This window comes from Salvelinus sp. IW2-2015, linkage group LG4q.1:29, assembly GCF_002910315.2.
Source record: "Salvelinus sp. IW2-2015 linkage group LG4q.1:29, ASM291031v2, whole genome shotgun sequence".
Taxonomy (NCBI): Eukaryota; Metazoa; Chordata; class Actinopteri; order Salmoniformes; family Salmonidae; genus Salvelinus; species Salvelinus sp. IW2-2015.
In genome coordinates this window covers 71,030,834-71,091,781 of record NC_036842.1, presented here as the reverse complement: position 1 = coordinate 71,091,781, position 60,948 = coordinate 71,030,834, and the positions used below count along the sequence as shown (strand labels likewise).

At 43.3% G+C, this 60,948-nt stretch overlaps 2 protein-coding genes and 1 long non-coding RNA gene across 5 annotated transcripts in view; 1 reads left to right on the top strand and 2 right to left on the bottom strand.

The window, feature by feature from the left end:
• Positions 1-2,877: 2,877 nt before the first annotated feature.
• ces2b (carboxylesterase 2b) lies at positions 2,878-41,021 on the top strand. Its single transcript, XM_023985596.2, has 25 exons — positions 2,878-3,043; positions 4,217-4,406; positions 4,529-4,667; positions 5,307-5,440; positions 6,489-6,642; positions 11,461-11,565; positions 11,728-11,829; positions 13,473-13,616; positions 15,918-15,995; positions 16,084-16,231; positions 17,708-17,854; positions 17,980-18,049; positions 25,521-25,700; positions 27,009-27,209; positions 27,435-27,573; positions 30,419-30,552; positions 34,405-34,558; positions 34,743-34,847; positions 34,963-35,064; positions 35,688-35,828; positions 36,562-36,639; positions 36,746-36,893; positions 39,008-39,157; positions 40,320-40,392; positions 40,519-41,021. The coding sequence occupies exons 1-25, from the start codon at positions 2,965-2,967 to the stop codon at positions 40,700-40,702; spliced, it is 3,279 nt and encodes a 1,092-aa protein (XP_023841364.1). The 5' UTR covers positions 2,878-2,964; the 3' UTR covers positions 40,703-41,021.
• A 4,401-nt stretch (positions 41,022-45,422) lies between these two features.
• LOC139025132 (uncharacterized) lies at positions 45,423-49,819 on the bottom strand. The gene is made up of 4 exons (XR_011476582.1): positions 48,994-49,819; positions 48,809-48,892; positions 45,846-45,950; positions 45,423-45,704 (listed from the first exon to the last, which is right to left on the bottom strand). It is a non-coding gene; the product is annotated as an uncharacterized lncRNA (long non-coding RNA).
• A 5,708-nt stretch (positions 49,820-55,527) lies between these two features.
• Positions 55,528-60,948, bottom strand: part of LOC111962482 (F-box only protein 31) — an 18,372-nt gene continuing 12,951 nt past the window's right edge. The window contains exons 8-10 of one of the 3 annotated variants that reach the window (XM_070443085.1): positions 59,899-60,052; positions 58,323-58,726; positions 55,528-57,990 (exon numbers count right to left, since the gene is read on the bottom strand). In XM_070443085.1, coding sequence (XP_070299186.1) covers positions 57,768-57,990; positions 58,323-58,726; positions 59,899-60,052 — 781 coding nt within the window. In that variant the 3' untranslated portion in view covers positions 55,528-57,767. The remainder of the gene's footprint in view (positions 57,991-58,322; positions 58,727-59,898; positions 60,053-60,948) is intronic. The other 2 variants (XM_023985594.2, XM_023985595.2) reach the window with 2 other exon arrangements.

The following is a 60,948-nucleotide window of genomic DNA, read 5'->3' as shown; positions in this document are numbered from 1 at the left end:
TTAAAATGGTATTAAATACAAAAATTTAGAATTTCTTGGTTGTAATAGTTCACCTAATTTCAGTTTATGTGACAAAATAAGCAAGTATTGTGAAGATAATAATTGTCCCATCTAAACTGCTGTGAAATATATTTTCCATAACCAAAACTATTGTATTTTCAGCTGTTTGTAGCTGGTGTTCAAAACCCGAAAGTAAAAGATGCAAAAACTAAACTTAAGAACGGGAAGCACAGAAATAGTGCACATAGATCAGATCTATCACTTCTTAGACTTGCTTTCAATGAYAATGACAGATCTATAACACTTATTTCTATGTGAATCTGGTCACGTCGTTCAAAAAGTTAAATATTGCAGCTTTAAAGAGGTTTTTCTCATTTAATTCAATTAAAATTCTTTTTTTTTTTATTACAAAGTCAAAAAACTTTTGCCGTGGATTGGAGGGAAGAGGTGTCAGGTTTTGGCCAGGACTGTTTGGTTTTGTTCACTAGATGTTCCCCTTGCACCTTTTTTGTACCTTTTGTTTTTCTTGCCCTAATTATTGTTTGCACCTGTAAGTCATTCCCTTGTTAGTATTTAAACCCTGTGTGTTCCTRAGTTCCTTGCTCAGTGTTTGTATGTTAGCYCCCAGCCCCAGCCTTTGTGAWCATTTTTCTCTTGTTGGATTTTCCAGAGGTTCTCTGGTTTTGTTCTCGTGTATTTTTGGATTGGTCTTTTGAGGTTTGTTTTTTCCCTTGCTGTTTTTACCACTTTGTGGATTTTCTTTTGTATTTTGGAAGATATCTATTTTTTATTAAACCACCATCTCTAGTACTGCTGTGTCTGCCTCATCTTCTGGGTTCTGCCAATTATTAGTGACTGTTTCTCGCACCGGGTCCTGACAAGAGGTCCCTGAACCAATAACAGTTGGGTGTATTCATGCAAGTCAAATGGAATGGAAGTGTCACGACTTCCGCCGAAGTTGGCTCCCCTGCCTGTTCGGGCGGTGCTCGGCGGTCGTCGTCACCGGTCTACTAGCCGCCACCGATCCCTTTTTCGTTGTCTGTTTGTTTTGTCTTATTAGTTGCACCTGTGTCTATTTTGTGTGCTTGATGGGCTTCCTTATTTATAGTACGTTTACCCGCCCTAGTTTTGTGCGGGATTATTTTTATGTTACGTGTGTATGATATTTGGTGTTCGTGCTCCGGACCTGGTACCCTGTGTGTTTGGGTTGGTCCACATTTTTTCCGCACCCTGTCTTGTGGGCATTGTTTTTCGGTGCGTTATTAAAGTGCACCTCTTCCTGTGGAACTTATGCTCTCTGCGCCTGATTCTTCCTCACGCACCTAGTCTCTCGTGACAGAAAGCTATTTAAGTTTTAAGGAAGTATTTTTTTAATGTAAAGTCAATTAAAATTCATAGAAAATAGACTAAGTCAAAAGATACAAAAGGAATTGCAGTGGATTGTAGGCGAGGTCCAAGAACAGTTGGTTGTATTCATGCAAGTCATATGGGGTGGAAGCTATGAATTTCCCTCAAAGAATTTCAGTTGAATGAATTGACATGGAAATTACACATAATGCAGTCATTTCAAGCAATGCATAGCCCATGTGAAGTTTCATGTAGTCTACTCGCATTAATTTCAAAACATCACCATTTTTGTTGTGGTGTGACATAGGCCTACCTGTTACAATGCAGGCCAAAGGTGCAGGGCAGGCTAATGGTGGATCATTAACTGAGAGACAAACAATGACAAGTAGTCTGTGTACCCTATAGCATAATAGGGCATAGTACAAAGGTTTAGTTAAGTAAGTGAGTGACAGGTATTCAGCCAGATGGTGTCAGAGCCATATATACTGTAGCCTAGACTGTGGTGTATACAGTATAGCCTAGTGACGACACTGGTAAGGTGAAACAAGTGCAGCAAAAATATCATACAACTTTAGGGTGTATCAAATAAAATAAAATTGTATTTGTCACATACACATGGTTAGCAGATGTTAATGCGAGTGTAGCGAAATGCTTGTGCTTCTAGTTCCGACAATGCAGTAATAACCAACAAGTATATATGAATGAGTGATGGTACAGAACGGCATAGGCAAGATGCAGTAGATGGTATCGAGTACAGTATATACATATGAGATGAGTAATGTAGGGTATGTAAACATTATATGAAGTGGCATTGTTTAAAGAGGCTAGTGATACATTTTTTTCATCAATTATTAGATTGTTAAAGTGGCTGGAGTTAGTCAGTATGTTGGCAGCAGCCACTCAATGTTAGTGGTGGCTGTTGAACAGTCTGATGGCCATGAGATAGAAGCTGTTTTTCAGTCTCTCGGTACCTGCTTTGATGCACCTGTACTGACCTCACCTTCTGGATGATAGCGGGGTGAACAGGCAGTGGCTCGGGTGGTTGTTGTCCTTGATGATCTTAATGGCCTTCCTGTGACATCGGGTGGTGTAGGTGTCCTGGAGGGCAGGTAGTTTGCCCCCGGTGATGCGTTGTGCAGACCTCACTACCCTCTAGAGAGCCTTGCAGATGGTGGGCAGAGCAGTTGCCGTACCAGGAGGTGATACAGCCCGACAGGATGCTCTCGATTGTGCATCTGTAAACAGTGTTTGGGAAAATGGGAAACAGTGTTTAAACCCTTTACAATGAAGATCTGTGAAGTTATTTGGATTTTTATGAATTATCTTTGAAAGACAGGGTCCTGAAAAAGGGACATTTCTTTTTTTGCTGAGTGTACATACGCATTTGACATGGCCTCAAAGTCATGTCTTTGGTCATTTAAGGACAACAACTCACACCAACAATGAATTTCCCCACCTTCCCTATTAGGTACAAAGGTAAATGGCACACCTGTAAGGTTAACTCTATAAAGCCTAAGCAAATCCTTTCAGTACTACTCTTTCCCGAATTCTGTTGAAGTCTGGGGTTGCATAACAATAGGCGTGTCGCTGAGCACTCAATCATTGAATGTTGCGGCCATGAAGGAACCTACAGGCTTACTGAGACTTTCCCTGTCAATTGGCCTACTATTTCTGTATACTTTGGCCGAATCCAATGGTAAGTAAGCTGATAACAATCGTCGAAACATTGCATAGGCCAACAACAGTGGTCAGGAAATATAGAAGATACAGGATGTTGCCTAACTACCGTAGGGTGTGTAGCAGGTTGGTAGTTAAGTTTACACATTATAGGCTAGGGCTGGCACAATTACCGTATAACCGTGTAACCGATGGTTATGGATGAAGACGCCATGAAAATAAAATAACCATCATAACCGGAAAAATATATTTTGGGGGGGTCGAATGAACAGCTGACTGAATGACCACAATGCAGCAGCAGCACACATATAAATAGCATGAATAGAACAGGCTTGGAACCACTAACCATGGCAATTTGACTGGTAATCTCATTTTTCACTCGCAATGACTGTAATAATTTCCATGGTACTGTAGAATGTTAATTCAAATTGTGTTAACTGATGTGACTCCTGTATTATACAACGGGTGGGTTTAATCCTGAATGCTGATTGGTTAAAAGTGCATTCCCGCCGGTGTCTATTCCACAGGTTACCAGACAGTTTAATAACACATTTATAATGGGATTGAAATAAGCACAAGGTTTTTGGAGACTTGATTTAGGTCATTCCTGAAATACCACTTCTGATGTAATAAATGTGATCATTAATATGGGTAAATATCATATACATGCAACTGGAAAGGCATTTTCGAATCATTATTAATTAACAAAACATCTGAGAAGTAATTGCTGTCAGTCAATGTCTCACTACCTTTTTTTATTTTAATGTGACCATTCTCTGCTCCAATGGAAATTCCGTATCCCTTGAAATATAACCCCCTTATAGTTATTTATGTGTTTTCTTTGTCTAATAATGCTTAGTTTGTTCTGGATTTTTTTCCTCATGCAATAATGTACTTTGTGTTCATGCAATTAAAAAAAAAAAATTATGCTAGTGCTATGGGAGAGGTACTTTCGACATACTGTGGCCTATTGCCATAGCACAGATATACAGTATGGACAGAGGGTTACATTCAAAGCTGTTGACATGAGTTGTCCACAAGAATGGTATATGATCTGGATAAACATACTGAATTATACACTTTTAAAGGGTGTTGTGAAACCAATTTTTACTCAATGAAAAGGAGTAACCATACATCTCCCCTGTTTTTCGAAAGTAACACACCTATAACTAACTGCTTAACATCTCAACAGCACCTGTGGTCCAGACCAAACTGGGGGGACTGAGAGGGCAATATGTGAGCGTAAAAGGGAAGGAGACGGTGGTTCAGGCCTACCTGGGTGTGCCGTTTGCCAAACCACCTGTTGGCCCCCTGAGACTGGCCCCGCCCCAGCCTGTGGAGGGATGGGAGGGAGTGAGGGACACCATCCAGCAGCCTCTCATGTAAGACCCAGCAAGGTCACAAACAAACCATTCATCTCAAGTTTCTGGTTATTTGAATAAGGGTTAGACAAACAATGAGATTGAATAAAATCAGACTTCTCAATGAGTTTTATGTTTTTCAGGTGTCTTCAAGACAGACAAATTACAAAAGACCTTTACTCCAATTTGTCCATGACAGTGGAAATCCCAGAGGTGTCAGAAGATTGTCTTTATCTCAACATTTACACTCCAGTTAAACCTGCTGAGAAAACAAGGCTTCATGTAAGTAATATCAGACACATATAGCCAACAGTTGATTGACTTCCCAGTGATGCCGTTGAAACAATATAGAGTTGCGGGCTCCAGAAAGTTAGGTCACACCGCGGTAGTGGCAGAATTTAATAATAAAGACGATATTTCCTGTATTACGGTAGGCCTACTGGGTTAAAAAAAAACAACATTTTAGTGCTTTAATGTTATTCTCATCAGCGATGCACTTTTCAATCCAAATTTGTCAGGTGTGTGTAGGCTACTTAAATGTATTATGTTTGTGAATTGTATTATGACAAATAATCATACTTTTTCAGTCAGTTATCGTAGTGAATGACTCATGCTTAGTGGAATACTTGTCAATGTGCAGTGAAGCTGTGTAGGGAAGATGTTTTCATCATTAGTCAAAGTTAACGATAACTGCTAAAAACGTCCAGATTATCAAAGGCTACAAGGCCACACATAAGCATAGTTCAGCTCAGAAAATATTTATTGTCCCCGAAGGGCAATTTGAGTTCAACATAAAATAAGTAAAAAAATACAAAAAACCTGAAACCATATAATACAACATATGTACGATGATAAGTGCAAAGTGAATCTAAATGCAGCTGGTATTTACTTTTTTCAGCATGTATTGCTTGTGTTTCTCAGGTCATGGTTTGGATCCATGGTGGCGGATTCGCCATTGGCTCTGGATCAGCATATGATGGTTCTGCTTTGGCTGCATACCAGGATGTGGTTGTGGTGCTGATCCAATACCGTTTGGGACTGCTGGGGTTCTTCAGGTAAGACTGAACCACTACTGAACCGCACACAATTGGAGATTTTAAAGGGGTAATCCTTGTATATAGCCTCGTTATTGTTTTTGTTGCGTTACGATTTGCTTATTTATTTTTTTGTCTTAATTTTTAACTCTGCACCACTGTTGGGGGAATGTGCTCGTAAGTAAGCATTTCGCTGTGAAGTGTACACCTGTTGAATTTGGCGCATGTGACCAATAAAATTTGGTTTGATTTGGATGTGCAGTATTTCACAACCGGTTCCTCACCCTGAAAGTAGTCTATGAGCCAGGAGAAACTGTAATCCATGGTTCGCTTTTCTTTAAACAGCCACAACAAATGTCAGCTAATATTAGCCTCCGCTAACTAGAAATCAATGGAAGTGATATGGACAACTTTGCAATTTTCTAAATGTCATGGTCAAATCAACTTGATTATTTGGTTTGACATTCCGTAAAGATGATTTGGCCTTTCTTAACATTGCACGGTTGCCCCTATACAAGTGTTGGATTTGTCTCCACTTGAGTTGCTGAACTGATATTTTTGCCATGGCGCAACTGGCTAAGAACATGCTGTAGTGTGATTTTGCGAGGCAGAGGATCCAAGTTCAAGTGCCAGTAAGGACTTGTGAGGAAAGAAGCTATACTGTTAAAGGCCCAGTGCAGTCCAAAATGAGTTTTTCTTTTGTTTTGTATCATATTTAACAACAGCTGATGAAACTAACACTCCCAAAGTGTGATCAGTGTTATTTCCTGATAGTTACTGGTTGAAAATAGGGATCCCAAGTGGTGCAGCGGTCTAAGGCATTGCATCTCAGTGCTAGAGGCGTCATTACAGACCCTGGTTCGATCCCGGGCTGTATCACAACTGGCCGTGATCGGGAGTCCCATAGGGCGGCGCACAATTGGTCCAGCATCGTCCGCGTTAGGAGAGGGTTTGGCAGGGGTAGGCTGTCATTGAAAATAAGAATTTGTTCTAAACTGACTTGTTCAGTTAAATAAAACATGTCACTGTTTTGGGCTTGTTTTACTGGTTTTCCATCTTTTCCATACAGCACAGGAGACAAGTATGCCCCAGGGAACATGGGACTACTTGACCAGGTGGAAGCCTTGCGGTGGGTCCAGGAGCACATCCACAACTTTGGTGGCGACTCCAAGTCGGTCACCATATTTGGAGAGTCTGCTGGTGGAGCAAGCGTATCGTTACTGGTGAGGATCCACACACACACACACAGACAGATCCAAAATATATTACATATTTAGCAATTTATGTAAACTGTAAAATATAATGCTTCAAACATTTTGTCTATAATTTATATATTGTAACACTTATTTTACCAAATCATTTTGTATGAAAACATATTTCCATCAATACAGTATATTGCATAATATTTTGAGTGAAATATCAGCCTGGTCTCATAGACTAGACGTAATATAGTAAAGGTAAATCCGGGACACTCAAATTAGTATGATATGTTCCATTTGGAATGGATACATAGGACAGAAGGTTACTTCAGGCAAAAATGTATGTTGCAACAAATTGGAATTCGTAACATATCATTTTGCAAATCGTAACATATTTTACAAATTGCAATTCCAATCATACAGTATCATACAAATTGTAATTCGTAACAGGGGTTCCCAAACTTTTTTGGCCCATGACCTCATTTTGATATCTGAAAATTCTCATGTCCCCACCCATGTGAAAAAAAATCAACAACCGATGTTTACTTTTTTATTTGGGGATATGGCTACGGAGCTTCTCAATGTCAGTGAGTGTGGTCGACAATACGCAACTCATTTCCGCTGTCACATCCAACCTGGATCAATATTTGGTTTGATGCAGGCAAAAGCACTGAATCCAGCTTCACACAGATATGAGCTGGTGAACGGTAGCCTACAATGAATTTTATGGTGCTTTCAAGACAACTGGGAACTCGGAAAAATACGAGGTCAAATCATGATGTCAATGATCTTTAGGTTGGAAAGTCAGAGCTCTAGACAGAGTCCCGAGTTCCCTAGTTGGAATTCCGAGTTGGATGTCCATTCAAAATATTTTTTCCCACCCGGAGCTCGTTTCTTTCCGAGTTCCCAGTTGTCTTGAACGCACTGATGTCTGAGATTTCTGAGTTCTCAGTTGTTTTGAACGCGTCATTAATGCTCAGAGGGAGACGCCAGGCTATTCCCTTTGAGTCAGGAACCAAAACTCCTCCGTAGTGACCCGTGATTGCGTTGTCTGCAGCAATCGGTCACATGACAGCTCGATCAGCTGTTTGATTTAAATTACCGGAATGTCAAATGAGCCAGGATCACAGTCAAACGGATTGGGAAGTAGGTCCATCCCAAAGTGCTCTTCCAAGCATTGGAGGTGAGCAGTTATCACTCGTGTGGGACACTTACTGATTATGTTTTCTGTTATTTAATTTTCATTACACAGAACGTCAACCAAGTCTGTTTTTTTAAATCCGAAGTGAATGACAAAAGTTCCTCTCTGAATGAGAAAAATCTTTCCAACTCTCCCCCTCGATAACCACCAAGCCTCGGTGTGAAATAGAACATTGTCATGCTCTGATCCCATATCTCCACAAATTTTGGCGAACAGACCTGCGTGCAGTGAATGTGGTTTGATGTAGTTTACAATCGAAGTTACCTGCTGCACTCTTTTTCTGCCAGTTGCTCTCAATGTATCATACAATGCGTCCATATGGCAGAGGGAAACACATTCATAACTAGAGTGCAGAGGCCTGACCGCCATCCAATGATAGATGTAGCCCCATCTGTGCAAAAGTCCACCATTCAATACCATATGTGACTCACCACCTGGATTCGGTCTTATGTAGCAAAATTGGAAATTGTGTTTTTTACATTGGATAAAAGTACAGACTCAGAGCTACAAAATGGAATATCATACTGCATTGTTGAGGAACAATGGGAAAGTAATTCTGCTTTGAAAGATGATAAACTTGGAAACTCACTTATGAGAAAATGACCTTTGAATGTTTTGGTATCTAGTGAAGAGCTCTTCTTTGTCTACACCCATTCAGCATCGTTCACACCCTCTTAAGCTTTAGCCCCACCCATCTTGTTTCGACCTCGGAGCGTTCAGAGTGCACACTTGATGCTCTGGCCGATGATTTGTTTACCTATGGACAACATGAAAACAGACTGCAACAATTTCATTACGCTTCTTTGCAGATGTTTACTGACATCGGCCATATTCAACGCGTGATGTAAACTTTAGCTTAAGACATCTAGGTAAACAATGAATCTAGCTAGGTAAACAATTAACCTAGCTAGGTAAACAACTTGTAACAACACACGTCATGCAACGTTAGTTAATGAGCCAGCCAGCTAGTTAATTAAACAACATTGAACATAGTGCCAAATCATGTTGTTACTACAGTACACCGCATGAATATGCTGGGAGCTAACCATCCAGATTCAATGTTAGCTAGGTAAAGTTAGACTCTAACTAGCGAAGCAAACAGCTGTGGGATATGAATAACAACGTCAYCTAGGTAGCCAGCCAGCTAACGTTAGCTAGCTAGCTAACAGTACACTTTAGCTTAAGACATGTAGCTAGCTAGCTAGGTAAACAATGAACCTAGCTAGGTAAATAACGTGTAAAATCACACGTCACGTAACGTTAGCTAARGAGCCAACCAGCTAACGTCAGGAAGTTAAACAACAATGAACTTAGTGCCAAATCATGTCATACTACACTGCATGAATATGGTGGGAGCTAAACAACCAGGTTCAATGTTTGCTAGCTAACATTAGGCTGTAACTAGCAAAGCAAACAGCTCTGGGATACGAATAACAACGTCAGCTAGGGAGCCAGCCAGCTAACGTTAGCTAGCTAACATTACACTTTAGCCTAATACATGTAGCTAGCTAGGGAAACAACGTGTAAAATCACACGTCACGTAACATTAGCTAACGAGCCAGCCAGCTATAGTTAGCTAGTTAAACAACAATGAATATAGTGCCAAATCATGTCCTTACTATACTGCATGAATATGCTGGGAGCTAACCAACCAGGTTCAATGTTAGCTAGCTAACATTTGGCTCTATCTAGCAAAGCAAACAGATCTGGGATACGAGTAATAACATCAGCAAGGGAGCTAGCCAGCTAACGTTACCAATCTAGCTAACAGTACACTTTAGCTTGAAATGAAACCACTTTCTGTTAAAATTAGAAACATGTAATATCTGAAAATGTAGCTAGCTAACGGTAGACTATCTTACCTGTATACATCATCATGCATGATGGACGCGTCTCCCTGTCATGGATGCCATGCCACAAAACCTTAGTTTGAAGATGTAATCCGGAGACAGGTGTTTTATCCATCTCATACTCTAATTCCACAGCTCAAATAGACAGAAGCCTTCTATATGGCTGACCAATCCGAACTCTTCTCTCGGCATGTCCAGCCCACTCATTATCTCAGCCAGTCATGGCTAGTGGGAAGGTTTCTGTCGTATTTACAGATGGCATGCAAGTTTGTTATCAAGGCACATGAAAGGCATTTCTGCCAAAAAACGCATTTTGATAAAAAAATAAAAATAACGTTCAAACAGCTCTCCTGTCGTGACTTGCGACATATGCCTAGTTTCATGAATTGGGTCACATATGCAATCTGTTTTTCGTTAATATAACCACGCAGCACACTGAATATCCCTTCTGCCGTTTCATGCTCGTGGAATCGTGAGAAAAAACAATATGTTCTTGTGAATAGCATCCACATCCATGTATAGCGAACAAAAGTCAATGCATGGGCATTCCGGCCCTCACAGCTAACATCCATTTGGAGAGCGAAAGCTGGGGAGTTTGAGTCGTTCAGTCAGTTTCCTCTTGATTGCTAGTAATAGTATTAATTATTTGTTTAACGGTGCTATCTGACAAAGGTATTGATGTGAGTTTCTGTACCTCTGCCTCCCCACACATTGTTTTCACCATATCAATTGCGGTAATATCAAAGTCCCTGCAATAGTGTGTGGTTTCATAGRGAAGCGAGCCTAGCCATTCATGGTGGGAATGATTCAAGTGCAACGGTCAAGCGCGGCCTTTCCCATGATATAAGGGTGCTCTCTGGTTGAATTGTATCTTTTAGATTTTAATCATTTTCATTTAAATTTTTAGGGCTAACCACATTACAATGATTTTGAGTTACAAAGACAATATTATATATATTTTTTGCATATATTTTTTTTATTCAGGATTTTGGTAATTTTCCCATGACCCCATTTTCATATCAGGCGACCCCACATGGGTTCTCGGGCCCCTAGTTTGCGAACCGCTGTCGTAACATATCATGCGAAATGGATGTGGGACATTCCCAAATTAATACATACCATACAAAACGTAACATATCATACTAATTGGAGTGTCCCGTAAATTGTTATGAATTTTATGAATAATGACTAAATGATGTATACATTTAACGTAGAACTATAACTAACTGAATTCTACCCTGTTTTTCTGGAATGATAAATAATGTTAGTTCATAAGAAAGAGGTTATGTAGCATGTACCTGGGAAGAGAGGAATGTATGTGTGGGCCTAAAGAAAACAAAGTGGATCATTAAACTATGTTTGAACCGACCCGYCTGTAACTCTGGGGAGATAAGATAGGACAYGGAGAGCCCCTCCAGGTTTCCCTTATCTGGGGGGGACTGGAACTGTCAGTTGAGTGGTAATAAACTGTGGTGAGACTTCAGGAGAAAATCCTAATGCTAGTGTGGATGTATGGGCGTAGGTTTTTAAGAGAATATTATAAAAGGAACGTCTTTGTATATGCGCAGGAGCGCTCTCGTAAATAAACTTTTTGACTATTGTAGTTGGGTCTCCGTCTGATTCATTTCAACCAGTTTCCTACAAATTCTGGGTTTCAGGCTGAGTAGTTAATTGAATTGGGTTTATGAACATTGAGAACATAATTCTTGTGACAGAAATATAGGTTTTATGTTTTGAGACATCACTATCTTGATTAGCTTCTTGATTCCTGTTGTCTTTTTTTATTGCTAGCTTCTCTCTCCGTTGTCTATTGGTCTGTTCAATGGCGCGATAGCCGAGAGTGGTACCGCAGCAATGAACGTGCTCTTCAATCCCAATCCCCTGCTTGTGGCACAGGTATTTTCAAACTTTCTCTCCACCAAACTCAGTACTCTGAGAGACATAAATAGCATTGCACATATTTAAACAAATGTACTGCCCAATCAATAGTTGTCATCCATCAATGTCCTGATAGTCATTACAACCATGACGATTTATTCTATTGGTCTTGTCTCATAGACAGTGGCAAACCTGATTGGCTGTAAAAGCACCAACACAGAGAAGATAGCAGACTGTGTGAAGAAGTTGACCGCTGATCACATTATGAACATTCAGAAACAGGTGGGATATCCCGGACAGTAACATATCTTGCCAGGGTTCTAGCTATGTCTTTGGGAAGGACACCAATCTTAACATTTGGTTATACTTAACATCATACAACATCTATGAATTGTAATGAGGACATCAGAATTGCGAGTACAATTTACAGTGTGAAAATATACTGAGTGTACAAAACATTCAGAACACCATCCTAATATTGAGTTGCACCCCCCCTTTTGCCCTCAGAACAGCCTCAATTCATCAGGGCATGAACTCTACAAGGTGTAAAAAGCGTTCCACAGGGATGCTGGCCCATGTTGACTTTAATGCTTCCCACAGTTGTGTCAAGTTGGCTGGATGTCCTTTGGACGGAGGACCATTCTTGATATACACAGGAAACTGTTGAGCATGAAAAACCCAGCAGCGTTGCTGTTCTTGACACAAACCGGGTCGCCTGGTACCCATTACCATACCCCGTTCAAAGGCACTTCAATCTTTTGTCTTGCCCATTCAGCCTCTAAATGTCACACATACACAATCCATGTCTCAATTGTCTCAAGGCTTAAAAATCGTTCTTTAACCTGTCTCCTCCCCTTCATCTACACTGATTGAAGTGGATTTAATAAGTGACACCAATAAGGGACCATAGCTTTCGCCTGGAAAGTCTATGTCATGGAAAGAGCAGGTGTTCTTAATGTTTTGTATGATTTTATATGATACTAAAACACAATAAACTAAATATATAAGCTGTTGAGCAGTTGACTTGAAATAAGCTGTTGGGCAGGGCTTGAGTGGAACTGTTGGACAATGCTTGAGCAGAGGGGGAATTGATGTTACAGCCAGGGGAAAAACGGTCAGTCTGACAGACAGGTCAGGAGCTTTTTATCAGGGCACCTTTCCGCCCAGGACATTCACAGTTCCTTTGCAATAGCCACTCCTCTGAAGGTACCTAGTCCTCCGTGGATGAAAGCATACCACCCACCTGGGTGATGCCTTAGCAGCTGAAGTGCCAATGCACAGCTGAAGTGCCAAGGCTCACAGTGGGAAAAGTCCCCACTGTGAGCCTCATCAGCCTCCCATCTCCACACACAGTCCCTATCATTACAGGAACCGGCAGGTGAAACAAAAACTGTTAGGTGAAACAAAAAATCCAACACATTACAACACATTAGCTAGCTAGCTACACATTAGCCACTGTTGCAGGACTGTGATGGCAGCTATCTATCCAAGCCCAACAAACAGACCTGCCATCACAGTCCTGCAACAGTGAGTCAGCATGCATGTTGTATGTGGTCAAAACTCAGATATGAAAAATAAAAAGTTAAATAAAAAATGCAATGAAAACCTAACTTAATTAAAATATACATACAAAACAACCAGCATATTAACATATTCTGCTGTTCTGCATTAGGAGGTAGATCAACGAAAACACTGAGCCTAGAAATGTGCATATTGTGACAGGAAATAGGTATGATGTGGATAGAGATTGCATCATAGACTATAATTGTTTCATGAGCATTAAAAGGTAATATCAAAGATTATGATAACCAACTCCCTTTCATCTGGTAATATTTTGCAGACACATTTTCTAGAGGGCCTCCGCTTGTTTGTAATGTCTTGTTGACATGTTTTTCTCACTTTTTATCAATCTTGTCTTTTTAAAGAATCAAATGCTATTCTTTGGTGTGACTGTTGACGGGCAGTTCTTGTCCAAATCGGCGATGGAGATTTCTCAAAACCATGAGATGCACAAGGTGCCGTTTATGACTGGAGCCAATGACAATGAAGGTGGCTGGCTTTTAGCAAAGGTGAGTTTATTTTGAAAGACGATTTGAATTTGTTTCAACAATCAATGCTAGATGTTAGTGTAACCGATGTGAAATGGCTAGCTAGGTAGCGGTGGTTCGCGCTAGCAGCCTTTCAGTCGGTGACGTCACTTGCTCTGAGACTTGAAGTAGTGGTTCCCCTTGCTCTGCAAGGGCCGCGGCCTTTGTGGAGCGATGGGTAACGATGCTTCGTGGGTGACCGTTGTTGATGTGTGCAGAGGGTCCCTGGTTCGCGCCTGAGTCGGGGCGAGGGGACACCGTAAAGTTATACTGTTACATTGATGCTGTTGACCCGGATCACTGGTTGCTGCGGAAAAGGAGGAGGTCGAAAGGGGGGTGAGTGTAACGGATGTGAATTGGCTAGCTAGTTAGCGGTGGTGCGCGCTAATAGCGTTTCAATCGGTTACGTCACTCGCTTTGAGACCTTGAAGTAGTGGTTCCCCTTGCCCTTGCAAGGGCCGCGGCTTTTGTGTAGCAATGGGTAACGACGCTTCGTGGGTGACTGTTGTTGATGTGTGCAGAGGGTCCCTGGTTCGCGAGGGGACGGACGTAAAGTTATACTGTTACATTAGGCTGATGAAGACGGTCTCTCAATAATTTTTTTCTCAAAGTTTTATGGAAAATGTGATTTAGTGACACAGGAGAAAGATTAGTAGTTACAAATAGCCTAAGATTAATAGCATTGATATTGTCAAAGTGAAAGCATTCAATGAACCCTAATGTTGAGGAGTGGATATAATCCTGTGACATCCTCAGCTTTATTGCTATGCTACATATACTGAACAAAAATATAAACCCAATATGTAAAGTGTTGGTCACATGTTTCATGCGCTGAAATAACATTTCCCAGACATTTTCCATATGTACAAAAAGCTTATTTCTCTCAAATTGTGTGCACAAATTTGTTTACATCCCTGTTAGTGAACATTTCTCCATTGCCAAGATAATCCATCCACCTGACGATATACCTGACGTGGTATATCAAGAAGCATGATCATTACACAGGTGCACCGTGTGCTGGGCTCAATAAAAAGCCACTCTAAAATGTGCAGTTTTGTCACACAACACAATGCCACAGATGTCTCATGTTTTGAGGGAGCATGCAATTGGCATGCTGACTGCAGGAATGTCCACCAGAGCTGTTACCAGAGAATTGAATGTTCATTTCCATGTCCAATCAGCCACATGTAACCACGCAGACCATATGTAACCACGCCAGCCTAGGACCTCCATAACCGGCTTCTTCACCTGCGGGATTGTCTGATACCAGCCCCCCGGCAGCTGAGGAAACTGTGGGTTAGTTCAACCGAATCATTTCGGCACGAGCTGTCAGAAATCATCTCAGGGAAGCTCATCTGCGTGCTACTCATCCTCACCAGGTTCTTGACCTGACTGCAGTTTGGCATCATAACCGACTTCAGTGGGAAAATGCTCACCTTCAATGGCCACTGGCACGCTGAAGAAGTGTGCTCTTCACGGATGAATCCGTATGGCGTTGTGTGGGTGAGCGGTTTGCTGATGTCAACATTGTGAACAGAGTGCCCCATGGTGGTGGTGGGGTTATGGTATGGGCAGGCATAAGCTACGGACAATGAACACAATTGGTATCTGTGACCAACAGATGCATATCTGTATTCCCAGTKATGTGAAATACATAGATTAGGGCCTAATTTATTTATTTCAATTAACAGATTTCCTTATATGAACTGTAACTCAGTCAAATCTTTGAAATTGTTGAATGTTGCATTTATATTTTTGTTCAGTGCAGTTTGACTTTGGGTTAGACACATCTCTTGCTCAACGCTTGCACAACCCAAATTTTACTTTATCTTCCATTTACACCATTGCATGATTTACGCATCAAGTGTATGTACCATATTAAGATCATACTGGATAAATTCACAACTTGAAATCGTGCCATTGAATCAGATCATTTTCAGTGGTGCGACTGGTATGTACATTGTCAAGCAGGTGGTCACATGTGTTCGCGAGGCAGAGTACCGTAGTTCAAGCCCAGTCAGAGGCAAGTTGAGGGAGGAAGCAAAGCTGTTAAACTAGAACAGTGACGCCAGTTACACGCATCTCAAGTTAGGATTACACTCATGGTGGAGATATTAGATTAAAGAATAAAATAACTAAATCTGAAGGAAATTCCCCTTTAACATATTATTGCCAAAMATGAGTTGATTTATTAAATTGTAAGGCTTTGTACTACTCTTTTTCTCTTTAAATAGTGAAAAGAATGTGGATTTTAGACAAGTAGTAATGTGTCTTCTCCCATAGTTTTTTGCTCCTCCAGGTTGGGAGGATGGAGTGGACCGGGTGAAGGTCATGCCCATTATGGCCATGTTCTACCCTGATGTAAGACAAAAGCACACCAGATGATATTGTCTAACTACTGATWACAATACATGCTGTGTCTACACTGAATGGTTGTTGTCTCCTTCAGCCCAAGGATCAGTGGATAACTGAGCTGATAGCAGATGAATACCTGGGAACCTCTGGAAATCGGGTGAAAAACCGTGATGGGTTCAATGAGCTGGTTGGGGACATTATGTTTACCATTCCTGCCCTCCAAATGGCAAACTTCCACAGAGGTAAGAGCACTAGGCCCCATAGAGTTCAGGATTAGAACTGGTACAGTGCATTCGGAAACTATTCAGACCCCTTGACTTTTTCAGCATTTGTTACGTTACAGCCTTATTCTAAATGGATTAAATATCAATCTACACACAATATTATGACAATTTTTTTTGTTGTTGCAAATTTCTTAAAAATAAAAAACAGGGGGCCTCCTGAGTGGCGCCGCGGTCTAAGGCACTCCATTGCAGTGCTTGAGGCGTCACTACAGACCCAGGTTCAATCCTGGACTGTGTCACAAAACAAAACATTTTTGCATTATTGAAGGTACCCGAAAACACAGTGGCCTCCACAGTGGCCTCCAGTTTGGCCGGGCGGCCAGCTCATTTAAGAACGTTCTTAAATGAGCTGGCCGCCCGGCCAAACTGAGCAATCGTGGGAGATGGGCCTTGGTCAGGGCGGTGACCAAGAACCCGATGGTCACTCTGACAGAGCTCCAGAGTTCCTCTGTGGAGATGGGAGAACCTTCCAGAAGGACAACCATCTCTGCAGCACTCCACCAATCAGGCCTTTATGGTAAAGTGGCCAGACGGAAGCCACTTCTCAGTAAAAGGCACATGACAGCCCGCTTGGAGTTTGCCAAAAGGCACCTAGAGGACTCTCAGACCATGAGAAACAAGATTCTCTGGTCTGATGAAACCAAGGTTGAACTCTTTGGCCTGAATGCCAAGTTTCACGTCTGGAGGAAACCTGGCACCATCCCTACGGTGAAACATGGTGGTGGCAGCATCATGCTGTGGGGAAGACACTGGGAGACTAGTCAGGATCAAGAGAAATATGAACAGAGCAAAGTACAGAGAGATCCTTGATGAAAACCTGCTCCAGAGCGCTCAGGACCTCAGACTGGGGCAAAGGTTCACCTTCCAACAGAACAATGACCCTAAGCACACAGCCAAGACAACGCAGGAGTGTCTTCGAGACAAATCTCTGAATGTCCTTGAGTGGCCCAGCCAGAGCCGGGACTTGAACCCGATCGAACATCTCATCCCCTGAAAATAGTTGTGCAGCGACGCTCCCCTTCCTACCTGACAGAGCTTGAGAGAGTCTGCAGACAAGAATGGGGGAAACTCCCCAAATACAGGTGTGCCAGCTTGTAGCATCATACCCAAGAAGACTCGAGGCAGTAATCGCTGCCAAAGTTGCTTCAATGTTTTTTTCATTTATTTAAATTTGTATACATTTACAAAAAATTCTAAAAACCAGTTTTTGTTTCGTCAGTGTGGGGTATTGTGTGTAAATTGATGAGGGGGAAAAAATCATTTTAATCCATTTTAGAATACGGCTGTAATGTAGCAACAAAAAAGTGAGCGGGTCTGAATACTTTCCGAATGCACTGTATATCAGAAATCACATTCTGAGGTCTCCGTAGAGAATTCAAGTCTATTTCCAGAGGCCAATTCACCTAAATGTTACTGTCTTATCCCACACAACAGATGCAGGTGTGCCTGTGTACCTGTATGAGTTCCAGCAAACTCCCAGCATGTATAAGAAGATGAGGCCGAGTTTTGTTGGGTCTGACCATGGAGATGAGCTTATGTTTGTTTTTGGATTCTGCTTCACATCATATTTTATAGTGGATGGTAAAGGAATTAACCTCAACCTTGAATCTATTGTACTACATGTCATCAATCCAGTTCCCCAAGTTCTCCATAAATACTCTATTTCATACAATCACTCACCACCAACTACTCACTCTTTTTCTCAGGTTGTGCAGAGGAAGATGAACAACTAAGCAGAATCATGATGAGTTACTGGGGTAACTTTGCTCGTACAGGGTAAGGAACTGTTCTTCATCAGTTTTTAGAACATAAAATGGCGGGCAAATATATTTGCACTCGTTCACTTTTCTTAAATAATTCCCAATTTCTTCTAAAATAAGTAGAAATTAAAGGAAAAAATTGGATCTCCACACATTGTTACTGGATTTTCAACATTGCAGAACCAATTTAGTTTTGAGAAACCTAAGTTTAAAATTTAAATTTAGAAAAGGCAAGGACAAAATTATTTGCATCCAATAGCTAATACTTGGTTGCGCAGCCTTTGGCCATGTTTAATTCTGACAAACACTTTTTGTAACCACAGTGGCGTCAGTTCAGCTAAACCTGGGTATGGCAAAGGGGGGTGTGAGGGAAGTTGAAGCTCATTGACTGCATTTCGACACAATTCTGTGGAACGGCATATACAATATCAAGCACTGCTCAACCTCATCATAAATTGACTAGTTTACTTGTGGAACGTCACATAAAATGCAACGTGAAATAAATAAACACTGTCACAAGAACGCTGACTTCAAATGCTGACATCTGCCACCGTTTACCAAGAGAGTTTTCATCTATATTTTTCGTAGCTGTCTATTTACCACCCCAAACCGATGCTGGCACGAAGACCGCACTCAACGAGCTGTATAAGGCCATAAGCAAACAAGAAAATGCTCATCCAGAGGCGGTGTTCCTAGTGGCCAGGGACTTTAATGTAGGCAAACTTACATCCATTTTTACCTAATTTCTACCACCATGTTACATGTGCCACCAGAGGAAAAAAAACTCTAGACCACCTTTACTCCACACACAGAGATGGGTACATAGCTCTCCCTCTACCTCCATTTGGCATATCTGACCATAACTCTATCCCCCTGATTCCTGCTTACACTCATCGGATGTGTCAGGGCTTCCAAACTATTACAAAGGGAAGTGCAGCCGTGAGCTGCCCAGTGACACGAGCCTACCAGACGAGCTAAATTACCTCTATGTGCGCTTAGAGGAAAGCAACACTGAAGCATGCATGAGAGCACCAGCTGTTCCAGACGACTGTGTGATCACGCAATCCGTAGTCGATGTGAGCAAGACCTTTAAACAGGTCAACATTCACAAAGCCGCAGGGCCAGAAGGATTACCAGGACGTGTACTCCGAGCATGCGCTGACCAACTGGCAAGTGTCTTCACTGACATTTTCAACCTGTCCCTGACCGAGTCTGTAATACCAACATGTTTCAAGCAGACCACCATAGTCCCTGTGCCCAAGAACACTAAGGTAACCTGCCTAAATGACTACCGACCCGTAGCACTCACGTCTGTAGTCATGAAGTGCTTTGAAAGGCTGGTCATGGCTCACAACACCATTATCCCAGAAACCCTAGACCCACTCCAATTTGCATACAGCCCCAACAGATCCACAGATGACGCAATCTCTATTGCACTCCACACTGCCCTTTCCCAACTGGACAAAAGGAACACTTACGTGAGAATGCTATTCATTGACTACAGCTCAGCGTTCAACACCATAGTGCCCTCAAAGCTCATCACTAAGCTAAGAACCCTGGTACTAAACACCTCCCTCTGCAACTGGATCCTGGACTTCCTGACGGGCCGCCCCCAGGTGGTAAGGGTAGGTAACAACACATCCGCCACACTGATCCTCAACACGGGGGCCACTCAGGGGTGCGTGCTCAGTCCCCTCCTGTTCTACCTGTTCACCCATGACTGCATGGCCAAGCATGACTCCAACACCATCATCAAGTTTGCAGATCACACAACAGTGGTAGGCCTGATAACCGACAACGATGAGAGCCGATGGGTAGGTGGTCAGAGACTTGACCGTGTGGTGCAAGGAGAACAACCTTTCCCTCAACATGATCAAGACAAAGGAGATGATTGTGGAAATACAGAAAAAGGAGGGCCGAGCACACCCCCATTCTCATTGACTGGGCTGTAGTGGAGCAGGTTGAGAGCTTCAAGTTCCTTGGTGTCCACATCACCAACTAACTGTCATGGTTCAAACACACCAAGACAGTCGGGAAGAGGGCACTACAACACCTATTCCCCCTCAGGAGACTGAAAAGATTTGGCATGGGTCCTCAGATCCTGAAAAAGTTCTACAGCTGCAACATCAAGAGTATCCTCACTGGTATGGCAACTGCTCGGCCTCCGACCGCAAGACACTACAGAGGGTAGTGCGTATGGCCCAGTATATCACTGGGGCCAATCTTCCTGCCATCCAGGATCTCTATACCAGGCGGTGTCAGAGGAAAGCCCTAAAAATCGCCAAAGACTCCAGCCACCCTAGTCATAGACTGTTCTCTCTGCTACCGCACAGCAAGCGGTACCAGAGCACCAAGTCTAGGTCCAAAAGGCTTCTTAACAGCTTCTACCCTCAAACCATAAGACTCCTGAACAGCTAACCAAATAGCTACCCGGACTATTTGCATTGATCCCCCCCCACACATTTTTACGCTGCTTTTACTCTCTGTTTATTATCTATGCATAGTCACTTTAACTCTACCTACATGTACCTCAATTACCTCGACTAACCTGTGCCCCGGCCATTATCCCATTATCCCAGTTTATTGTTTACTTCAGTTTATTTAGTAAATACTTTCTTAACACTTATTTTTTCTAAAAACTGCATTGTTGGTTAAGGGCTTGTAAGTAAGCATTTTACTGTAAGGTTTACACCTGTTGTATTCAGCGCATGTAACAAATACAATTTGATTTGATTTGATTGCTCATTTATATATTTCTTAATTCCATTATTTCTTTTTTAGATTTGTGTGTCTTGTTGTGTATTGTTTGACATGACTGCACTGTTGAAGCTAGGAACACAAGCATTTTGCTACACCTGCAATAACATCCAATAAATATGTGTAAGTAACCGATAACATTTTATTTTATTTTATTTGACCTTTCTAATGGAAGTTTGGCCCACTCTTCAATATCAAACTGCACCAGGTGTTTCAAGTAGGTTTGATAATGCCAACAGGTGGCACAAGAGAGGTTCGATAATACTTTTGGGTGGATTTTCTGCCTCTGGTACTGGGGGCCTTGAACGTGTGCAAGGCATCATGAAATCAGCAGGTTATCAATCTATTTTGGAGTCCAATGTTCAACCCAGTGTCCAGAAAACTGGGACCCTGTCAAAGGTTGTGCGTCTTCCAGCAGGACAAGGACCCCAAACATTTTAAAAAGCACCCACTAATGGTTCAAAAGGAAACGCTAGACTGTTCTGGAGTGGACAGCGCTGAGTCCAGATCTGAATCCCATCGAAAACCAATGGCGAGATCTGAAAACAGCAGTTGTTGGAGGGTACCCCTGAAACATTGCAGAATTGGAGCAGTTTGCAGCTGAAGAATGAGGCAAACATCCATTAGAAAGGTGCAGCGAGCTCATTGATGGCTACAAGAAGTGTTTGTCAGCAGTTATCTTGGCCAAAGACTGAGCTTCTCTTTCTTTTCTAAATGAAAATTGTGAACTTAAGTTTCAAAAACCAAAATTGATTCTGCAATGTTAAAAATCCAATAGCAATATGTGGAGACCAAATTATTGTCATGGTTTCTCCAGGCACCAGAGGCCGGCAGAGACTGCCCTAGAGACTTTTTTGTTACTCCGGTGTTGCTTATGATTTTGTTATGATTTCCCTTTTTAAAGAGGTGTGTTTTCTGTCCTTGTTTGCAGAGGCTTGATTTCGGTTGCCCCGTGTGTTTGTCTCCTGAGTAAGTTTTCTAGTCCTAGTGTTTGTTATTTTTTCAGAATTACTGTGATCCTTCTGTTACCTTATTTTCAGTAACGTATTTACGTACTGTATATCCTAAACCAATGGTTCCTCATCTGGTCCATTCTCTGCACCTGGGTCCAACCCCACCACGTCACAGCAAGATTCTGCCCCAACATGGACCCAGTGGAGATCAACCAGATTAAAGAGGTCATAACCCACCAAGGAGCACTGTTGAGAAGACAGCAAGAACAACTCTCCCAGATCTCCGAGAAACCCTCCGGGCACTCACCGATTCCTTCCGTCCACGGCACACCCCCAACCCAGGAGGAGCCAATGCCCAAGTCTCATCGCCTAGTGCTACAGGCGTCGCGGTAGTTCCTCCAGGGAACCTGCACCGGGATCCCAAGATCCCAGCCCCTGAGCAGTATGATGGCCACCCAGGAAGATGTAAGGGTTTCCTCACTCAGTGCTCTCTGGTGTTCGAGCTACAGTCCTCCTTGTTCTACACCGATTGGGCCATGATTGCCTACATCATCTCTCTGCTCTCGGGCAGGGCCCTCCCATGAGCAATGGCCGTGTGGGAACAGCAACCACCATCCTGCAGCTCCATATTAGCCTTAACTGCTGAGCTGCGTCGAGTCTTCGACCACCCAGTCGGCGGAAGAGAAGCAGCAAGCCGACTGTTCAGATTCCGCCAGGTGGCCAGACCAGTGGCTGCACCCCCAAACTCAGCATTGAGGAAAGGGAAAGTTGTACAACTGAATGCCTTCAACTGAAATGTGTGTTCCGCATTTAACCCAACCCCGCTGAATCAGAGAGGTGCGGGGGGCTGCCATAATCGACATCCACGTCTTCAGCGCCCGGGCAACAGTGGGTTAACTGCTTTGCTCAGGGGCAGAACGACAGATTTGTACCTTGTCAGCTCAGGGATTCGATCCAGCAACATTTCGGTTACTGGCCCAACTCTCTAACCACTAGGCTACCTGCCGAGCCAATGCAACTGGGACGCAAATGTCTGAGCCCACAAGAGCGTGACAGGTGCGTGTGCGAAGGCTGCTGCCTCTACTGTGGAGGTCGCGGTCATCTCCGTGCTACATGCCCAGAGCTGAAGGGAAACGCCAGGGCTCGCCAGGACAAGGGGAGACCCTGACTAGCTGTTCAGTTACTTCCCGGTTACCCAGTCACCGTCTGTTACTACCCGCAATCCTCCACTGGGACAACCGTCAGCAACAGATTCAAGCCTTCGTGGACTCCGGGGTCACAGATAACTTCATTGATCAAGACTTCGAATTACAAATCTCCTGCGTGAAATGTCCCATCCCTCTGCAGAGCCCTCAATGGACGCCCCATTGGCTCCGGCCAGGTGGAATATCAGAGTTCATTCTACTGCAAGTTGTGGTGAATCACTCAGAGACTCTTAGTTTTCTTTTGATAACGGCTCCCGAGAACCCCCTTATCCTAGGGTACCCCTGGCTAACGCTACATAACCCACTATTTTCCTGGTCCACGGGTCACCTACTAAATGTCTCAGACCCCCACCAACAGCCTCACTGTGTTCTCCTGCATCCATTGAAGACCAAGACTTCTCCTCTCTCCCTCCCGAATACTTCGACCTCCGGGAGGCCTTCAGTAAGAGGCAAGCGGCCACAATGACAATCAAGAATTGTTACCTCCTACCCCTGATTTCCGCTGCCTTGGAGTTGGCCCAAACGGCCCAATTCTTCACCAAACTGGACCTCCACAATGCTTACAATCTGGTGAGAATCACCCCTAGTRGCCACTATGAGTATTTAGTCATGCCCTTTGGATTATCAAACTCACCGGCAGTCTTTCAAGCATTGGTCAATTGGCTCTTAGGGATATGTTGAATCGATTCGTTTTTGTTTACCTCGATGAGATCCTGATCTTCTCCAAGACCTTTCTGGAACACATACTGCACGTTCGCCAAGTCCTGAGACGCCTCCTGCAGAGTCAACTATATGTCAAGATAGAGAAGCGTGAGTTCCACGTATCCCAAGTTTCCTTCCTGGGTCACATTATCTCTACTGCAGGCATCCAAATGGATCCCGTTAAGATTGAGGCGGTCGCTGACTGGCCCCGTCCCACCTCACTCAAGCAGGTCCAGTGGTTCCTCAGGTTTGCCTATTTTTACAGGTGTTTTATTCGCAACTTTGGTGCGGTGGCAGCGCCTCTCACGGTCCTAACCCGTAAGTCCCAGACCTGTTTTCGCTGGACCCCGAGGCTGACAGGGCATTCATGGAGCTCAAGGAACATTTCACCTCTGGACCCATCCTCGTTCATCCTGATCCGACTTGTCCCTTTGTGGTGGAGGTGGATACCGGAGTGGGGGCGGTCCTTTTACAGCAGAACTAGGAGGACAAGAAACTGCACCCATGCGTCTTTCTCTCCAAATGGTTCTCGCCAGCGGAACGCAACTACGATGTAGGCAACCGGGAGCTCTTGGCAGTTAAGTGGGCCCTTGAGGGGTGGAGACACCGGTTGGAGGGGGCACCTCATTATTTTGTGATCTGGACGGACCATAAGAACTTGATCACCATTCAAGAAGCCAAGGGGTTGAACGCTCGCCAGACTAGATGGGCTCTGTTTTTTAACAGGTTTGATTTCACACTAACCTATCGCCCGGGATCCAAGAATCAAAAAGCAGACGAGGAGAGGGACCCCGAGCCCATCATCCCCAGCTTATGCATTGTGGCCCCTGTGATATGGAGTATTGAGACCACGGTCCGACAAGCCCAGATCAGAGATTCTGACCCCGGCGGGGGACCCACTAACAGACTTTACATTCCGCGATCAGCCCGGTCCCGAGTATTACAATGGGGACACTCCTCTAAATTAACTGYGCATCCAGGGGTTAATCGGACACTAGAGTTCCTGAGGCGGAAATAATGGTGGCCCAACATCAATGAGAATGTGAGATCCTTTGTTGCGGCCTGTTCCATCTGTGCCCAAAGCAAGTCTTCACGTCAGTGACCAGCCGGGTTGCTCCAACCTCTGCCCATCCCCAGCCGGCCCTGGTCTCATCTGTCGGGAGACTTTATCACTGGGCTACCTCCATCTCAAGGGCTTACCACTATCCTGGTGGTCGTCGATCGGTTCTCCAAGGCAGCCCATTTCATCACCTTACCCAAGTTGCCATCAGCAAAAGAGACCGCTGATCTTATGATTACCCATGTCTTTCAACTACACGGACTTCCCCAGGACATTGTCTCAGATCGGGGGCCCCAGTTCGTCTTACGGTATTGGAAGACCTTCTGCTCTCTGCTGGGGGCATCGGTGAGTGTCTCCTCTCCATCGGTGAGTCTCTCCTTTGTTGTTTTTTCAGTATTACTGTGATCCTTCTGTTACCTTATTTTCAGTAAAGTATTTACGTTTATCCTAAACCATTGATTCCTCGTCTGGTCCATTCTCTGCACCTGGGTCCATCTCCACCACGTCACTATTTTTTTTTTTAATTTTAACTTATTTGACAAGAACTATGGAACTATTTAAGAAAAGTGTAACGGTGCTAATATATTTTGCTGCCACTGTATCTGTAGAACGAAATTAATATTTCGGAACAGAGTATTATTTACAATTGTGTGTGTGTGTGTGTGTGTGTGTGTGTGTGTGTGTGTGTGTGTGTGTGTGTGTGTGTGTGTGTGTGTGTGTGTGTGTGTGTGTGTGTGTGTGTGTGTGTGTGTGTGTGTGTGTGTGTGTGTGTGTGTGTGTGTGTGTGTGTGTGTGTGTGTGTGTGTGTAGGTCTCCTAATGGGGCCGGCCTGGTTAAGTGGCCACAGTACGGACTAGAAGGACATTACCTGGGGATAGGGCTGGAGCAGGTACCTGGTCAACACCTGAAGAGGGACCGCTTCATCTTCCTGACACAGACTGTTCCTGAGAAACTGCGTTTGGGTCGAGAGAAGATGGAGCACAGTGATCTGTAGGGTGCCATTCTTTTATTTGTGTTCATTTACGGTGCATTCGGAACGTATTCAGACCCCTTCCCTTTTTCCACCTGTTGTTATGTTACAACCTTATTCTAAAATGCATTAAATAAAAAAATGTCCTCATCAATCTACACACAATACCTCATAATGACAAAGCGAAAACAGGTTAAAAAAATGTTTGGTACAGAAATACCTTATTTACATAAGTATTCAGACCCTTTGCTATGAGACTCAAAATTGAGCCCAAGTGCATCRTGTTTCCATTGATCATCCTTAAGATGTTTCTACAACTTGATTGGAGACCACCTGTGGTAAATTCAGGTGATTGGACATGATTCGAACATCTCTGAAAAGACCTGAAAATAGCTGTGCAGCGACGCTCCCCATCCAACTCTGCAGAGACGAATAAGAGAAAATACAGGTGTGCCAAGCTTGTAGCGTCAAAGCCAAGACTCGAGGCTGTAATCGCTGCCAAAGGTGCTTCAACAAAGTACTGAATAAAGGGTCTGAATACTTATGTAAATGTGATATTTTTATCTTTTCTTTTTTATAAATGMGCAAAAATGTCAACCTGTTCTTTGCTTTGTCATTATGGGTTATTGTGTGTAGATTGTGTGTAGGTTTTAATCCATTTTAGAATACGACTGTAATGTAACAAAATGTGGAAAAAGTCAAGAGGTCTGAATACTCTCCGAATGCACTGTATATCAGGGAGACGTGGGACAACTGAGTACCATTTCTTTCTTTGTGATTTAGAGTTTTGAGCAATCTGACCTTGTGTCGGATGCCGTTTCATCCAATTCTTCCTCTTCATCCGATTTGTAATCGCACCGATATAATTTATGTGTGGAGAAAAACTTCAAGGTGTCAAGAGATGGGGCCTTTGTTTTGGACACGGGTGTACTCCTTTTATTACCTTTTAATACCCCTCATCCAAACAGATACCATTTCCTTAAGGGAATGAATAATTTGATTGACGAAATTCCTTGAGTTAAAACAGTGACTACTTGACTTACTTGACTTAATCCTCTTGGTCCCCTTAGGATCTTAGGGCATCCACCAGGGCTCTTAAGCCTACTCTTTTCAGCCGAAGGGCTTTTGTTCTTGTAAAGTGGAGCATTTCTAGTTGTTTTATGGCCTTCCCTGCTTTCTCTGTCCTTGTAGTTGCAATCCAATGCCTGTTTTGTTATATTTGTTGTGTGTTTTCTGAATGTATCCTTACCTCCGACATTGTCATTTTCCACTGAAGAACATCATTCAGAGTTCTTGTAAAGCAATGTCAACTGTGGATTTCTCAACAGGCCAAAAACTGGGCCGGTGGTCCAGACCAAACTGGGGGGTCTGAGAGGGCAGTATGTGAGCGTAAAGGGGAAGGAGACTGTGGTACAGGCCTACCTGGGTGTGCCGTTTGCCAAACCACCTGTTGGCCCACTGAGACTGACCCCGCCCCAGCCTGTGGAGGGATGGGAGAGAGTAAGGGACGCCACCCAGCAGCCTCTCATGTAAGATCAGCAAGGTCATGAACACACAATTCATCTCAAGGAAGTTCTTGGTTGGTTGAAGAAAGGTTAGATCAACAATCAACAATAATTTGATAAATCAACAAATCCAGCACAGTCAATGTACACAGTGAGGCAAGCAGAATGTGCAAACCACTACCTGGCTCACACAATGCGCACAGAGACCTGGTGAAACTTGGACATTAAAAGGTGTTTCATGTTTTACAGGTGTCTTCAAGACAGACAGCTTACAGTAGACCTTGAGTCCAATTGGTCAATCAAAGTGGAAATCCCAGCAGTGTCAGAAGATTGTCTTTACCTCAACATATACACCCCGGCTAAACCTGCTGAGAATACCAAGCTTCCTGTAAGTTTAATAGCAGACACACACAGATTATAACTTTGTGTTATCAAGTCTTGGTCCTGGGTACCCAAAGAGGTGCACATTTTTGTTCTAGCCATGCACTAACACACAGGATTCAACTAGGCCATAGATGGGCAACTTTGATGGGGCTGGGGGCCACAAAAAAATCTGAACWTATCATGAGGGGCCGCAGTGGCTGGGGGGGTCTGCTTACCCTTGTCGTGTCTTTGGCTATGCCGGATTAAGTGATATGACATGCTATTCTATAAAATAATTTCTCTGTAAACTAATCAGGTGAATGTAATTAACTAGAAAGACGGGGCACCACGAAAGAATGTTTATAGAGATGTTATCTTCCGAATAAACTCTTAAAGACCTAGTAATCTTTTACATCAATAGCAGTCAATATTTAATCGTCACCTTGTTTAGTCTCATCTGAAAGTTGTAAATTCTTGGTTATCTTCACYAACCCTGGTGTCACGTTCCTGACCTTATTTCCTTTGTTTAGTCTTTGTTTAGTTGGTCAGGACGTGAGCTGGGTGGGCATTCTATGTTTTGTGTTTCTATGTTGGGTTTGTTGTTTGGCCTAATATGGTTCTCAATCAGAGGCAGGTGTTTGTCATTGTCTCTGATTGGGAACCATATTAAGTTAGCCTGTTTGCACTGTTGGTTTGTGGGTGATTGTTTCCTGTCTTTGTGTTCTGCACCAGATAGGACTGTTTTCGGTTTTCACATTTATTGTTTTGTTGCTTGTAGTGTTCACGTTATATTCTTTATTAAATCATGTTGAACACTAGCCGCGCTGCGTTTTGGTCCTCTCTTTCATCCCAGGAAGAAAGCCGTTACACCTGGCTAACAAGTTGAATCAGCAATACAAAATTTGGTTAAATATTTTTTTTACTAAATACCTAAATAATCACACAGAATTACATATACACAGAATGTATCATACATTGATTACAAATTATGTCATAAAGGAAAACGTCCTTAGCGGACYGAYCAGATATGACAGCTGGTTACACAAAGAAAGGGGGTGGGGTTTTGAATGAAAGAGCGGGAAGACTGAGGAACAAAGGGAGAAGCTATGTCTCTATCGGGCCGTAGGCAGCTACTCTATCGTAAATACAGTATCTTATGCATTCTAAATTACCGCCAATTTGAAAAAGGAAAATGCAATAAATATTTACTCTGAGCTGCGCTTCGATCGGTTGGTCGTAGATGGGAGGCCGGGTTGTCCTTTGAAGAATGTCTGATGGTAGAATGGATACTTGGTAGTACCGTCGTATTGTGGTAGAACAGATACTCTGTCCGTCCTCTCCTAGCCCTCGTCTACAGCTGCTGCGCTAATGCGACGGCTAGGAGGTATCACTTCTTTAGTGAATAAGAGTTCAAAGTTCATACCAAGTTGCCATGCTATATGCCCATGCTATATTCTGGCTAGTATAGTTAAAATGCATGCTTCCGGCGTGTAGGTCGTCACCTTCACATTGAAATTTGATGCTAATTTCGTTAGGTTGGCTTAGTTCTGTAGGTGGTCTTTGTCCTTTCAACGTGGGGACCTCAAGTCCATACGTCCTTGGAACAGGTTATTATCTGAGCCCTTTTAAAGTAGGACCGTGGCCCTAACGTTCTCGGAACAGAAAGTTTCATTTTCGTCAAGGGGCTTATATAGGATTGGGAGAGGGGGCCGTGTTTCATAGATTTACACCCAGTGTCTGTTCACATGGGCGGGGCCTCTGTGTGAGCAGAGTGGTGTTCTTCTGACAAACCGTTCTCTCATTAAGAAGCTAAAATTACATTTAATCTTTTCACAAATAGTTTCTTATTTAAACATTTAAATTGCACAAATTGCATTCCATGTGAATCTGATAACTAGAATGTGTCSACTTTCCAAGATACAGTTTATGTCATCCTGTCATTAGTAATAATGTCTCAGACAACAACTAATCTGAGATCATATTCATTAAGTACCAACGCATATTTTCAACTGGTTGGATTACCGAAATATGGTTCCGTTTCCCATCTTTTGATGTCACCAGACTCTCCATGTTAACAAAGGGATTTTCAAGTCACATCGGTAGAGTAGAGAGAGGAAAAAGGGGAAAGGTATTTATGGGGATCATAAATCTCCCCCATCAAGCCAACATCATGACACCCTCATCCATACCCAWACATGCAGTCAGAACTGCCGCTAGCGTGGGGCCCTAAGCAAAAGTTTGTTGAGGGGCATCTCCATTGCTTAGCAAAATACTCTTGACAGCGAAAATAAGATTTAGCAATTCGTTTCATGCAATTCTACTCYTTTTGCCATGGGGTGGAGAGAAATGTTTGTAGTTTTGAATATACTATATGAGTGAGGGTGACTAACAAAATCAATGAGGGCAACCCAGTTGGTAATTCAACCATGATTGCTACACGTTTAGATAGCTGGCTGCTAGACTAATTTTCCAATCGATTWTTTTTTTTTTGATTGTCATTCAATCAATCAAATGTATTTATTGAGCCCTTTTTACATCAGCAGATGTCATGAAGTGCTTATACAGAAACCCAGCCTAAAACCCCCAAAAGTGAGCAATGCAAATGTAAAGTCAGTGACGGACCTAACAAGAGAAAAACTGCTGATGCACAACAGAAGTTTGAAATTGCACATTGTGTATTCTACTATTCTAACTCTTAACAGTAAGTTAAGGCCCAGACTGAGTTCCTAATAAAACTAAACATTTTGTTGTTTTGAGGGAAATTGATGCGCGGGCCTACTAAAGGTAGACCACTAATCAATTAATCATCATCAATCGCTCTGGTACAGCTTGTGTTCAGATGATCAGCATGTATTGCTTGTGTTTCTTAGGTCATGGTTTGGATCCATGGTGGACGATTCATCATGGGCTCTGCATCAACATATGATGGTTCTGCTTTGGCTGCATACCAGGATGTGGTTGTGGTGCTGATCCAATACCGTTTGGGACTGCTGGGGTTCTTCAGGTAAGACTGAACCACTACTGAACCGCACACAATTGGAACCAACTTTTCTGCAGCCGTCATTGACAAATATTTGGCACAACACCTTTAATTTTTTTTTCTTTCTTACAATACAAAAATAAACGAAGACAATAGACAACTTAACAGTTACGTACATTCATTTATACAGACATTAATGACATCACACTTGCTCAGACCAACATGTTCCCACCGTATCCACACCCATGCTGCCCATCTCGTAATAATATTTTCTCTCCTTCCTCATCCTTTGCATGTCTCCAGTGCTTGTAAAATTTTATGGCTTCAAATTTTACTATTTTGTTTGTCTCTCTAGCCCAGTAGTTTTCAATATTTAGATAATAATGCATTTGATTCATCCACTGTCCTAACAATGGAGAGTCATTAGATTTGTTTCTAAATGATTGACGAGAAAAGTACAGTTGTAAGGTTCTGTATTTATTTTCTTAGTCAACCTTGTGTTCTGTTTCTTTGTGTTCTTGAACGTAGCCCTGTCTTTCATTTTTGTTCATTGATTTCACCTGTGTTAGTTACTCACCTGGTCTCATCAGCTCCTTATTTAGTTCAGTTCATTCTGTTTGTGCCTTTGTGAGGTATTGTTCGTTTTGACTCTACTAAGCCTTTTCCTAGCTCGTTTGTGAGAACCAATAATAGCCTTCAGTCCTAGTTTTTATTCACTTGCCTGTTTGCCTACCTGTGTATGACCATTGCCTGCCTGTAACCACGATTCCTTCCTTCTGTGAAGGTGTATTAAACACCTACCGCGCTCTGCGAGTGAATCTACACCTTTTTCTCATTGAGTGTTCACTACAACGGTGCAACCCAATGGGGTATCTTTCCGCAGCCTCATATGCCATGTCTTGAAATATGCAGATAGACGGATTAAAATAACGTATATTGTAAAACTTCTAACAGCCAACTTTCTACCTCTGCCGATAATGTTTTGACTTTATAGCACTCTCAGAAGGCATAAATCTGTCACGATCGTTGAAATGAGCAGACCGAGATGCAGTGTCTATTCCATCCTTTATTTTGGAATAGAAAACAAAAAGAACAAAACGAACAAACGAAACGTGAAGCTCAGAGCAGTGCTCACTATACCTAGACAAGATCCCACAAAGCACAAAGGGGAAATGGCTGCCTAAATATGATCCCCAATCAGAGACAACTATAAACAGCTGCCTCTGATTGGGAACCATAACAGGCCAACATAGACACACAAACACCTAAATGACCCACCCTAGTCACACCCCGAACAAACCAACATAGAGAATAAAAAGCTCTCTATGGTCAGGGCGTGACAGTACTCCCCCCAAAGGTGCGGACTCCGACCGCAAAACCTGACTCAATAGGGGAGGGTCCGGGTGGACATCTACCGTCGGGGGTGGCTCCGGTGTGGGGCGAAGTACCCACTCCGCTCGTGGACACGTCATCGGAGGAACCGGACCGTGGCTCGTCGCCGGAAGAACCGGACCACGGGTCGTCGCGGGATGCTCCGGACCGCAGACCGTCGCTGGAGGCTCCGGACCGCCGATCGTCGCTGGAGGCACCGGACCGCCGATCGTCGCTGGAGGCTCCGGACCGCCGATCGTCTCAGGAGGTTCCGGACCGCCGATCGTCTCAGGAGGTTCCGGACCGCGGACCGTCTCAGGAGGTTCCCGGACCGTCTCAGGAGGTTCCCGAACCGCGGACCGTCTCAGGAGGTTCCCGGACCGCGGACCGTCTCAGGAGGTTCCGGACCGCGGACCGTCTCAGGAGGTTCCGGACCGCGGACCGTCTCAGGAGGTTCCGGACCGCGGACCGTCTCAGGAGGTTCCGGACCGTCTCAGGAGGTTCCGGACTGTGGACCGTTGCCAGGAGGTTCCGGACTGTGAAACGTCGCCGGAAGCTCTGGACTGGGACCTACCTGTCGCCGGACGCTCTGGACTGGGAACTGTCGCTGGAAGCTCTGGACTGGGAACTGTCGCCGGAAGCTCTGGACTGGGAACTGTCGCTGGAAGCTCTGGACTGTGGAGGCGCACTGGAGGCCTGATGCGTGGGACCGGTACAGGTGGCACCGGGCTGATGACACGCACCTCAGGGCGAGTGTGGGGTAGGAGGCACAGGACGCAACTGGGCTGTGGAGGCGCACTGGAGGCCTGATGCGTGGGACTGGTACAGGTGGCACCGGGCTGATGACACGCACCTCAGGGCGAGTGCGGGTAGGAGGCACAGGACGCACTGGGCTGTGAAGGAGCACTGGAGACACAGTACGTATGGCCGGCCCAGGATATACTGGGCCGTGGAGGCGCACTGGAGGTCTGGAGCGTAGAGCTGGCACAACGCGTCCTGGCTGGATGCTCACTTTAGCCCGGCAAGTGCGGGGCGCTGGCACAGGACGCACTGGGCTGTTGATGCGCACCGGAGACACATTGCGTATCTCCGCAAAACATGGTGCCTGACTGGTCCCACGCTCCTCACGGCGACTGTCTTGCTCCAGACACCAAAACATCCACTCTACCTCATCACTCCGCTCAATTATCTCACAATACTCCTCGCTCAGTCTATCCCAACATTCCTCTTCGCTCTCAGACTCGCCCCTCGGCGAAAAAAAGAATGTGGGGGCTGCCTCTCGGGCTTCCTTCGTGGTCGTGAACTTCGGAGTCGCCGTTGATCCTCCTTAGCTGCCTCCTGAGCTGCCTCCTGCGTCTGCTTCCATGGAAGGCTTTCGTCTCCTGCCATTTTCTCCTCCCAAGTCCAGGATGTCTTCTCCTCCTGGCCACGCTGCTTGGTCTGTTTGTGGTGGGATCTTCTGTCACGATCATTGGAATGAGCGGACCAAGATGCAGCATGGTATGTTTCCATCCTTTATTTTGGAATAGAAAACTAAAAGAACAAAAAGAACAAAACGAACAAACGAAACGTGAAGCTCAGAGTAGTGCTCACAGGCAACTATACCTAGACAAGATCCCACAAAGCACAAAGGGGAAATGGCTGCCTAAATATGATCCCCAATCAGAGACAACGATAAACAGCTGCCTCTGATTGGGAACCATAACAGGCCAACATAGACACACAAACACCTAGATGACCCACCCTAGTCACAGAATCATTGAGTCACTGTTAGTTTTACACTTAAGACATGACTCTGCTGTCAGTTGGATAGGCTTTAATGACCAATGGGTTTTCAGTATCAACACCAGTGGTGTAAAGTACTTAAGTAAAAATACTTTAAAGTCGTTTTTGGGGGAATCTGTACTTTACTATTTATATTTTTGACAACTTTTATTTTACTCCACTACATTCCTAAAAAGTACTAATTACATTTTGAATGCTTAACAGGACAGGAAAAGGGTCTAATTCACGCACTTAAAGAGAATATCCCTGGTCATATCTACTGTATCTGATCTGGCTGAGTCACTAAACACAAATGCTTTGTTTATAAATTATGTCTGAGTGTTGGAGTGTGCCCCTGTCTATCTGTAAATACAAAAATAAAAAGAAAATCGTCCCATCTGGTTTGCTTAATATAAGGATTTTGAAATGATTTATAATTCTACTTTTAATAAAGTATATTTTAGCAATTACATTTACTTTTGATACTTAAGTATATTTAAAACCAAATACTTTTTTACTTTTACTCAAGTAGGATTTTACTGGGTGACTTTCACTTGAGTCATTTTCTATTAAGGTATCTTTACTTTTACTCAAGTATAATAATTGGGCACTTTTTCCACCACTGATCAACACTGTAAAGTTAATTTTGGTGGCATAGTTAATGAGTGTATTTGATGTCTATTTCACCTGTTTTGGGTCTATGTTGAAGACATTATTTGATTTCCCATCTCTTCCATACAGCACAGGAGACAAGTATGCCCCAGGGAACATGGGACTACTTGACCAGGTGGAAGCTTTGCGGTGGGTCCAGGAGCACATCCACAACTTTGGGGGCGACTCCAAGTCGGTCACCATATTTGGAGAGTCTGCTGGTGGAGCAAGCGTATCGTTACTGGTGAGGATCCACACACACACAGAAGCGCGCACACACACACAGAAGGGCACACACACAGAAGGGCACACACACAGAAAGGCACACACACAGAAAGGCACACACACAGAAAGGCACACACACACATATACACACACAGATTGTTTGTGCTGTTGAACAGGCTTTAAAAATATATTTTTTCTGCTAGCTTCATTCACCGTTGTCTGCTGGTCTGTTCCATCGTGCGATAGCTGAGAGTGGTACTGCAGCTATGGACGCTATCATAAATTCCGACCCCCTGTCTGTAGCCCAGGTATTTTCAAACTCTTTCTCTCCACAAAAAAAAGGTAAACACTGTCATAGGTATACATCACACCATCAATTTTTCATCACAACCATGGCAAGTGATTATTTTGTTTGTGTCATAGATGGTGGCAACCATATTGGGCTGTAACAGCAGCAACACAGAGCAGATTGCAGACTGTGTGGAGAAGTTGACTGCTGATGACATAGTTAATGTTCATAAACAGGTGAGATGTCCTGGACACCAGAACTATTTGAGCACTGTTCTCTGATATAAAAGCCACAACAAACTTTTAGGCTCAGTTATATTAGCTTTTTTTTTTTGTAACTCAGTCAGGGTCTCTGCTTACTATTGAGAGTTGGAATAGTAGAATACACCAGGTGCCATTTTCTCTTGTTATGCCAGTCACTGACAGTCAACATTTTTAGATTGATAGTTAGTCTAGCCAGTTATCTAAACTTGTAGTAATCATGGCCGAATATCGACAAAGGATTTTGTTAGTAATTTTCACTCAGATATCACATTAACATGGCATAAGTCATTACAAAATGTGTAGAATTGCTGGAAATGTACTTTAAAACTAAAATATTTATCTCCACCATCAAGAGGGGGGCCACAAACATATTTTGCCACAAGGTGTGAAGCCCCACAACCAAATCTTGCTTAGGGCATCCAAAAGGCTAAAGCCGGCCCAACATAGCCTACAGTGTTTTCCAGCGAGCCATGTATGTGAGCGAGTACTGAGCATAAACTTTCCCCATTGGCGTACTGCTTGAATGCAGTGTGATTTTGCACTTTTTAACTGGCAGCCCCTGAATAACTATGTTCTCAACATTTGTCTTTTTAAAGAACCAAATGTTGCGAATTGGTGTGACTGTTGGCGGGCATTTCTTGCCCAAGTTGTTGACTGAGAGTTTCCATAACCATGAGATGCACAAGGTGCCGTTTATGACGGGCACCAATACTGACGAAGGTTGGCTACTGGCAAACGTAAGTCAGCTTTGAACATGTATTTCAATATGTATAACAACTGAATATTGGATGTGACTTGGATAACACTTTAAGTTAAGAACATTAAGTTAACAACAGAAAGTTGTTCTTTCTGCTAATTAGGGACGGTTTCAACACATATAGTAACAGCTTTAGGCCATATTAACATGTTATAAATCGTTCTTTAGCAATTGCTTTTCAAATGCATAGGAAAGTAGTAATGTTTTTATTAATATACAAGTGGTATGAGGGGAAAGTCACTATTTCACTTTTGTAATAACAAAAAACCTTCCACTCGTACTGTGTAAAATGTTAATACAATGTCYTTACTAAGGAGAGCAACACATGTTTAAAGGGATAGTTCTGGATTTTTGCAATGCCCTTTATCTACTTCCTTAGAGCCAGAAGAACTCGTGGATACCATTTTATGTATCTGCATCCAATATGAAGGTACATAGAGGTAGTTTCGCAAGCCAATTCTAACAAGCATGTTAGCTGTTCCCATAGACTTCCAGTCATTGCGCTAGAGCTAATTAGCAACTTCTTTCAAACTGCATTGAGATGCATAAAAATGGTATCCACAAGTTCATCTGACTTTGGGGAAGTAGATAAAAGGCCTCATTGCAAAAATCCAGAACTATCCCTTTAAGAGTGACAATGTAAAGTGTCACTGTGACTTGATTTTAATTTTCCAATTGCAATGGTTGAATGTTGTACTCCTTGTACTCCCTAGATGATGGCACCTCCTGGTTGGGTGGATGGAATAGACCGGGAGCAGGTCATGCCTCTTTTGGCATTATGTTACCCTGATGTAAGTATATGCAGTCCCACCTGCCAAGAAATTGCTCAGATGAAATGCCTCATTACTGATTACAATACATTCTGTGGCTACACTGAATGGTCTTTGTCTCATTCAGCCCAAGGATCAGTGGATAACTGAGCTGATAGCAGATGAATACCTGGGAACCTCTGGAGATCGGATTAAAAACCGTGATGGGTTCATTGAGCTGGTTGGGGATGCTTTGTTTACCATTCCTGCTCTTACGACAGCAGGCTTCCACAGAGGTAAGCTCAGGAGTCAAGGACATTAAAGTGGATGTAGATGTTTCCTCACCCTGAAAGTAGTCAATGGGCCAGGAGAAACTCTAATCCAAGCCGCTACAAACTTAAACTAACTTTAGTCACTGCTAGATAAAATCAATGGAAGTGATAGGGGGAACTGTCCAATATTCTACATTTCATCATGACCAAATCAACAAAAATCAACTCCATCTGACATCAAATTCAAATACATTTTTATTGGTCACATACACATATTTAGCAAATGTTATTGCGGGCGTAGTGAAATTCTTGTAAATCAAGTTGGAAAATCCTGAACTTCCCTTTTAATCTATTAATTATTAGAGGTTCAAGGAGCTAAACTGGGTGAAACCCTATTGTATTTGTTGCCGTTGATTGTTATTAATCCGGTTCGGACTAAATTTGGTGAAAAAATACAAATTCCCGTGAGATAATAAGGCCTAGGAGGATGCAGCCCTGCATGATGGTAAAGAGTCATGGGACACACCCTCTCACACAATGCCATGCCAATTGGCCACATGGTGGAGCTATAACAAGCAATTGAAAATGCACTTATTTTGGGGGGGGGGCCTCCCGGGTGGCGCAGTGGTCTAAGGCACTGCATCGCAGTGCTAGCTGTGCCACCAGAGATTCTGGGTTCGAGCCCAGGCTGTGTTGTGCTGTGTTATGTTTCGGAGGACGCATGGCTCTCAACCTTTGCCTCTCCCGAGTCCGTACGGGAGTTGCAGCGATGAGACAAGACTGTAACTACTACCAATTGGATACCATGAAATTGGGGAGAAAAAAGGGTAAAAAAAAGAAGAAAATGCACATTTTTGAAAGGTCTAGAGTCCTGAAATTTGGTACATTGATCCGTCTCATCACATTAAACAAATTTGCCTCAAGAACCCAATATGATGGATTTTTAAAACACTTAACTCCTCTGGCACCAAATGACCGATCTGCACGAAACTTGATATATAGCATCTATGGACCAAGGTTAGTCAAACAACATGGCCGCTACTTACCATTAACATTAACAAGGACGTTGTCTGGCACATAAATGCATATAAATCAGACACAAATATTCTAATTGTAACAAAACTTGATACACATGTTCCAAACACTATTAAGACTCAACATAAGCACGCACATTGAGATCCACCATAGAGTGGCGCTATATCTCTTGATCTATTTGACTCTGCGATTCCATTTTTCAAACATGCTCAGGGATGTGAGTCTAGGTTTGAACTTATGATGGCACTGTTGGGACAGGAAAAAATAATCATGCAAGCTCATTTGCTTATAGTGGCCATGTTATTTAAGGTAGAGTCTGGGGGAAAAAGACGTGCGTCTATAGAAGCTATATACCACATTTGGTACCAATTCGTCCAGTAGTTCTGTAGAAGAAGACGTTTAAAGTAGTCAACAACATAAAAAATAGTCCAAAATACAGGTAACTGCCGAAATAAAGGAAACACCAACGTAAAGTGTCTTAACGCGTTGGATCACCACGAGCCGCCAGAACAGCTTCAATGTGCCTTGGCATAGATTCTACAAATGTCTGGAACTCTATTGGAAGGATTCCTCCACGAGAAATTCCATCATCGTTTTGTTTGAAAACGCTGTCTCAATTGGGTTGAGATCTGGTGACTGAGACACACACACATACTTTAAACCCCCTTATGCTCCTGTGAGACCCTTCTTTCAAAGTCTAGCCATGGTATCCAAAAGAATGGCCAACTGGACATTTTCATACATGACCCTAAGCTTGACGGGATGTTAAGAAACTCAGGAACCACACCTGTGTGGAAGCATCTGCATTCAATATACTTTGTGTCACTCATTTACTCAAGTGTTTCCTTTATTTTAGCAGTAACCTGTACATCAAAAGCATATTGCATGATCTGTTAGATTTTGAGTTCTGATATTCGGCAAGCATGGTAAGAGTAGAGAAGTAGCTCATCCTAGAGTGATGTGTCCAATTTGTCTTGATTGTGGGGCCATAGTTCGAACCCTGCCATGGCTGCTTGCAGTTATGTTTCATCAATGTTCTTAGTTTGTCGAGATGGTTGTGTGCAATCTTTCCATAATTGTTATTGTCTTATCCCACCCAACAGATGCAGGTGTGCCTGTGTACCTGTATGAGTTCCAGCAAACTCCCAGCATGCTTAAGAAGATGAGGCCGAGTTTCGTTGGGTCTGACCATGGAGATGAGCTTATGTTTGTTTTTGGATACTGCTTCACAACATCACATGTTACAATTGATGGTAAAGAAATACTCTACCAACTCTACCTGCAATACCCCTGATCTTTGCCATAAATAATGTACACTATATATACCCTTCAAATTTGTGGATTCGGCTATTTCAGCCACACCCGTACCTGACAGGTATATCAAATCGAGCACACAGCCATGCAATCTCCATATACAAACATTGGCAGTAGAACGGCCATACGGAAGAGCTCAGTGACTTTCAACATATTGCCTGCAATCTCAATGCTGTGCGTTACAACAAGCTCAGACAACAAGCTCAGTCCGATGATGCTGTGACACACCGCCCCAGACCATGACGGACCCTCCACCTCCAAATCGATCCCGCTCCAGAGTACAGGCCTCGGTGTAACGCTCATTCCTTCGACGATAAACACGAATCCGACCATCATCCCTGGTGAGACAAAACCGCGACTCTTCAGTGAAGAGCACTTTTTGCCAGTCCTGTCTGTCCAGCGACGGTGGGTTTGTACCCATAGGCGACGTTGTTGCCGGTGATGTCTGGTGAGGACCTGCCTTACAACAGGCCTACAAGCCCTCAGTCCAGCCTCTCTCAGCCTATTGCGGACAGTCTGAGCACTGATGGAGGGATTGTGCGTTCCTGGTGTAACTCGGGCCGTTGTTGTTGCCATCCTGTACCTGTCCCGCAGGTGTGAATTTCGGATGTAGCGATCCTGTGCAGGTGTTGTTACACGTGGTCTGCCACTGCGAGGACGATCAGCTGTCCATCCTGTCTCCCTGTAGCGCTGTCTTTCACAGTACTGACATTGCAATATATTGCCCTGGCCGCATCTGCAGTCCTCATGCCTCCTTGCAGCATGCCTAAGGCACGTTCACGCAGATGAGCAGGGACCCTGGGCATCTTTCTTTTGGTGTTTTTCAGAGTCAGTGGAAAGGCCTCTTTAGTGTCCTAACTTTTCATAACTGTGACCTTAATTGCCTAACATCTGTAAGTGTCTTAACGACCTTTCCACAGGTGCATGTTCATTAATTGTTTATGGTTCATTGAACAAGCTTGAAATAGTGGTTAAACCCTTTACAATGAAGATCTGTGAAGTTATTTGGATTTTGACTAATTATCTTTGAAAGACAGGGTTCTGAAAAGGGGACGTTTATTGTTTTGCTGAGTTTACTAACTCTGAATTTTTTTCTTTCAGCCTTATGTACAGAGGAAGATGAACAGCTAAGCAGAATCATGATGAGTTACTGGGGCAACTTTGCTCGTACAGGGTAGGATCTTGTTCTATGTTTTTAAAACACATAGTTTAAACAAAAATAATAGGTAACAGTTATAGGTTATTAACTTCACTGTGTGTGTGTGTGTGTGTGTGTGTGTGTGTGTGTGTGTGTGTGTAGGTCTCCCAACGGGGTCGGCCTGGTTCAGTGGCCACAGTACGGACCAGAAGGAGATTACCTGGGGATAGGGCTGGAGCAGGTACCTGGTCAACACCTGAAGAGGGACCGCTTCACCTTCATGACAAAGATCCTCCCTGAGAAAGTGCATTTGGTTCAAGAGAAGATTAAGCACAGCGAGCTGTAAGGCTCACCTCAAAAGTTTTTCATTTATCAACTCAGACTGTTAACTGAAATCAAACTTCAAATGTACAGTATTATTGCTAACAATTTAAATCTGCATGCATTGCATGATCATGAGCACAGTGTACATGACCTAGAGCACGATTTAACAATAATTTGGATGCACTGAATGTATGAATAGAATCTCAGATGAACTTTTAAGGAAACATTATTCTACAGTGAGATACCTCATTGATCCTTAAGTTGATTTTATAGCATTTACATGGAGAATTTCCAAATTTGACTGAATAAAACTGACTGTTCATTGACTGTTCATTTTTCAACCCATTGCTATTCACTGGAATTATTTGAAGGGGCTCTAGTAGTAGCGAGCATGACATGCCTTGGATATTTTCTGGGAAAATAAATCTACAAACTAAACCCCAAAATGACAAAGTGAAAACAGGTTTTTAGCAACAAAAAAATGTGCACATTTATGTAGATAAGGAATTTCTGTTTTTTTATTTTAATAAGTATTCAGACCCCTTTTCTATGAGACACGAAATTGAGGTCAGGTGCATCCTGTTTCCATTGATCATCCTTGAGATGTGGGGGGGGGGGGGCAATGCAAATAGTCTGGGTAGGCATTTGAATAGATGTTCAGGCGTCTTATGGCTTGAGGGAAGAAGCTGTTTAGAAGCCTCTTGGACCTAGATTTGGCACTCTGATACTGCTTGCCATGCAGTAGCAGAGAGAACAGTCTATGCCTATGGTGGCTGGAGTCTTTGACAATTTTTAGGGCCTTCTTCTGACACCGGCTGGTATAGAGGTCCTGGATGGCAGGAAGCTTCGCCGCGGTGATGTACTGGGTCGTATGCACTACCCTATGTAGTGCCTTGCGGTCAGAGGCCGAGCATTTGCCATACCAGGCAGTGATGCAACCAGTCAGGATGCTCTTGATGGTGCAGCTGTAGAACCTTTTCAGGATCTGAGGACCCATGCCAAATGTTTTCAGTGTCCTGAGGGGGAATAGGTTTCGTCGTGCCATCTTCATGACTGTCTTGGTGTGCTTGGACCATGTTAATTTGTTGGTGATGTGGACATCAAGGAACATGAAGCTCTCAACCTGTTTCGCTACAGCCTTGTCGATGAGAATGGGGGCATGCACTGTCCTCCTTTTCCAGTTGTCCACAATCATCTCCTTTGTCTTGATCACATTGAGGGAGAGGTTGTGGTCCTGGCACCACACGGCCAGGTCTCTGACCTCCTCCATATAGGCTGTCTCGTCGGAACATAGGTGTTCCTTTTGTCCAGTTGAGAAAGGGCAGTGTGGAGTGCAATAGAGATTGCGTCATCTGTGGATCAGTTAGGGCGGTATGCAAATTGGAGTGGGTCTAGGGTTTCTGGGATAATGGTGTTGATGTGAGCCATGACCAGCCTTTCAAAGCACTTCATGGCTACAGACGTGAGTGCTACGGGTCGGTAGTTATTTAGGCAGGTTACCTTAGTGTTCTTGGGCACAGGGACTATGGTGGTCTGCTTGAAACATGTTGGTATTACAGACTCGGACAGGGAGAGGTTGAAAATGCCAGTGAAGACACTTGCCAGTTGGTCAGCGCATGCTCGGAGTACACAGCCTGGTAATCTGTCCGGTCCTGCGGCCTTGTGAATGTTGATCTGTTTAAAGGTCTTAATCACATCTGCTGTGGAGAGAGCGTGATCACACAGTCGTCCGAAACAGCTGATGCTCTCATGCGTGTTTCGGTGTTARTTGCCTCGAATCCCTTGCGTCCCTTTGTGTGGAGTAAAGGTGGTCTAGAGTTTCTTTCCCCTCTGGTTGCACATTTAACATGCTGGTGGACATTTGGTAAAACGGATTTGTTTTCCTGCGTTAAAGTCCCCGGCCACTAGGAGCGCCGCCTCTGGATGAGCGTTTTCCTGTTTGCTTATGGCGGTATACAGCTCATTGAGTGTGGTCTTAGTGCCAGCATCGGTCTGTGGTGGTATTTAGACAGCTACGAAAAATACAGATAAACTCTCTAGGTAGATAGTGTGGTCTACATCTTATCATGAGATGCTATACATCAGGCGAGCAAAACCTCAAGACTTCCTTAGATATCGTGCACCAGCTGTTGTTTACAGATATACATAGACCGTCACCCCTTGTCTTACCAGAGGCTGCTGTTCTATCCTGCCGATACAGTGTAAAACTCGCCAGCTGCATGATATTCATGTTTTCGTTCAGCCACGACTTGGTGAAACATAAGATATTACAGTTTTTAATGTCATGTTGGTAGATTCATCTTGCTCGTAGATCATCAATTTTATTTTCCAATGACTGCATGTTTGCCAATAGAACGGACGGCAGTGGAGTTTTACTCGCTCGCCTACGAATTCTCAGAACGCAGCCAGACCTCCTTTTTCTCCGTCTTCTCTTCACGCAAATGACGGGGACAGTTGACAGWGCATGTCAGAGCAAAAACCAAGCCACGAGGTCGAAGGAATTGTCAATAGAGCTCCGAGACAAGGTTGTGTAGAGGCACAGATCTGGGGAAGGGTACCAAAACATTTCTGCAGCATTGAAGGTCCCCAAGAACACAGTGACCTGAGCAATTGGGGGAGAAGGGCCTTTGTCAGGGAGGTGACCAAGAACCCGATGGTCACTCTGATAGAGCTCTAGAGTTCATCTGTGAAGATGGGAGAACCTTCCAGAAGGACAACCATCTCTGCAGCACTCCACCAATCAGGCCTTTATGATGGAGTGGCCAGACGGAAGCCACTCCTCAGTAAAAGGCACATGACAGCCCACTTGGAGTTTGCCAAAAGGCACGTAAAGACTCTCAGACCATGAGAAACAAGATTCTCTGGTCTGATGAAACCAAGATTGGCCTGAATTCCAAGCGTCACGCCTGGAGAAAACCTGGCACCATCCCTACGGTGAAGCATGGTGGTGGCAGAATCATGCTGTGGGGATGTTTTTCAGTGGCAGGGACTGGGAGACTAGTCAGGATCAAGGGAAAGATGAACAGAGCAAGCTATAGAGAGGTCCTTGATGAAAACCTGCTCCAGAGCGCTCAGACCTCAGACTGGGGCAAAGGTTCACCTTCAAATAGGACAATGCCAAGACAATTCAGGAGTGGCTTCGGGACAAGTCTATGAATGTCATTGCGTGACCCAGCCAGAGGGTGGGTCACGCAACCCGATCGAATATCGAATATCTCTGGAGACTTGAAAATAGCTGTGCAGCAACGCTCCCCATCCAACCTGACAGAGCTTGAGAGGATCTGTAGAGAACAGAATGGGAGAAACTCCCCATATACAGGTGTGCCAAGCTTGTAGCATCATACCGAACACTAAAGGCTTTAATCGCTGCCAAAGGAGCTTCAACAAAGTTCTGAGTAAAGGGTATGAATACTTATGTAAWTGTGATATTTCCATTTTTTATTTGTAATAAATTTGCTAATATTTCTTAAAACCTGTTTTCGCTTTGTTGTCATGGGATATTGTGTGTAGATTGATGAGGGTAATTTWWAAAAATCTATTTTAGAATTAGGTTGTAACCTGACAAAATGTGGGAAAAATCAAGGGGTCTGAATACTTTTTGAAGGCACTGTATATGGGCCAGATTATGATTTAGGAAATTATGTCTTTCTTATGCATGCCTTTCCAATGCACTTCCCAGTAGTTGGTATTCAGACTTACCTTATGAAGGTGCCTAAGTGCATTTATCTTAGCCATCCCTTAAAATACGTGTAGCCTACCTTTCAGTTCAGATTCTGTCGACAGACTCAATAAAATACATAAAGAGAACAGGTTCAGAATATTAGGGACCAATGAAAGAAAGCCATCTAAATATATGCATATTCATCTCAGTTTCACCACCAATTGATAGATTWAAAAAATACTTTGATCTTGTAGATGATTTAGCGTTTGGAACGTATTTATGAATCATAAAAAACAGGTTTGGAGAGCTTTTATGTACGAAAGAAAGAAAATTATGGTTTGATTCATTCAGAAAATTGCTACATTAAGTTTTTTAACTGTTAAAAGATTTTATAAGGAATTAAGATAAATGATTAAATAATTCTACCCAGAAACTTAACCATTAGGGATTAGAGGTTATGTAMCATGGACAAGGAGTAATTAAAAATAGTAAGGGAAGAGAGGAATGTATGTGTGTGCCGAAAGAAAGCAAAGAGAATCCTTAACCTATGTTTGAACCGACCCGGCTATAACTCTGTGGAGATAAGATAGGACAGGGAGTACCCCTCCAGGTTTCCCTTATCTGGGGGGGACTGGAACTGTCAGCTGGGTAGTGATCAACTGTGGTGAGAATTGTAGAGACCAAGAAAGCTCTCCTAATGTTAGTGTGTATGTTTGTGCGTATGTTAAGATAATGTTATAAAGGGAACATCATTGTATATGCACAGGAGCGCTCTCATAAATACATTTTCTGACTATCGTAGCTGGGCCTCCATTTGATTCATTCCAACCAGTTTCATACAAATTCTTGGTTTCAGGTTGAGTAGTTAATTGAATTGGGTTTATGAACATCGAGAACAAAATTCTCGTGACATTAACCCATGGTAATGTTGGAAGATTAGTGTACGTATAATTATAATAGGTAGATTAGTGTACATTAGTAGACTATACCCTCATCTATTGCCTGCACTAACCATGGAACTGTGTGATGACACAGCCAAGTACTGCGCCATGCATTGACTTCAAACAGTTACGGCTTGATCTGCGTTCCGCACCATAACTGTTTAATTAGAACGTATTTTTTTATATTATCAACTGTTACAAATGATCCTCAGTCAGTCAAGTCAGGGTTCCATAGCCTCTGGAAGAACAGTTGAAACTGGAGCAGCAAGCACGACAAGGTAGCACTTCTGGTGAACAGGTCAGGGTTCCATAGCCACAGGCAAAACAGCAGAAACTGGATCAGCAGCACGACCAGGTGGATTGGGGACAGCCAGGAGTCATCAGGCCAGGTAGTCCTGAGGCCTGGTCCTAGGGCTCAGGTCCTCAGAGAGAGAGAGAGATGGGACAATTAGAAGAAGTTCACACTATGCCTTGAATCTATACTATCGTGCCCAGAAACCTGCTCCTTTTACTCTCTGTTCCGAACGTGCTAGACAGCCAGTTCGTATAGCATTTATCCGTACCTTTATCCTACTTCTCCTCTGTTCCTCTGGTGATGTAGAGGTTAATCCAGGTCCTGCAGTGCCTAGCTCCACTCCCACTCCCCAGGTGCTCTCATTTGTTGACTTCTGTAACKGTAAAAGCCTTGGTTTCATGCATGTTAACATTAGAAGCCTACTCCCTAAGTTTGTTTTACTCACTGCTTTAGCACACTCTGCCAACCCGGATGTCTTAGCCGTGTCTGAATCCTGGCTTAGGAAAACCACCAAAAACTCTGAAATCTCCATTGCTAACTATAACATTTTCCYCCAAGATAGAACTGCCAAAGGGGGCGGTGTTGCAATCTACTGCAAAGATAGCCTGCAGAGTTCTATATTACTATCCAAGTCTGTACCCAAACAATTCGAGCTTCTACTTCTAAAAGTTCACCTTTCCAGAAACAAGTCTCTCACTGTTGCCGCTTGCTATAGACCTCCCTCTGCCCCCAGCTGTGCCCTCGATACCATATGAATTGATTGCCCCCCATCTATCTTCTGAGCTCGTGCTACTAGGTGACCTAAACTGGGACATGCTTCACACCCCGGCTGTCRTACAATCCAAGCTTGATGCCCTCAATCTCACACAAATTATCAATTAACCTACCAGGTACAACTCCAAATCCGTAAACACGGGCACCCTCATAGATATAATCCTAACTAACTCGCCCTCCAAATACACCTCTGTTGTTTTCAATCAAGATCACTGCCTAATTGCCTGCATCCGTAATGGGTCTGTGGTCAAACGACCACCCCTCATCACTGTCAAACGCTCCCTAAAACACTTCTGCGAGCAGGCCTTTCTAATCGACCTGGCCGGGATATCCTGGAATGACATTGACCTCATCCCGTCAGTAGATGATGCCTGGCTATTCTTTAAAAGTGCCTTCCTCACCATCTTAAATAAGCATGCCCCATTCAAAAAAAATTGAACTAGGAATAGATATAGTCCTTGGTTCACTCCAGACCTGTCTGCCCTTGACCAGCACAAAAACATCCTGTGGCGTTCTGCATTAGCATCGAATATCCCCCGTGATATGCAACTTTTCAGGGAAGTTAGTAACAAATATACACAGGCAGTTAGGAAAGCTAAGGCTAGCTTTTTCAAACAGAAATTTGCATCCTGTAGTACTAACTCAAAGTTCTGGGACACTGTAAAGTCAATGGAGAATAAGAGCACCTCCTCCCAGCTGCCCACTACTCTGAGGCTAGGAAACACTGTCACCACCGATAAATCCACTATAATTGAGAATTTCAATAAGCATTTGTCTACGGCTGGCCATGCTTTCCACCTGGCTACCCCTACCCCGGTCAACTGCCCGGCACCCTCCACAGCAATCCGCCAAAGCCCCCACCATTTCTCCTTCACCCAAATCCAGATAGCTGATGTTCTGAAAGAGCTGCAAAATCTGGACCCCTACAAATCAGCCGGGCTAGACAACCTGGACCCTCTCTTTCTAAAATTATCTGCCGAAATTGTTGCAACCCCTATTACTAGTCTGTTCAACCAGGGGCGAAAATCTGATATCAACTTTGGAGGGGACAATTACATGAAATTTTCTCAAGAGCAATTCCTGAGGGGGACACCAAAAGTAATGCTGTAACACATAGCCTACTTTGTAATATGTTAAATGTATATTGAGGAACCATAATCACTACTACTAGATAATTGATAGGTACAGTAGTTAACTGAAGGGTTGTCCCAACTTGTTCAAATGTTTAAATCATTATAATACTACTACTAATAATAGTTATAGCAGTGTTCCTTATAAGTCCAGTATGTATGCAGGTATTTGTACTTACAACGAGCAATACCAAGAAAGGCCAGTAGGTGGCAATGGTACTGTACACTGTATGGGTGCAGTTTTCATAAATACAATGAACATGGTGTGATCTCGTCTAAAATAATCTCCATTGAAAACCATCACAAAGTTGATTCAAACATGCTCTTAAACTTTCCTGACTGGCCATAGAGGACACCTAACTGATGGACCCAAGAAAGGGAATCCCGGATCAGTGGGGAGGCTGAGCAGCCAGCCTGTGTAATCAGATTTACACAGTGTGCTCCACAATGCACATAGAGAGCTAATGGCTGCTGCCTCCTCACAATTGCCTGTGCACCTGTGTATTTTCCTGCCATGTTTGAGGCACCATCATAACTCTGCCCACGTAAACCAGATTATGGGCAAATTGAGCCTCAACAACACWTCAGTTGCCACTTTCGCAATGCCCTCGCATGTTGTCTCCGACACCCTGTATAGCCCAATAAACTCCTCGTGAGGGACAAGGCCATGGTCAACATAACGCAGACAGACACTCCTGTTCAGCACCAGAGACATCTTGAGTACCATCAACAATTACTGAAAATTGTACAATCGGAAGAGACCTAATCTCAGCTGCAATGCCTCGAATGACTGTATTGGCCATGATGTTCAGAATTTCATTCCGTGCTTTGGGGCCTGTGTACATTGTGGTACGCTCTGTTAACCACTTCAGTAAAATGGGATCATCCTCTTCTGCCCTAAGTTTCAAAAGCTGGTATAAATTCCCACTGTCATCCGTGTGGCCTTTAAAGGCTTGTCCCTGTCTTACTACATGCCGCACAAACTAACAATTTTCATCAATCAATGCCTTGCGTCCTCCTGCTGTTTACCCCACGCGCTGGATAACTGGACACTGATTGGATTTAGCTGGTGTGCTGTTACAGTTACAAAGTGGCGGTGGGTTTGGCAGTTTTGATGTGCTGTGAATTTTTCAATGGCTTTTCTCCAGTTCCTAAATCCTGCACTAATGAAGGCAGCATCTGCTCTTTGGCCAAAAGATGGCTGGCTTGAAAACCCTTGACAACAGTGAAAACACAACACTCCTTTTATTGATGGACTATTTTACAACAACAACAAAAAATTGAGAACCTTTCATAATGTTGCCAAACAAAGACTCAACAAACTTACCTGAGACTCCCTGTCTCTGCCAGTCTGTCCCTGCATATCTGTCCCCAACTCTGCTGTCTATGTGTCATCTGTTGCCTGCTCTGCCTAATGACATCATTGTGAAACATTCCCATTAGCATTTCACTTCTTTCTTATGAACATTTTATCAACTAGTCTTTGAGATATTAGGCTACTAGGGTTCTTACTTTGCGTTTTGGTGTACTGAAAAATACTCTGATGTCCGTCTTTTTTCTGCCATTTTTCTACCTGGCTGGCTACACACACGCAGTGTGTAGGTTATTTACAGTAGGAGATGGGCTTCTATCATCTTATCTTCTATCATTCTATATGTGCTTCGATCTAAAAGGTAGCTAGCAAATGTGAAACGGATTGCAGTGACAAGAGTTGACAGCTGTATGAGTTCACCATTTACACAACATATGTTGCAACCTTTCGTAATGTTAATATAGTTTGTTTCATATTGGCTGGCTTCCAACAATAGCTGAATTTGCAAAGCTAGCGAGCACCAATTCCGTTTCTGTGGTATTTGCTATAATCTTTGCTACCTGGTTAAATAAAGGTGAAATAAAATTAAAAAAGTTCACTAGCGACAATTTAGCTTTTGCAARGAGACCATTAAATATATTTAAGACAATGGTAGAAGAGAGTGTAGTTCTGTTCAGTTTGGACTTCAGTTTATCGCTAACCTTATCACAGGGACTTTGAAGCACTATAGCTGCATGCTGATCTTGGAATAAACTGACGATAGCAAAGATTCCATCTTTGACGACGCCACATAAATGGAATAGGTACTAGCTAGCTTGATAGTTAATGTTTGCTTTAGTTTGCGTGCTAGCTCTGCAAATTCAGCTAGTGTGTGTGTGAACCCTGCCAACATAAAAAAAAAACATTGCTATGGCCGTTTGACTAGATAAACCTCACGTCAGTTACGTGCATTGAGTGCCTTTCACACAGTAGATACGAACCCTCTGTTACCTTGTCAGCTAAGGAACTGGCAGTGGATCAAACCATTGTGAGGCAAAGGGCGGGGGTCGCAATCTTTTGAAACTTAAAAACGCGCTATTAAGTGTCTGTAATCAGCATAAGTGCTTTCATTGCGTATTATTAATATTATTGAAATTACATAGTTATGTTTACAGTGATATATTGGGGGGGACAAATCATATTTTTCCCAGGATGGGGGGTCGTGTCCCCCCCCCGTCCCCCCTGGGATTTCCGCCTATGCACTGTATATAGACTTTTTGTTTTKTTTTGTTCTACTGTATTATTGACTATGTTTTGTTTTTTCCATGTGTAACTGTGTTGTTGTATGTGTCGAATTGCTATGCTTTATCTTGGCCAGGTCGCAGTTGCAAATGAGAACTTGTTCTCAACTAGCGTACCTGGTTAAATAAAGGTGAAATAAAATAAATAAAAATAAACACAGGACACCAGATAAAACAGGAGAATTTCACCAAATAGGACAGACTGACCCTAGCCCCCTGGCACATAGACTATTGCAGCATAGATACTGTATCATTAAACAAGTGCATTTATATTTGCAAGGAGGTGGAGTTATTGAGAAGGGTGCAACTGCAGCCTGCAATTCGAGGCATTCCTGCATGTGGGCATTCCTGCATCTGCAGGAACCCCTCTTTATACTTTTATTGGTACATTTTTAAGCTATGGTGCCAGTACATAGGTAGGAGGCAGGGGCCTTCTAGTGCAGTAGATGGTGGTAATGCACTATAACGTTGGATGCCAACCACCGATAAACCCCACAGAAGAGGCGGGGTGTGAAAATGATAGCTAGCAATAGCTAGTACACACTGGTAGTGTCCTTCGTCCCCACCTGTCATGCACTGTTTTGGTTGGGAGCAAAAAACACTGTGTGCTAGCTTAGCCAGCTAGTCTTAAGGAGGACTCCGATACAAAGGAGGTGGGAGGCGACACCGTATGCTAGATAACTAAATAGCAAGCTAGCTAGCATACGGTGTTGTCCCCACCTGCTGTGTACAGGAGTAGCTAGCTGTAGGCGGGGGCTACACCGGTAGACAGTGTCCTTCGCAAGCTAGCAAATGGTCTCGCTAACTATCAAGCTAGTACACAGTGTCGCTAACTTGCAAGTTAGCACATGATGTCGCCCAAGCCTCCCGCCTGCAATCCTAGTAGACAATGTCCTTCGACCTGCCMGTCGTGCACTGTTTTCCCGCAGTTCTGTTAATGACGGTGAGGGCAGGCGGGAGCAAAGGACACTGTCTACTCATGTCGCTCCTGCTAGTTAGCAAAGAGGACTCCGGTACACAGCAGGCTGGGGCAATAAAACTCAGATATTTTTATTTCCCTATTGAACCACATTCAAAAGTGTCACACAAGCATGAAAAGGAATGTCCACATGCAGGAACGCCCCCGAATTGCGGGCTGCAGTTGCACACTATTGGAATTATTTGGGATAACGTTATATGTCWAAGTCAGAATACAGCATATCTGTAGACACATATCTGTAGACATTTATTCAATCTCCACCCAAAACAAATAGCAGGTGAATAGCATTATTCTCATGCTTAAATTCAAGGTCAGAATACGCATAGAGAGAAAAGTGCATAAAAATATTACGTTCCATTTACACACGCTTAACTCAGGTCGGGATCTGGCCTACGGTGATGAAGTGAACATCTGACACCCGCACCCGACCCTGACCCGCAAATATAAAAAATACCCTGTAGGCTACAGTCAGACGGCAGAACTATTTTTTGACGGGGGTGCAGGATTGTTTGGGGCCCAATTTAGATAAGATTTTGCTTATAGTTTCCAACATTTTGGTAGGCTATTAGTTTTTCACCTTGTCTATAGGATACATGCAGCTTATCTTCTGTCATTATATGTTGCCCTAGAGGACTAAATAAACCCTTTCTCACCAGAATAATGTCATAAATTATAGAACATCAGTAAAATTTTCTTTGCTTTGTAAGCGGAGCAAAGAAGTTTCTGGACCCGGAAGAAAATGCTATGAAAAATAAATAAATAAACTAATGGATCAGATTTTCTGAGCAAATTTTTTTCAAAAAGCAGTTTGACCAGTTGTAAGGAAATAGAAAGCTGTGAAAACTACCCAACATGTTTCTGATAAGATTTCAGTTTGGCTTGGATGCATATTTAAAGTGGTTGAAATACGATCAGCTTTTATGATGCTGATATAATAGCACCTCTACAGATGGTCCCTAAATGTTCATTAACATTCTTTCAAGATGCTGAAAGAAATGAATCTCTCTACTCCTGTTCCCGAGTCAAAATGTACATTTGGTGTGTACTTTTACTGCAAGAAATACTTAATTATGCATGAGTTAGTCTTTAATATTACGTGAGAGAGGAGGCTGGTGGGAGGAGCTATAGTAATGCCTGGAATGGAATTTTTGGGACGGTATAAAACTCATACATATGGAAACCACATTTGACTCCGTTCTATTTATTCCATTCAAGCCATTACAATGAGCCCCTCCTCCTATAGCTCCTCCCACCAGCCTCCACTGAGGAGGTTATAGACCTACAGTCAGTGACCAGATTTAAGTTTCCATTTAACCCATCTAAACAGCAGGGTACAGCTCTCTTGACGTACCATAGGCCTATTGGAAGTCCCCTTCTTGTGACTGTCTAATTTGTATAGCGCCTCACAATCACACATAACATAGGCACTGCTATCATCGTCTTTTAACACTTAAAATCTTTCCCAAACATTACTTTTCTGGCTCTCCCTTCTCTTTATTTTCAACTCTACATTTAGCATATTTTCTCTTGTTGAATTCAACTCAGACATTGTCATTTTTGCCTAAGTGGATCAATGTCAACTTTTACTGGRCATTCCCAAAACCATTTGGCTATTTGGCATGGGTACTTCTGTGCTTGCAAACTCCCTTAAAATACCTTCACTTGAAAAACTAGAAAAAAGCTACAATATACACTAACATTCAAAAGTTTGYGGTCACAAAAAATGTCCTTGTTTTTGGAAGAAAAGCWACTTTTTTGCCCATTAAAATAACATCATGCATTTCTCAGAACAAGAATAGACTGACGAGTTTCAGAAGAAAGTTCTTTGTTTCTGGCCATTTTGAGCCTGTAATCAAACCCACAAATGCTGATGCTGCAGATACTCAACTAGTCTAAAGAAAGCCAGTTTAATTGCTTCTTTAAACAGGACAAATGTTTTCAGCTGTGCTAACATAATTGCAAAAGGGTTTTATGTAGATATTCCATATAAAAAAATCTGCCATTTCCAGCTACAATAGTCATTTACAACATTAACAATGTCTACACTGTATTTCTGATCATCAATTTGATGTTATTTTAATGGACAAAAAAAATTGCTTTTCTTTCGAAAACAAGGACATTCCTAAGCGACCCCAAACGTTTGAATGGTAGTGTATTACTGTTTATCCCTCTTGATATGCCATAGCAACATAGCCAGTATACACTTCCTCAAAATAGTCTAAATTAATCTAAGATAAATAAAGAAATCTGTCATTTATTTTATGTTTTTGCCAAGGTCTCAGACACTCTTTTAACTAAGATGTTTGGTGCAGTATTTCAAGTGAAAAAAATTGCATGAAAACTTGTCTTGCATTTAATGACAAACACTTCCTCGAAGAATCCTGTCCATAGTTCCCACGTGTACTAGGAGTAGACAGACCTAGTACTGTTGACAAACTACAGACGAGGGGGCATAACTTCGGCTTCCCTCAGGTAAAAATGTTGTTTGCGTGAACAGCCGAAAAAATAAAACTACCGGACACCAAAACGAACAAAAACGTCACAAAATTTTGCCATAATATACGCGCAAACTGTTTTGACTGGTAAGCATGCGACAGGCTTTAGAATGCTATCCGGAATCCTTGGGACGTCTCACCCCGTTGAAGTTGACATTTATAATGGTTAAGGTTAGTAAGGGCAGTACTTGACTTGGACTGATAAGTTACGGTACTCATGTTGGCTTTATACACAGCTCAAAAAAATAAAGGGAACACTTAAACAACACAATGTAACTCCAAGTCAATCACACTTATGTGAAATCAAACTGTCCACTTAGGAAGCAACACTGATTGACAATAAATTTCACATGCTGTTGTGCAAATGGAATAGACAACAGGTGGAAATTATAGGCAATTAGCAAGACACCCCCAATAAAGGAGTGGTTCTGCAGGTGGTGACCACAGACCACTTCTCAGTTCCTATGCTTCCTGGCTGATGTTTTGGTCACTTTTGAATGCTGGCGGTGCTTTCACTCTAGTGGTAGCATGAGACGGAGTCTACAACCCACACAAGTGGCTCAGGTAGTGCAGCTCATCCAGGATGGCACATCAATGCGAGCTGTGGCAAGAAGGTTTGCTGTGTCTGRCAGCGTAGTGTCCAGAGCATGGAGGCGCTACCAGGAGACAGGCCAGTACATCAGGAGACGTGGAGGAGGCCGTAGGAGGGCAACAACCCAGCAGCAGGACCGCTACCTCCGCCTTTGTGCAAGGAGGAGCACTGCCAGAGCCCTGCAAAATGACCTCCAGCAGGCCACAAATGTGCTCTCTTATACACATCTAGATGTGTATAAGAGACAGGCCCAACACCGTGCAGGACGTTTGGCATTTGCCAGAGAACACCAAGATTGGCAAATTCGCCACTGGCGCCCTGTGCTCTTCACAGATGAAAGCAGGTTCACACTGAGCACATGTGACAGACGTGACAGTCTGGAGACGCCGTGGAGAACGTTCTGCTGCCTGCAACATCCTCCAGCATGACCGGTTTGGCGGTGGGTCAGTCATGGTGTGGGATGGCATTTCTTTGGGGGGCCGCACAGCCCCTCCATGTGCTCGCCAGAGGTAGCCTGACTGCCATTAGGTAACGAGATGAGATCCTCAGACCCCTTGTGAGACCATATGCTGGTGCGGTTGGCCCTGGGTTCCTCCTAATGCAAGACAATGCTAGACCTCATGTGGCTGGAGTGTGTCAGCAGTTCCTGCAAGAGGAAGGCATTGATGCTATGGACTGGCCCGCCCGTTCCCCAGACCTGAATCCAATTGAGCACATCTGGGACATCATGTCTCGCTCCATCCACCAACGCCACACCACAGACTGTCCAGGAGTTGGCGGATGCTTTAGTCCAGGTCTGGGAGGAGATCCCTCAGGAGACCAMCCGCCACCTCATCAGGAGCATGCCCAGGCGTTGTAGGGAGGTCATACAGGCACGTGGAGGCCACACACACTACTGAGCCTCATTTTGACTTGTTTTAAGGACATTACATCAAAGTTGGATCAGCCTGTAGTGTGGTTTTCAACTTTAATTTTGAGTGTGACTCCAAATCCAGACCTCCATGGGTTGATAAATTTGATTTCCATTGATCATTTTTGTGTGATTTTGTTGTCAGCACAATCAACTATGTAAAGAAAAAAGTATTTAATAAGAATATTTCATTCATTCAGATCTAGGATGTGTTATTTTAGTGTTCCCTTTATTTTTTTGAGCAGTGTATTTCGGTGCAGGAGCTCCACAATACTTTGAGCTAATATTCTATYAGAGGAACAGGAGCCCAAGTCAAGGGTAAGGGTTAAGGTCAAGGTTTAAGGTAGGGATGTCCCAGATTGCACTAACACTTTAGAAAGTGCTTTTAGATCCAAGAGGCAGAATGATCAAATGTGTGCGCTTATTTTAAATGGAAAATTTCAGCATTATTGCGTGGAAAAAGAGAGGAAAAACAGAGTAGAAATGTGTTGTTTCTTTTTTTTTTTTATTGAGAAGAGAAAGAGCCGTAGGCTGCAAAGCTCCCTGAAATCAGATTAAGAGCAGTTCAACAGGTCAAACAGTTTCCAGTCGTGCCACTGGGATTGGCAATTTACAAAGCGCAAGACTCAATTTACAAATGTGATTCATTTAAACAGCGGTGTACAGAAGCATTACTTACAAACAGATGAGCGATGTGCTTGCTTACAAAACACAAATCAACAAGCAATGATAAAAAAATGTCTACAGTTGTCCCAAAAATAAAAACATCAAAACACTTATTAAATAGTTTCCTTTCATTAATATATATTACTTATTTACTCTCTATAGAGTTAGTTTTTTGCTAATGTTAGTAAAGCTGTAGTCTAATACAAAAGTACTGCTTTGAATGAAGCCTCCCATGAGATAGGGAGTCTCAATACTGCCCACTAGCTTCTTTTCCTTATGTCCTGCCCTCCATGATCACTGACATGTCAGGTGACAGGACAAGACTGGTGAAAGCCATATGGTGGAAAAACCCTCCTGGTCTATTTGTGGTCATGAAGGAAAGGAGTCAAGGAAAGGGACCCATAGAGGAGTAGAGAGTTGAGAGACAACCATCCACTGACCTGCCTAGAAAAGTTAACTTGCAATAGGAGACCCCCTGGGCACCACTGTTGCCTAATGCGAGACAAACACACATTTTTCACAATGTAAATAATGTAAAGTATGAGAGTACCTTGAATTACATTTTGTGTTGTGCAATGTTTTGCAAACGGTCATTATTAAAGAGGATGTTGCAATATCTTTATAACACCCTATTATTAAAAGCATCCAAAGGACAATGCTATCAGTCCAACTAAGAATGGCTGATACAGCTACAGTACAGCATAAGCTTGTACCAAACACGCAATTTTCAAATCTCCATTCATTCAACATTTCCATTTTACTACATACAATCCATCAGAAGTATTTTGCAAATAAAAAGTAATAATTTCTGATATGCACATGCCCAATTGTGTAATATTAACATAGTTACAGTATATTTTCCTTGACCGAGTGACAAAAAGAGTGAAAGTGCCTGAGATGCAGTCTTTTCCAATTCCATAATGCCATCTGTGCACCAAACTATAAGCAATATACAGCAAACCAAAAGTGTTTAATCGGATTGTGAATAAGATAATTAGAGATAGGTGGCATTAAACAAATTAAATGCTGCATGCATCCAAACATGAGGCATTCAAATAGTTACACAATAATAGCTTTAGTAGAATGAATAGGAAATCCCTAGGCAATGCAGACATGGTATAGTTAGAACTCATGGGCTGCATTTACACAGGGAGCCCAATTCTGATTTGTTTTCAATAATTGGTCTTTTGACCAATCACATCAGATCTTTTTCAAAGCTGATCTGAGTTGTCCAAAGATCAATGAGGGGAAGAAAGCAAAAGAATTTGGCTAAAAATGCAGTCAGAGGCACGGATACTTTGTTCCAGAGTTTGTGGGATGAAACGTCATCAAATCCTCTTCTTTGGTTTAAAAATAAATAAGAAGCTTTTGAGAAAGCCTTTGGCTGGGTTTACACAGGCAGCTACTAATTGGTATTTTGACCAGTCAGATCAGCTGTGAAAAAGATCTGATGTGAAAAGATCAAATTGGTCAAAAGACTAATTAGTGGAAAAAATATCAGAATAGGGCTGCCTGTGTAAACACAGCCTTAGTGTCATATCATATGACCTGTGGACATGCCTCAGCAGTAGAGATACTGAGGTCACGTGGAGGTAAGCAGAGGGGAAACATTGGACAGAGAGAGATGATTAGATAATAAGCGATATGGTACTATCTCCACATTTCCCTCCGATAGGCTAGGTGGACTTTTAGGTGCCTAGGGGGTAGGGGGGCTAAAGGTTGTTTCTGTCCAGGCCCAGAAATGTGTGGGACGGTGTCAAGGTGGTTGGGTTGTAAAGCTGTGTGTGCATACAGTAGTGATTCTACAGGGATAGGTGAGGGTAAATATCATGTTGTGTTTTCGGGGTCTATAGAGGGAAAATATACATACATAAGTGATAATTAGGGCCCAGAGTTTTTCCTAACCACATGACCTAATCAGGAAAAAACTATGGGCATTACTTTTAGTTTACAAACTAGGGGCCTAGAGCTATTCCAGGTGCAGTCAACACATCGGGGTGTGTGTATGGGCCTAAGTAAACGTGTTTGTATGAGACGTGTGGGTCTGCCCCATCAGGATGTCCAGGACTGCATGTTGCGCAGCATAGCCTCAAACCGCTCCATGTTGGGGGCATAGGCGTGGGCCAGCTGGTCGGTCAGGCGGCTGTATAGGCTGAACGACTTGAGCTCCAACCAGATGAAGCCGAAGCGGTCCTCGTCAAACAGGATAAAGAGGCCAGGCGTGCGCTCCGGGCTCGTGAAGCCGTGGCCGGCAATCAGGCCTGTCCCGTAGAAACTGAAATCGATGAAGAAAATCTATCAAGATATCCTGTTGCGTAGCCTACATGTTGCGATCCAATGTTTCAGATGGCCGGAGGGTTGTGCTTGTAACACTTGAGTTGTGTGGGTCTGACTCCCACATGGGCCACATATACTGAATACATGCATTAACTTTAAGTCCATTTGGATGAAGGAGTCTGATAAATTACCATTATATTCTATTACAAGTGTACATACATGTGTGAGTATCTCTTCTCACTCTGCTATGCAGCTACATTTGACAGGCACTCTTGGCTATACGAGGACATGTGCAAAACAACTTGAACACGTGTGAGATAGATGACTCACCACATCTTGCAGGTACGGGGGTACACCTCGTTGCGGGCCATGACCCCCAGAGGCAGGACAAAGGGCTGGGCCTCCGAGGTAGCACTGCTGCTGCTGCTACTGGGCCCAGGCTGGGGGCTCTCTGATTGGGCTTCCATAGCCAACTCCAGACCCTCTGCCCCGCCACCATCCACAGCCCCCTTTGCAGCAGCAGCCCCCTGGGGGGCCACAGCCCCCTCTCCAGCAGCAACCCCCTGGGGGGCCACATCTGGGCTCTGCGCCTCCTGCTGCGCCTCCTCATGCACCCCCAGCACCAGGCGAGACAGCTCCTCCACGCTGCGCTGGTGCTCCAGGTCCGGAAGGTGCACAGGCCGATTCAGGTCCACATCGAGCGTTAGCTGGCCTGCTGGAACGTTGGGGTCCCCCTGGGAGGGAGGAGAAAGGACAGGGGCATGTTCAGTAGGGGGAAAACGTTTTGAAATGGAAGAGGTACTACCCAAACATCGGTAATAAGGACGTTTGTTTTCATGACACAACAGTAGTAGGCCTGATTACCAACAATGATGAGACAGCCTACAGGGAGGAGGTGAGGGCCCTGGGAGTGTGGTGCSAGGAAAATAACCTCTCACTCAATGTCGACAAAACAAAGGAGCTGATCGGGGACTTCAGGAAACAGCAGAGGGAGCACCTCCCTATCCATCGAAGGGACAGCAGTGGAGAAGGTGGAAAGTTAAGTTCCTCGGCGTACACATCACAGACAAACTGAAATTCTCTATTCACAGGAGGCTGAAGGCGGCTGAAGAAATTTGGCTTGTCACCCAAAACCCTGACAAACTTTTACAGATGCACAATTGTCAGCATCTGTCAGGCATCACTGCCTGGTACAGCAACCGCAGGGCTCTCCAGAGGGTGGTGTGGTTTGTTCGATGCATCACCAGCGGCAAACTACCTTTGACTTGATTTGACCTTCCCTACAGGACCCGATGTCACAGGAAGGCCAAAAAGATCAAAGACAACAACCACCTGAGCCACTGCCTGTTCACCCCACTATCATCCAGAAGGCGAGGTCAGTACAGGTGCATCAAAGTTGGGATCGAGAGACTGAAAAACAGCTTCTATCTCAAGGCCATCAGACTGTTAAATAGCCATCACTAGGTGGCTTCCAACCGGTTACGTAACTCAGCACCTTAGAAGGTGCTGCCCTATATACATAGACTTTAAATCACTGGTCAATTTAATAATGGAACACTAGTCACTTTAATAATGTTTAAAAAAAAAAATCTTTACTCATCTCATATGTATATAATGTATTCTATTCTACTGTATTTTAGTCTATGCCACTCCGACATTGCTCATCCTAATATTTATAAATCCCTTAATTCCATTCTTTTAGGTTTGTGTGTATTGTTTGATATTACTGCACTGATGGAGCTACAAACACAAGCATTTCACTACACCCACAATAACATCTGCTAAACGTGTATGTGACCAATAACATTTGATTTGGTTTTCCATTTCAAAAACTGTTGGTTTGGAAACATTAGGGGCCAGGCAGGGTGGGAGCCCAGCCGGGGTGCAGTGGAGGTGGGGGACTCACGGTGAGCTTGGTGGCCCTGGCGCGAGGCCCATGGAAGCTGAGCATGATGATCTCCAGGCCGTGGCTGCCGTAGGTGCCTTTGAACAGGCCCGGCTGCAACAGATCAGAGGGCAGTCGTGGAGGGAGGTAGATCCGCCGGTACGTCAGGCAGTTACTGTCAGAAAATAACATTACAGCATCATCAACATTAATGAAGCCAACTAGATGGTAATTTTCCATGACGAAAAATTGTGCGACTTTCTTCAGCTCTTTGAAAAAATATTTTTATGGTGGTGGAAGAAGTTTAAAACATTTTACTTAAGTGAAGCGGTGAAATACAGTCAAAGTTAAATATATACAAAAAATCTGGTCTGATAGACAACATTTACTTTAGAGTGTGGGGCAGTTGGATGACATATTTCATCACAATGAATACTACTACACTTTCAAATTCTCCTACTAGAAAACCAAAGTATATACAAACTGTAATAATTACGCATAAGGAATAGAAAAGTTTTAAGCTATCATTTGGGGAGGGAAATACAATGGTGCCTCTAGTGGAAGAAGTTTAGAAGTTTGTTTTAGCTATATTAACTAGAGGTCTTCACGGATATACGTTAACCCGATTACCAACCAGATATATGAACAGGTCGGATCCAAAATTCTGCAGTTGACCCTCGGATCCCGGGTTGGATCACGCTCGGTGGCCACGGACCTCGGATTTGTCGGAAAATATGTGAAATATTGACCAGATCTGAAATTATATTTGAAGACAACATCCTGATGAAAATAGGCTTAAATATCGTCTTTAAATCACATTTGCTACGCATGGCGGTTGGTTCAGTCAAAAGCATTAAGTGCTCTCCTCTGCCTGTCAACCTCTCTTGGCCTGGATTGAGCTTTCGCTATAGCAAACTTGCAACATTGTTTCAACTGGGCCCTCACCGTTTCCCGCGCCAATGAGCTAAAAACAGACATAACTGTAAATGTTCAGATAGCCTATTTTATGACATTCCCACTGGAGATATGGGATCAGCAATATGTTGCTAATTCACACTGAAGCACGGTGGT

Coding starts and splice junctions, on each gene's coding strand:
- ces2b (XM_023985596.2), top strand. CDS start 2,965: ATGAAGGAACCTACAGGCTTACTGAGACTTTCCCTGTCAATTGGCCTA. Junction 13,617..15,917: donor GTGGCTGGCTTTTAGCAAAG/GTGAGTTTATTT, acceptor CTTCTCCCATAG/TTTTTTGCTCCTCCAGGTTG. Junction 30,553..34,404: donor GGACTGCTGGGGTTCTTCAG/GTAAGACTGAAC, acceptor TCTTCCATACAG/CACAGGAGACAAGTATGCCC.